Raw genomic sequence first — 72,089 nt, forward strand, 5'->3', positions numbered from 1 at the left:
CCACAAACTGCAGCCACATCACCAGCACTGGCCTATCAGGCACTCAGCCACAAGTGACATCACAAACACAAACTGCAGCCATGTGACCAGCACTGGCCTATCAGGCACTGAGCCACACGTGACCTCACAAACAAAAACTGCACCCACAGGAACAGCACTGGCCTATCAGGCACTCAGCCACAGGTGACATCACAACCACAAACTGCAGCCACAGGACCACCACTGGCCTATCAGGAATTGAGCCACAACTGACCTCACAACCACAAACTGCAGCCACAGCACCAGCACTGGCCTATCAGGCACTGAGCCACAACTGACATCACAACCACAAACTGCACCCACATCACCAGCACTGGCCTATCAGGCACTGAGCCACAAGTGACATCACAACCACAAACTCCACCCACAACACCAGCACTGGCCTATCAGGTACTGAGCCACAAGTGACATCACAACCACAAACTGCAGCCATGTGACCAGCACTGGCCTATCAGGCACTCAGCCACAACTGACCTCACAAACACAAACTGCAGCCACCTCACCAGCACTGGCCTATCAGGCACTCAGCCACTAGTGACATCACAACCACAAACTGCACCCACAGGACCAGCACTGGCCTATCAGGCACTCAGCCACAAGTGAGATCACAAACACAGACTGCAGCCACAGGACCAGCACTGGCCTATCAGGTACTGAGCCACAAGTGACCTCACAACCACAAACTGCAGCCACATCACCAGCACTGGCCTATCAGGCACTGAGCCACAAGTGACATCACAACCACAAACTGCACCCACAACACCAGCACTGGCCTATCAGGCACTCAGCCACAAGTGACATCACAACCACAAACTGCACCCACAGGAACAGCACTGGCCTATCAGGCACTGAGCCACACGTGACCTCACAAACAAAAACTGCACCCACAGGAACAGCACTGGCCTATCAGGCACTGAGGCATAAGTGACATCAAAACCACAAACTGCAGCCACATCAACAGCACTGGCCTATCAGGTACTGAGCCACAAGTGACATCACAACCACAAACTCCACCCACAGGACCAGCACTGGCCTATCAGGCACTCAGCCACAAGTGACATCACAACCACAAACTCCACCCACAGGACCAGCACTGGCCTATCAGGCACTCAGCCACAAGTGACATCACAACCACAAACTGCACCCACACGACCAGCACTGGCCTATCAGGCACTGAGCCACAAGTGACATCACAACCAAGAACTGCAGCCACAGGACCAGCACTGGCCTATCAGGCACTGAGCCACAAGTGACATCACAACCACAAACTGCAGCCACAGCACCAGCACTGGCCTATCAGGTACTGAGCCACAACTGACATCACAACCACAAACTGCAGCCACATCACCAGCACTGGCCTATCAGGCACTGAGCCACAAGTGACATCACAACCACAAACTGCAGCCACATCACCAGCACTGGCCTATCAGGCACTCAGCCACAAGTGACATCACAAACACAAACTGCAGCCATGTGACCAGCACTGGCCTATCAGGCACTGAGCCACACGTGACCTCACAAACAAAAACTGCACCCACAGGAACAGCACTGGCCTATCAGGCACTCAGCCACAGGTGACATCACAACCACAAACTGCAGCCACAGGACCACCACTGGCCTATCAGGAATTGAGCCACAACTGACCTCACAACCACAAACTGCAGCCACAGCACCAGCACTGGCCTATCAGGCACTGAGCCACAACTGACATCACAACCACAAACTGCACCCACATCACCAGCACTGGCCTATCAGGCACTCAGCCACAAGTGACATCACAACCACAAACTCCACCCACAACACCAGCACTGGCCTATCAGGTACTGAGCCACAAGTGACATCACAACCACAAACTGCAGCCATGTGACCAGCACTGGCCTATCAGGCACTCAGCCACAACTGACCTCACAAACACAAACTGCAGCCACCTCACCAGCACTGGCCTATCAGGCACTGAGCCACAAGTGACATCACAACCACAAACTGCACCCGATGGAACAGCACTGGCCTATCAGGCACTCAGCCACAAATGACATCACAACCACAAACTGCAGCCACATCACCAGCACTCGCCTATCAGGCACTCAGCCACAAGTGACATCACAACCACAAACTGCAGCCACATCACCAGCACTGGCCTATCAGGCACTCAGCCACAAGTGACATCACAACCACAAACTGCACCCACATCACCAGCACTGGCCTATCAGGCACTGAGCAACAAGTGACATCACAACCACAAACTCCAACCACATCACCAGCACTGGCCTATCAGGCACACAGCCACAAGTGACATCACAAGCACAAACTGCACCCACATCACCAGCACAGGCCTATCAGGCACTGAGCCACAAGTGACATCACAACCACAAACTCCACCCACAGGACAAGCACTGGCCTATCAGACACTCAGCCTCAAGTGACCTCACAACCACAAACTGCACCCACAGGACCACCACTGGCCTATCAGGCACTGAGCCACAAGTGACCTCAAAACCACAAACTGCAGCCACGTGACTAGCACCGGCCTATCAGGCACTGAGCCACAAGTGACATCACAACCACAAACTGCACCCACATCACCAGCACTGGCCTATCAGGCACTCAGCCACAAGTGACCTCACAATCACAAATTGCACCCACATCACCAGCACTGGCCTGTCAGCCACTCAGTCACAAGTGACATCACAACCACAAACTGCACCCACAGGACCAGCACTGGCCTATCAGGCACTCAGCCACAAGTGACATCACAACCACAAACTGCACCCACAGGACCAGCACTGGCCTATCAGGCACTGAGCCACAAGTGACATCACAACCACAAAATGCACCCACAGCACCAGCACCGGCCTATCAGGCACTCAGCCACAAGTGACATCACAACCACAAACTCCACCCATGTGACCAGCACTGGCCTATCAGACACTCAGCCTCAAGTGACCTCACAACCACAAACTGCAGCCACATCAGCAGCACTGGCCTATCAGGCACTGAGCCACAAGTGACATCACAACCACAAACTCCACCCACAGGACCAGCACTGGCCTATCAGGCACACAGCCACAAGTGACATCACAACCACAAACTGCACCCACAACACCAGCACTGGCCTATCAGGCACTCAGCCACAAGTGACATCACAACCACAAACTCCACCCACACGACCAGCACTGGCCTATCAGGCACTGAGCCACAAGTGACATCACAACCACAAACTCCACCCACAGGACCAGCACTGGCCTATCAGACACTCAGCCTCAAGTGACCTCACAACCACAATCTCCACCCACATCACCAGCACTGGCCTATCAGGCACTCAGCCACAAGTGACATCAAAAACACACAATTTCAGCCACATCACCAGTACTGCCTATCAAGCACTGAGCCACAAGTGACATCACAACCACAAACTGCACCCACATCACCAGCACTGGCCTATCAGGCACTGAGCCACAAGTGACATCACAAACACAAACTGCACACACAAAACCAGCACTGGCCTATCAGGCACTGAGCCACAAGTGACATCACAAACACAAACTGCACCCACAGGACCAGCACTGGCCTATCAGGCACTCAGCCACAAGTGACATCACAACCACAAACTGCAGCCACATCACCAGCACAGGCCTATCAGGCACTGAGCCACAAGTGACATCACAACCACAAACTCCACCCACAGGACCAGCACTGCCCTAGCAGGCACTGAGCCACAAGTGACATCACAACCACAAACTGCACCCACATCACCAGCAATGGCCTATCAGGCACTCAGCCACAAGTGACCTCACAATCACAAATTGCACCCACATCACCAGCACTGGCCTGTCAGCCACTCAGTCACAAGTGACATCACAACCACAAACTGCAGCCACAGGACCACCACTGGCCTATCAGGAATTGAGCCGCAAGTGACCTCACAACCACAAACTGCACCCACAGGAACAGCACTGGCCTATCAGGCACTGAGCCACAAGTGACCACACAACCACAAACTGCACCCGATGGACCAGCACTGGCCTATCAGGCACTCAGCCACAAGTGACATCACAACCACAAACTGCACCCACATCACCAGCACTGGCCTATCAGGCACTCAGCCACAAGTGACATCACAAACACAAACTGCAGCCATGTGACCAGCACTAGCCTATCAGGCACTGAGCCACACGTGACCTCACAAACAAAAACTGCACCCACAGGAACAGCACTGGCCTATCAGGCACTCAGCCACTAGTGACATCACAACCACAAACTGCAGCCCTGTGACCAGCACTGGCCTATCAGGCACTCAGCCACAAGTGACATCACAACCACAAACTGCACCAACAACACCAGCACTGGCCTATCAGGCACTGAGCCACAAGCGACATCACAAACACAAACTGCACCAACATCACCAGCACTGGCCTATCAGGCACTGAGCCACAAGCGACATCACAACCACAAACTGCACCAACATCACCAGCACTGGCCTATCAGGCACTCAGCCACAACTGACATCACAACCACAAACTCCACCCATGTGACCAGCACTGGCCTATCAGGCACTGAGCCACAAGTGACATCACAACCACAAACTGCACCCACATCACCACCACTGGCCTATCAGGCACTCAGCCACAAGTGACATCACAACCACAAACTCCACCCACAGGACCACCACTGGCCTATCAGGCACTCAGCCACAAGTGACATCACAACAACAAACTGCACCCTCATCGCCAGCACTGGCCGAGCAGGCACTCAGCCACAAGTGACATCACAACCACAAACTGCACCCACATCACCACCACTGGCCTATCAGGCACTCAGCCACAAGTGACATCACAACCACAAACTGCACCCACAGGACCAGCACTGGCCTATCAGGCACTCAGCCACAAGTGACATCACAACCACAAACTGCACCCACACGACCAGCACTGGCCTATCAGGCACTGAGCCACAAGTGACATCACAACCACAAACTCCACCCACAGGACCAGCACTGGCCTATCAGGCACTGAGACACAAGTGACATCACAAACACAATCTCCACCCACATCACCAGCACTGGCCTATCAGGCACTCAGCCACAAGTGACATCAAAAACACAAAATTTCAGCCACATCACCAGTACTGCCTATCAAGCACTGAGCCACAAGTGACATCACAACCACAAACTGCACCCACATCACCAGCACTGGCCTATCAGGCACTCAGCCACAAGTGACCTCACAAACACAAACTGCACACACAAAACCAGCACTGGCCTATCAGGCACTGAGCCACAAGTGACATCACAAACACAAACTGCACCCACAGGAACAGCACTGGACTATCAGGCACTCAGCCACAAGTGACATCACAACCACAAACTGCACCCACAGGACCAGCACTGGCCTATCAGGCACTCAGCCACAAGTGACATCACAACCACAAACTCCACCCACACGACCAGCACTGGCCTATCAGGCACTGAGCCACAAGTGACATCACAACCACAAACTCCACCCACAGGACCAGCACTGGCCTATCAGGCACTGAGACACAAGTGACATCACAAACACAATCTCCACCCACATCACCAGCACTGGCCTATCAGGCACTGAGACACAAGTGACATCACAACCACAAACTGCACCCACAGGACCAGCACTGGCCTATCAGGCACTGAGCCACAAGTGACATCACAACCACAAACTGCACCCACATCACCAGCACTGGCCTACCAGGCACTGAGCCACAAGTGACATCACAAACAAAAACTGCACCCACATCACCACCACTGGCCTATCAGGCACTGAGCCACAAGTGACATCACAAACACAAACTGCACCCACAGGAACAGCAATGGCCTAGCAGGCACTCAGCCACAAGTGACATCACAACCACAAACTGCACCAACATCACCAGCACTGGCCTATCAGGCACTGAGCCACAAGTGACATCACAACCAAGAACTGCAGCCACAACACCAGCACTCGCCTATCAGGCACTCAGCCACAAGTGACATCACAAACACAAACTGCAGCCACATCACCAGCACTGGCCTATCAGGCACTGAGACACAAGTGACATCACAAACACAAACAGCACCCACAGGACCAGCACTGGCCTATAAGGCACTCAGCCACTAGTGACATCACAACCACAAACTGCACCAACAACACCAGCACTGGCCTATCAGGCACTCAGCCACAAGTGAGATCACAAACACAGACTGCACCCACATCACCACCACTGGCCTATCAGGTACTGAGCCACAAGTGACCTCACAACCACAAACTGCAGCCACATCACCAGCACTGGCCTATCAGGCACTGAGCCACAAGTGACATCACAAACACAAACTGCACCCACATCACCAGCACTGGCCTATCAGGCACTCAGCCACAAGTGACATCACAACCACAAACTCCACCCACAGGACCAGCACTGGCCTATCAGGCACTCAGCCAGAAGTGACATCACAACCACAAACTGCACCCACAAGAACAGCACTGGCCTATCAGGCACTCAGCCACAAGTGACATCACAACCACAAACTGCACCCACATCACCACCACTGGCCTATCAGGCACTGAGCCACACGTGACCGCACAAACAAAAACTGCACCCACAGGAACAGCACTGGCCTATCAGGCACTCAGCCACTAGTGACATCACAACCACAAACTGCACCCACATCACCAGCACTGGCCTATCAGGCACTCAGCCACAAGTGACATCACAACCACAAACTGCACCCACACGACCAGCACTGGCCTATCAGGCACTGAGCCACAAGTGACATCACAACCACAAACTGCACCCACATCACCAGCAATGGCCTATCAGGCACTGAGCCACAAGTGACATCACAACCACAAATTGCACCCACATCACCAGCACTGGCCTGTCAGGCACTCAGCCACTAGTGACATCACAAACACAAACTGCACCCACAACACCAGCACTGGCCTATCAGGCACTCAGCCACAAGTGACATCACAACCACAAACTGCAGCCACATCACCAGCAATGGCCTATCAGGCACTCAGCCACAAGTGACATCACAACCACAATCTCCACCCACATCACCAGCACTGGCCTATCAGGCACTGAGCCACAAGTGACATCACAACCACAAATTGCACCCACATCACCAGCACTGGCCTGTCAGGCACTCAGCCACTAGTAACATCACAACCACAAAATGCACCCACAGGAACAGCACTGGCCTATCAGGCACTCAGCCACAAGTGACATCATAACCACAAACTGCACCAACATCACCAGCACTGGCCTATCAGGCACTGAGCCACAAGTGACATCACAAACACAAACTCCACCCACAGGACCAGCACTGGCCTATCAGACACTCAGCCTCAAGTGACCTCACAACCACAAACTGCAGCCACATCAGCAGCACTGGCCTATCAGGCACTGAGCCACAAGTGACATCACAACCACAAACTCCACCCACAGGACCAGCACTGGCCTATCAGGCACACAGCCACAAGTGACATCACAACCACAAACTGCACCCACAACACCAGCACTGGCCTATCAGGCACTCAGCCACAAGTGACATCACAACCACAAACTCCACCCACACGACCAGCACTGGCCTATCAGGCACTGAGCCACAAGTGACATCACAACCACAAACTCCACCCACAGGACCAGCACTGGCCTATCAGACACTCAGCCTCAAGTGACCTCACAACCACAATCTCCACCCACATCACCAGCACTGGCCTATCAGGCACTCAGCCACAAGTGACATCAAAAACACAAAATTTCAGCCACATCACCAGTACTGCCTATCAAGCACTGAGCCACAAGTGACATCACAACCACAAACTGCACCCACATCACCAGCACTGGCCTATCAGGCACTCAGCCACAAGTGACATCACAAACACAAACTGCACACACAAAACCAGCACTGGCCTATCAGGCACTGAGCCACAAGTGACATCACAAACACAAACTGCACCCACAGGACCAGCACTGGCCTATCAGGCACTCAGCCACAAGTGACATCACAACCACAAACTGCAGCCACATCACCAGCACAGGCCTATCAGGCACTGAGCCACAAGTGACATCACAACCACAAACTCCACCCACAGGACCAGCACTGCCCTATCAGGCACTGAGCCACAAGTGACATCACAACCACAAACTGCACCCACATCACCAGCAATGGCCTATCAGGCACTGAGCCACAAGTGACCTCACAATCACAAATTGCACCCACATCACCAGCACTGGCCTGTCAGCCACTCAGTCACAAGTGACATCACAACCACAAACTGCAGCCACAGGACCACCACTGGCCTATCAGGAATTGAGCCGCAAGTGACCTCACAACCACAAACTGCACCCACAGGAACAGCACTGGCCTATCAGGCACTGAGCCACAAGTGACCACACAACCACAAACTGCACCCGATGGACCAGCACTGGCCTATCAGGCACTCAGCCACAAGTGACATCACAACCACAAACTGCAACCACATCACCAGCACTGGCCTATCAGGCACTGAGCCACAAGTGACCTCACAAACACAAACTGCAGCCATGTGACCAGCACTAGCCTATCAGGCACTGAGCCACACGTGACCTCACAAACAAAAACTGCACCCACAGGAACAGCACTGGCCTATCAGGCACTCAGCCACAAGTGACATCACAACCACAAACTCCACCCATGTGACCAGCACTGGCCTATCAGGCACTGAGCCACAAGTGACATCACAACCACAAACTGCACCCACATCACCACCACTGGCCTATCAGGCACTCAGCCACAAGTGACATCACAACCACAAACTCCACCCACAGGACCACCACTGGCCTATCAGGCACTCAGCCACAAGTGACATCACAACAACAAACTGCACCCTCATCGCCAGCACTGGCCGAGCAGGCACTCAGCCACAAGTGACATCACAAACACAAACTGCACACACAAAACCAGCACTGGCCTATCAGGCACTGAGCCACAAGTGACATCACAAACACAAACTGCACCCACATCACCAGCACTGGCCTATCAGGAACTGAGCCACAAGTGACATCACAACCACAAACTCCACCCACAGGAACAGCACTGGACTATCAGGCACTCAGCCACAAGTGACATCACAAACACAAATTGCAGCCATAGGACCAGCACTGGCCTATCAGGCACTGAGCCACAAGCGACCTCAAAACCACAAACTGCAGCCACGTGACTAGCACCGGCCTATCAGGCACTCAGCCACAAGTGACATCACAACCACAAACTGCACCCACATCACCAGCACTGGCCTATCAGGCACTCAGACACAAGTGACATCACAAACACAAACTGCAGCCACATCACCAGCACTGGCCTATCAGGCACTGAGCCACAAGTGACATCACAAACAAGAACTGCAGCCACATCACCAGCACTCGCCTATCAGGCACTGAGCCACAAGTGACATCACAACCAAGAACTGCAGCCACATCACCAGCACTCGCCTATCAGGCACTCAGCCACAAGTGACATCACAAACACAATCTCCACCCACATCACCAGCACTGGCCTATCAGGCACTGAGACACAAGTGACATCACAACCACAAACTGCACCCACAGGACCAGCACTGGCCTATCAGGCACTCAGCCACTAGTGACATCACAACCACAAACTGCACCAACAACACCAGCACTGGCCTATCAGGCACTCAGCCACAAGTGAGATCACAAACACAGACTGCAGCCACAGGACCAGCACTGGCCTATCAGGTACTGAGCCACAAGTGACATCACAACCACAAACTGCACCAACATCACCAGCACTGGCCTATCAGGCACTGAGCCACAAGTGACATCACAAACACAAACTGCACCCACAGGAACAGCACTGGCCTATCAGGCACTGAGGCATAAGTGACCTCACAACCACAAACTGCAGCCACATCAACAGCACTGGCCTATCAGGTACTGAGCCACAAGTGACATCACAACCACAAACTGCACCCACAACACCAGCACTGGCCTATCAGGCACTGAGCCACAACTGACATCAGAACCACAAACTGCACCAATATCCCCAGCACTGGCCTGTCAGGCACTCAGCAACAAGTGACATCACAACCACAAACTGCACCAACAACACCAGCACTGGCCTATCAGGCACTGAGCCACAAGTGACATCACAACCACAAACTGCACCCACATCACCAGCACTGGCCTATCAGGCACTCAGACACAAGTGACATCACAAACACAAACTGCAGCCACATCACCAGCACTGGCCTACCAGGCACTCAGCCACAAGTGACATCACAACCACAAACTGCACCCACATCACCAGCACTGGCCTATCAGGCACTGAGCCACAAGTGACATCACAAACAAGAACTGCAGCCACATCACCAGCACTGGCCTATCAGGCACTGAGCCACAAGTGACATCACAACCAAGAACTGCAGCCACATCACCAGCACTCGCCTATCAGGCACTCAGCCACAAGTGACATCACAAACACAAACTGCAGCCACATCACCAGCACTGGCCTATCAGGCACTGAGACACAAGTGACATCACAAACACAAACTGCAGCCACATCACCAGCACTGGCCTATCAGGCACTCAGCCACTAGTGACATCACAACCACAAACTGCACCAACAACACCAGCACTGGCCTATCAGGCACTCAGCCACAAGTGACATCACAAACACAGACTGCAGCCACAGGACCAGCACTGGCCTATCAGGTACTGAGCCACAAGTGACCTCACAACCACAAACTGCAGCCACATCACCAGCACTGGCCTATCAGGCACACAGCCACAAGTGACATCACAACCACAAACTGCACCCACATCACCAGCACTGGCCTATCAGGCACTCAGCCACAAGTGACATCACAACCACAAACTGCACCCACACGACCAGCACTGGCCTATCAGGCACTGAGCCACAAGTGACATCACAACCAAGAACTGCAGCCACAGGACCAGCACTGGCCTATCAGGCACTGAGCCACAAGTGACATCACAACCACAAACTGCAGCCACAGCACCAGCACTGGCCTATCAGGTACTGAGCCACAACTGACATCACAACCACAAACTGCAGCCACATCACCAGCACTGGCCTATCAGGCACTGAGCCACAAGTGACATCACAAACACAAACTGCACCCACAGGACCAGCACTGGCCTATCAGGCACTCAGCCACAAGTGACATCACAACCACAAACTGCAGCCACATCACCAGCACTCGCCTATCAGGCACTGAGCCACAAGTGACATCACAACCACAAACTGCAGCCACAGGACCACCACTGGCCTATCAGGAATTGAGCCACAACTGACCTCACAACCACAAACTGCAGCCACCTCACCAGCACTGGCCTATCAGGCACTGAGCCACAAGTGACATCACAACCACAAACTCCACCCACAGGACCAGCACTGCCCTAGCAGGCACTGAGCCACAAGTGACATCACAACCACAAACTGCACCCACATCACCAGCAATGGCCTATCAGGCACTGAGCCACAAGTGACATCACAACCACAAACTGCACCCACATCACCAGCACTGGCCTGTCAGGCACTCAGCCACAAGTGACATCACAACCACAAACTGCAGTCATGTGACCAGCACTGGCCTATCAGGCACTCAGCCACAAGTGACATCACAAACACAAACTGCACCCACATGACCAGCACTGGCCTATCAGGCACTCAGCCACAAGTGACATCACAACCACAAACTGCACCCACATCACCAGCACTGGCCTATCAGGCACTGAGCCACAAGTGACATCACAACCACAAACTGCAGCCACATCACCAGCACTGGCCTATCAGGCACTCAGACACAAGTGACATCACAACCACAAACTGCAGCCACATCACCAGCACTGGCCTATCAGGCACTCAGCCACAAGTGACATCACAAACACAAACTCCACCCATGTGACCAGCACTGGCCTATCAGGCACTGAGCCACACGTGACCTCACAAACAAAAACTGCACCCACAGGAACAGCACTGGCCTATCAGGCACTCAGCCACAGGTGACATCACAACCACAAACTGCAGCCACAGGACCACCACTGGCCTATCAGGAATTGAGCCACAACTGACCTCACAACCACAAACTGCAGCCACAGCACCAGCACTGGCCTATCAGGCACTGAGCCACAACTGACATCACAACCACAAACTGCACCCACATCACCAGCACTGGCCTATCAGGCACTGAGCCACAAGTGACATCACAACCACAAACTCCACCCACAACACCAGCACTGGCCTATCAGGTACTGAGCCACAAGTGACATCACAACCACAAACTGCAGCCATGTGACCAGCACTGGCCTATCAGGCACTGAGCCACAACTGACCTCACAAACACAAACTGCAGCCACCTCACCAGCACTGGCCTATCAGGCACTGAGCCACAAGTGACCACACAACCACAAACTGCACCCGATGGAACAGCACTGGCCTATCAGGCACTCAGCCACAAGTGACATCACAACCACAAACTCCACCCACATCACCAGCACTGGCCTATCAGGCACTCAGCCACAAGTGACATCACAACCACAAACTGCACCCACAGGACCAGCACTAGCCTATCAGGCACTGAGCCACACGTGACCTCACAAACAAAAACTGCACCCACAGGAACAGCACTGGCCTATCAGGCACTCAGCCACAAGTGACATCACAACCACAAACTGCACCCGATGGACCAGCACTGGCCTATCAGGCACTCAGCCACAAGTGACATCACAACCACAAACTGCACCCACATCACCAGCACTGGCCTATCAGGCACTGAGCCACAAGTGACCTCACAAACACAAACTGCAGCCATGTGACCAGCACTAGCCTATCAGGCACTGAGCCACACGTGACCTCACAAAAAAAAACTGCACCCACAGGAACAGCACTGGCCTATCAGGCACTCAGCCACAAGTGACATCACAACCACAAACTGCAGCCCTGTGACCAGCACTGGCCTATCAGGCACTCAGCCACAAGTGACATCACAACCACAAACTGCACCAACAACACCAGCACTGGCCTATCAGGCACTGAGCCACAAGCGACATCACAAACACAAACTGCACCAACATCACCAGCACTGGCCTATCAGGCACTGAGCCACAAGCGACATCACAACCACAAACTGCAGCCACATCACCAGCACTGGCCTATCAGGCACTCAGCCACAACTGACATCACAACCACAAACTCCACCCATGTGACCAGCACTGGCCTATCAGGCACTGAGCCACAAGTGACATCACAACCACAAACTGCACCCACATCACCACCACTGGCCTATCAGGCACTCAGCCACAAGTGACATCACAACCACAAACTCCACCCACAGGACCACCACTGGCCTATCAGGCACTCAGCCACAAGTGACATCACAACAACAAACTGCACCCTCATCGCCAGCACTGGCCGAGCAGGCACTCAGCCACAAGTGACATCACAACCACAAACTGCACCCACATCACCAGCACTGGCCTATCAGGCACTCAGCCACAAGTGACATCACAACCACAAACTGCACCCACAGGACCAGCACTGGCCTATCAGGCACTCAGCCACAAGTGACATCACAACCACAAACTGCACCCACACGACCAGCACTGGCCTATCAGGCACTGAGCCACAAGTGACATCACAACCACAAACTGCACCCACAGGACCAGCACTGGCCTATCAGGCACTGAGACACAATTGACATCACAAACACAATCTCCACCCACATCACCAGCACTGGCCTATCAGGCACTCAGCCACAAGTGACATCAAAAACACAAAATTTCAGCCACATCACCAGTACTGCCTATCAAGCACTGAGCCACAAGTGACATCACAACCACAAACTGCACCCACATCACCAGCACTGGCCTATCAGGCACTCAGCCACAAGTGACCTCACAAACACAAACTGCACACACAAAACCAGCACTGGCCTATCAGGCACTGAGCCACAAGTGACATCACAAACACAAACTGCACCCACAGGAACAGCACTGGACTATCAGGCACTCAGCCACAAGTGACATCACAACCACAAACTGCACCCACAGGACCAGCACTGGCCTATCAGGCACTCAGCCACAAGTGACATCACAACCACAAACTGCACCCACACGACCAGCACTGGCCTATCAGGCACTGAGCCACAAGTGACATCACAACCACAAACTCCACCCACAGGACCAGCACTGGCCTATCAGGCACTGAGACACAAGTGACATCACAAACACAATCTCCACCCACATCACCAGCACTGGCCTATCAGGCACTCAGCCACAAGTGACATCAAAAACACAAAATTTCAGCCACATCACCAGTACTGCCTATCAAGCACTGAGCCACAAGTGACATCACAACCACAAACTGCACCCACATCACCAGCACTGGCCTACCAGGCACTGAGCCACAAGTGACATCACAAACAAAAACTGCACCCACATCACCACCACTGGCCTATCAGGCACTGAGCCACAAGTGACATCACAAACACAAACTGCACCCACAGGAACAGCAATGGCCTAGCAGGCACTCAGCCACAAGTGACATCACAACCACAAACTGCACCAACATCACCAGCACTGGCCTATCAGGCACTGAGCCACAAGTGACATCACAACCAAGAACTGCAGCCACAACACCAGCACTCGCCTATCAGGCACTGAGCCACAAGTGACATCACAACCAAGAACTGCAGCCACAACACCAGCACTCGCCTATCAGGCACTCAGCCACAAGTGACATCACAAACACAAACTGCAGCCACATCACCAGCACTGGCCTATCAGGCACTGAGACACAAGTGACATCACAAACACAAACAGCACCCACAGGACCAGCACTGGCCTATAAGGCACTCAGCCACTAGTGACATCACAACCACAAACTGCACCAACAACACCAGCACTGGCCTATCAGGCACTCAGCCACAAGTGAGATCACAAACACAGACTGCACCCACATCACCACCACTGGCCTATCAGGTACTGAGCCACAAGTGACCTCACAACCACAAACTGCAGCCACATCACCAGCACTGGCCTATCAGGCACTGAGCCACAAGTGACATCACAAACACAAACTGCACCCACATCACCAGCACTGGCCTATCAGGCACTCAGCCACAAGTGACATCACAACCACAAACTCCACCCACAGGACCACCACTGCCCTAGCAGGCACTCAGCCAGAAGTGACATCACAACCACAAACTGCACCCACAAGAACAGCACTGGCCTATCAGGCACTCAGCCACAAGTGACATCACAACCACAAACTGCACCCACATCACCAGCACTGGCCTATCAGGCACTGAGCCACACGTGACCGCACAAACAAAAACTGCACCCACAGGAACAGCACTGGCCTATCAGGCACTCAGCCACTAGTGACATCACAACCACAAACTGCACCAACATCACCAGCACTGGCCTATCAGGCACTGAGCCACAAGTGACATCACAACCACAAACTGCACCCACACGACCAGCACTGGCCTATCAGGTACTGAGCCACAAGTGACCTCACAACCACAAACTGCAGCCACATCACCAGCACTGGCCAATCAGGCACTGAGCCACAAGTGACATCACAAACACAAACTGCAACCACAGGACCAGCACTGGCCTAGCAGGCACTCAGCCACAAGTGACATCACAAACACCAACTCCACCCACATGACCAGCACTGGCCTATCAGGTACTGAGCCACAAGTGACCTCACAACCACAAAATGCAGCCACATCACCAGCACTGGCCTATCAGGCACTCAGCCACAAGTGACATCACAACCACAAACTGCACCCACATCACCACCACTGGCCTATCAGGTACTCAGCCACAAGTGACATCACAACCACAAACTGCACCCACACGACCAGCACTGGCCTATCAGGCACTGAGCCACAAGTGACATCACAACCACAAACTGCACCCACATCACCAGCACTGGCCTATCAGGCACTCAGCCACAAGTGACATCACAACCACAAACTGCAGCCACATCACCAGCACTGGCCTATCAGGCACTCAGCCACAAGTGACATCACAACCACAAACTGCACCCACATCACCAGCACTGGCCTATCAGGCACTCAGCCACAAGTGACATCACAACCACAAACTGCACCCACACGACCAGCACTGGCCTATCAGGCACTGAGCCACAAGTGACATCACAACCACAAACTGCACCCACATCACCAGCAATGGCCTATCAGGCACTGAGCCACAAGTGACATCACAACCACAAATTGCACCCACATCACCAGCACTGGCCTGTCAGGCACTCAGCCACTAGTGACATCACAACCACAAACTGCACCCACAGGACCAGCACTGGCCTATCAGGCACTGAGCCACAAGTGACATCACAACCACAAACTGCAGCCACATCACCAGCAATGGCCTATCAGGCACTCAGCCACAAGTGACATCACAACCACAATCTCCACCCACATCACCAGCACTGGCCTATCAGGCACTCAGCCACAAGTGACATCAAAAACACAAAATTTCAGCCACATCACCAGTACTGCCTATCAAGCACTGAGCCACAAGTGACCTCACAACCACAAACTGCAGCCACATCACCAGCACTGGCCTATCAGGCACTCAGCCTCAAGTGACCTCACAACCACAAACTGCAGCCACATCACCAGCACTGGCCTATCAGGCACTCAGACACAAGTGACATCACAAACACAAACTGCACCCACATCACCAGCACTGGCCTATCAGGCACTCAGCCACAAGTGACATCAAAAACACAAAATTTCAGCCACATCACCAGTACTGCCTATCAAGCACTGAGTCACAAGTGACATCACAACCACAAACTGCACCCACAACACCAGCACTGGCCTATCAGGCACTGAGCCACAAGTGACCTCACAAACACAAACTGCACCCACAACACCAGCACTGGCCTATCAGGCACTCAGCCACAAGTGACATCACAACCACAAACTGCAGCCACATCACCAGCACTGGCCTACCAGGCACTCAGCCACAAGTGACATCACAAACAAAAACTGCACCCACATCACCACCACTGGCCTATCAGGCACTGAGCCACAAGTGACATCACAAACACAAACTGCACCCACAGGAACAGCACTGGACTATCAGGCACTCAGCCACAAGTGACATCACTACCACAAAATGCAGCCACATCACCGGCACTGGACTATCAGGCACTCAGCCACAAGTGACATCACAAACACAAATTGCAGCCATAGGACCAGCACTGGCCTATCAGGCACTGAGCCACAAGTGACCTCAAAACCACAAACTGCAGCCACGTGACTAGCACCGGCCTATCAGGCACTGAGCCACAAGTGACATCACAACCACAAACTGCACCCACATCACCAGCACTGGCCTATCAGGCACTGAGCCACAAGTGACCTCACAAACACAAACTGCACCCACAACACCAGCACTGGCCTATCAGGCACTCAGACACAAGTGACATCACAACCACAAACTGCACCCACATCACCAGCACTGGCCTACCAGGCACTCAGCCACAAGTGACATCACAACCACAAACTGCAGCCACAACACCACCACTGGCCTATCAGGCACTGAGCCACAAGTGACATCACAAACACAAACTGCAGCCATAGGACCAGCACTGGCCTATCAGGCACTGAGCCACAAGTGACCTCAAAACCACAAACTGCAGCCACGTGACTAGCACCGGCCTATCAGGCACACAGCCACAAGTGACATCACAACCACAAACTGCACCCACATCACCAGCACTGGCCTATCAGGCACTCAGCCACAAGTGACATCACAACCACAAACTGCACCCACAGGACCAGCACTGGCCTATCAGGCACTCAGCCACAAGCGACATCACAACCACAAACTGCAGCCATGTGACTAGCACTGGCCTATCAGGCGCTGAGCCACAAGTGACATCACAACCACAAACTGCAGCCACATCATCAGCACTGGCCTATCAGGCACTGAGCCACATGTGACCTCACAAGCACAAAAGCAACAACATGCTTGATGCTGTCTAATCAGGTGGTGAAGCAAAAGTTTCCTCACAAATACAAAAAAGGAGCAATGTGGCTGCTGGTGGCCTAGCAGATACTCAGGCCAAATGACTCCACAAACACAAGCAGCAGCAATATCCATCGAGCTGGACTGTCAGGTCCTCAGGCTGAAGTGACCTCACAGGCAGCCATGAAGCCACCTATCTGCTCCTGGCCTCTTTGCCACTGAGGCACAATTGACCTAAACAAGCACAAACAGCAGCAATGTCCATGCTGATCGCCAGTCACATACTGATGCACAACTGACCACAAAAGCACCAACAGCAGCAATGGGCCTGTTCCCCCTTTATGAGGCATGCAGACACAAGAGACCTCACCATCATCACCAAAGCTACATGCATGCTCTTGGCCTGCCAGCCTCAGAGGCACAACCCACCTCACAAGCACAAATGGCATCGACCTGCCTGCTGCTGCCCTATCTTTGACTGAGTCACAAGGGAGCTGAAAAGTGCAAACCTTCACAGAGGAAAAGCTCACCTGGGCCACTTGCACGTCCCTTGATTACGCTGTGATCACTCCACACAGGACAGTCTCCTGCAAACAGCTTTCATGTCCTGGCAAGACTCTCCAGATCATGGCACAGCTCCACTCTGGCATCCTGCGCACAAATCACAAAAGGAACAATTGGTCTCGCTTTTCCTTTAGTACCATCAAGTCCGAGCTGGGAGCCTTTGCACTGCAGCACCTGCACAATGACAGCAGCATGCCACTTCCATTTCTAGTGCATTTCTAGGGACAGAGATCAGCTGAGGCAGCAGCTGCACTGAAAAGGGTTTCTGACACTCTCAGATCAACTCGGCACTGCACCAGCCATCAACCTGACGCCAGACCTCTGCTCTGACACCTACTCTACAAACACACTGCCTCTGCCCCACACAGCTGCCTCTTCTGCTAGATACAACCAAGAGCCAGCAAGAAGAGATGCATGCAGGACGCTCACCACTTGCACACTCCACAGCCACTGCTCTGCTCGCTGCCTTCCCTTGGCTCCGCAACCCAGACACACAACCAAGCTCTTGTGGAAACACCACAAGGTGGCCAAGGCACTCTAGGCTCACAAGGCATGTGCAAATGAGCAGCACAAGATCAGGCACAGAGCTGCCTCCTTGGGTGATGCTGCTCTTTTCAGAGGGAAGGATCCTGCTTTCTTTGGGCACAGCAGGCTGCTGCTTTCCACCCCCATCCCCTCACAAACCTCCTGCTATCGATGGGGGCATGGGGATTTTCTGTAGTAATACAAAAGATACAGATACAACACAGAAACACTTGAGAGTCCGGAAGGCCTCCTGAGACCAAAGGAACCTCCCTTCCTTTCCTTTAGTTACTTGGACAAGGAGCCCCGGGGAAGGGAAAAAGGGGGCAGAGGCTTTGACATGAGGCCCAAGCAATGAGACAGCCTCACACTGGACAGCTGCTGAAATGACAGCTCTCCTGGCTGCACAGCCTCTGCAGCAGTAGTCCCGGCTCCGCAGCTGGCTTCACAGAGCACGGAGGGCTGGGTGCCACGGGCAACCTGGCCCACAGCACATCTTCACCCCTCCCAGAGCCAGCAGACCAAGAGCTCTGAGACCTCCTCATGTCAAGCTACGGACGCTTTGGGGCACTCACACAAAGGCACTCGAGACATGCTGGCATCTATTGTAAGGGTTTTGGACTCATCCTGTATGGCACCACAACCTCCTAGGAAAAGGAGGGGGCACAAGATCATTTGTTGAGTGGGCTGGCAGTAACAGCACTTGTGGGACATGGAATTGGCAGCACAGCAGAGATACCAGGAGGTGAACCCACACCCCAAGTCACCAAGGGAAGACAGGTGCATTTATGGAAGCCTCCGCATCCACACTTAGCCTCTTCTCAGTCACTTGCAGCTGCCTTCACAGAGGGCTCACGACGCTGGCCAAGATGTTGACAGGTACTGGGACACAGCCTGGCATCCTGCCTCCATCCTCAGCGGCTCTAGCACTGCACTGGGAACCTCCATGAGTGGAGCAACCTAGAAAGAAAGAAAGAATCGGAGTGGTACTGGCAGTTCTGCTGGCCTTACAGAGTCGCAACAGGCAGGGGCAAATGTCTCCCCTCTGTGCTGAGCTCTATTGCTCAGAGCACAGCCAGCAGATCCACCGAGATCTTCCACCCCTCTTTTTGGCACAGCTGACACCATGTCTGTATCCCAGGTTGTGTTTGGGAGACAGCATTCAGACTTTGCAGGAAAATCTCACAAGCTCCCTGCTCTTTTGACAGGGGCAACTTCTAAAGCACACACACCCTGGCAAGAAGAGATTATTCACACCACTGCTCACACCAGCACTACATTCATTTACACCAGCACTAGATTCATTTAGCAGCCTCAAAAGTCTAGCTGGACTCCCTAGCTGACTGCGAGGACGCTGCAAGCTTCTACTTAGCAACAAGTGGAAAGGCAAACTCCATGGCCATGCCTACCACAGAACATCATCTGCATTTGAAATGTAGCAGTACTAACTCATGATGACGGAGTGAAATAAAATTTGTGTCAGATGATGTGGAACATCCACTTCTGCTTGATTAATGAGTTGCACTTCCGTATTGCTGTACAGCTCTGCAGGGGTCAATCCCTCCTCTGAGCACACGCAACAAACCCAGAAGTGACCTCACCACCACCATCCAAGCCATGTGTCTTCTCCTCACCTCTCAGCTGCTCACATAGAGGTGACCTCACAAGTCCATATCCCCACCACATGCCTGCTGATGGCCTATCAGGGACAGAAGTTTCCTCCAAATAACTTCCCCAGTCATCAACTACTGCCCGCCTAGCAGGTACTCTGACAAAAGAGACCTCACAAGCAACGCCCATGCCTAACTGCCTGCTGCTGGCCTAGCAGGGACTCAGAAAGACAGGACCTCACAGTCATCTTCACGGCCATGTCTCTGTCACTGGCCTAGAAGACTCCAAGACAGAAATTACCTCACTATAAGTTCCCCAGCCATGAGACAAATCCTGCCTTATCAGCTCCTCAGCCTGAAATCATCTCAAAAATAAGCATATCCCAAACATATCCCAGATGTGGACCTGCTGCTGCCCTATCAACTGCTCAGGTAGAAACGACCTCAGAAACACCTTTCTACTCACATAGCTCCTGAGATCCAATCAGTTCATCACTCACAAGTGACCTCACAAGCAACAGACAAGCCTTCTTCCTCCAGATGGCCTTTCAGGTACTCAAGTAGAAATGACCTCATCAGCAAGAGCCCAGTCATCTGCCTCCTGCTGGCCTATCAGCTACTTACAAAGAATTGATTTGACGCTGGTGATTTTCTGGCATAGCTCTCGTAGACAGTGCTGACCTCACTACCCACACCCTGACCATGGGGCTCTTGCCACCTGCAGCTCCCCCTGCCATCCTCCAGGGCTGAGCCACCTACTGAACGGCCTCCATGATTCACATCATCACATCACAGATTCACATCAAGGCCTCATAATACTCACAGTACTCTGAAACACCCATTGCCTACCAGTTACTACACCAAAAGATTAGCTTCTGCTATGCATTATCAACACCTAGCCTATGAAACTTAAGAATTGCAGAACAGCCTGCAAGTAATTCTTGGCAACATTTTCTAAGGGGAGGATTTGCGTGGGAGCAGCAATCATGAAACTGAAGACAGCAGGGCCTCATGTCCCAGGCACAGGGAGAAGCTTCCAGCAACTCAGAAGTCTGCTTCCTTCCCCAATGCTGAACAAAACCAGAAAATCCTCTACACATCCAGCACAACAAGCATTCTCCTATTTTAGGCCCTGACAACTGGAGACACGCGGAAGGACTCAGGCCAGGGCATCTCAGTTGGTGAAACCAGCAGAGACACAATTCAGCAACTCTTCACCCTGACCTAGGAGCACGGAAAGAACAACGGCAAGTGCAAGCACTGGCCGTTCATCAACTTTCAAGGCTCCTGACAAGCAAAACAGCTCACACTTACAGAGCTCTTCTGCAAACACCCTTCACCCTGCTGCCAGGCTCACAGGTCTCCATGCAAAGCAAGAGGCAGGGAGCAAAAACAACGGCTAAGGCATGGCATGACATGCGGGCACAGCCTGTCTCAGAGACACTCGGAAATGCCGTTTCCACAACAAAAGACACCACTGGGAAGGGCACCTCGTGAAGACACCAGCAGCTTGCTCACACTTTGCCCAGCACCTCCCAAACGCAGCTCCCAGCAGCACCTGGGGCTGCGCTGGCAGCAGCACCTCAGGGAAACGCTTTAACAGGGATCCCAGAGCCAACACAGGGGCAAAGCTTCCTGCCCCCAAACCCCACCGAGCCGCCCCGGCCCAGCTGCTCGGGGCAGGCCGCCACGTCTGGCTGCAGGGCAGCTCCCCCCTCTGGCCCACGTCGCTCTGGCCCCTGTTCATGGCCCCACCAGCCCCTGCTGCAGCTCCTGCAGCAAAGCAGCCCCGGCGCTGGCACCGCTGCCCTGCCACGGCGGGAAGGCACCCGCCGCCATTTGAACGCGCCCGCAGCCCCCACCAAACCCTCTCGCCCGCTCGCTTCTCGCCTGCTTTGCTCCCGCTCCTCTTCCACGTCTTTAACGTCTTTTTTTTTTTCCACATGTTGGACTCCAATTGGCTGACAGAGCCATCAGTGAAATCGATGCCCGCCCTCCTCCTCCTGACAGCCAATAGGAGGGCTGTACTGGGCGATGCCATGGCAATGCTGGGCCCTCCTGCCCTGGCGGCCAGCTCCGCCCCCTCCCCCCGCGGTCGGGCACCATGTTGTGGGCGGCAGCGTGGGGCGCGGCGGGGTCTGGGGGCAGCGCGGCACCGTGTGGGTGGGCAGTGTGGGGCGCGGGGGGGCAGCGGTGGGGCGTGTGCTGGTGGCATCCGTGGCACCGGCATGGGGGCCCTGGAGCTTGCCAGGGCTGCAGAGCCTGCGGGCAGTGTCCTGCTGCCCCCAGGGCAGGGCAGTGTCCTCTCCCCCTCCTGCCCCGGGCCCCTGCCCACAGCAGCCCCGGGGCTCGGCTAGGGAGCAGTGGTGTGGGGTCGTGAGGGGGCTGGGGGAGATGGCTGTGTTGGGCTCACCCCAGCACTGCCCACCCAAACTCAGAGAAAAGACCTTGGTGTCAGCCAGGACCTATTGAATGGGGATTGCACCTCCGCCTGTTTCCAATCTGCTCTCTCCAATGTATTTTCTTTTGGGTGCAGTGATTTGAGCCCAGTTTGCAGGAGGACAGGGGCTGTGGCCATCTGAAGATGGCATCTCTGAGCGCAAAACATGCTGCGCCAAGTTGGAAGGATCGAGGGGGAAGGAACAGAGATTTTCCCAAACACCCAGAGGACTTGGGGTTATTAAAAGGTGAAGGTTTCATTATCATATATGGACATTTCCAGCAGGGTCTTGAGAGCCCCATGGAGCTGCAGGCCACCTCAGCGTCTGGGATGCAGGACCCCTTTCCTCTCAGAGCCAGACCCCAAAGGGGGACCCACTCTCAGGAAAACCTGTCATGGATTCCCATGCCCCCCCCCCCCCCCACCCTAAGAGGCGATGGAGCTGGCCGCACAGAAGCCTTGGGGTCAGGACAGCCCCAGCCCCAGGACCCAGGAATCCTGGCTGTCACATTGTCCCCTGAGCCAGAGGGGACCCTCAGGCAGGGCTCTCGCAGCAGCCCCCAGCCCTGTCCCGCCACCCCCACAGCCCGGGATCCACAGCAGTTTTGGCAGTTAACAGTCTCTGTGCGACACCTCGGGAAGGAGCTCCCAAAGCCCTTACCCTCAGTGGAGAGCCACAGGAGCACTGGGAACAAGGAGCTGTGGTCCTGGCTGATGGTGTCCGTCCAGCAGTCCTCCATCTCGCTTGCCCTCTTGCTCTCGTTTCACCTCTCCAGCCAGAGAAACAGGACGCTCTTCCCATCTCATTACCCAAAACTCCTTTCCAACATGCCCCTGCTCGTCTGCCTGTTGGTGAGGCCCCAACGTGGTCCCACTGCCTCCTGTCCCCTCTCCTTGCCGTGGAGCCACTAGGAAGGGCAGCTGTGGGGAGGGTGTGAGCAGTGCCCAGGAGTGCCTGGGCCTCACAGGGAAGTGAGGGTCCCCACAACGACACCGGGGAGACCTCCCTGTGATGTGGCACGTCCCATTGGGACCTCAGCTCGTGTCATCTGGGGGCTCAGTAGGTCACTGCCATGGAGATGGCACAGGCAGGGAGAGAGCAGAGAGATTTCCCCTCATGTCCTGGAAAGCAGCCACCTGCCTTCGCTGCAGTTATTTTCCATAATTTTCTGATAAATCCTTCAGGAATGTCTCCAGACAGTGTCAAAGACTGTGAAATATCTCAAATGGGGCACTGGAGACGTCACTTCTGTGCCCCTGCACCGACAGGTCACTGCACTGGGCCAACCTGTGCAGGAATCTGGGGTTTGGGGGTTGGCGTTTTTACAGGATCCAAGGCATGTGGGATGAACCAGCACAAACCACGGCCACAGGCTGAGAAATGCTTTGGTGAGCCTCAGGACTGGTTTCTGCTGTGGGCCACTCTTTTTGTGGAAGCACGATGTAGGACAATGTGGGACAGGACGTAGCCTTCCTCCTTTAGGCACCAAGGCAGGCTCTCTGCTTTTAAAAGTGCTCGGCAAGGTTTCTCAGTCAGCAGTGCTTGAGATGGAGATGCTATGCCAGAGAAGAGCAAACATAGCCTTAACACACATCATCCAGAGGCCCTTATCCAGGACCCTGGAGCCTGCCAGGCTCCAAAGCCATGGGCGAGGCCAGGTAGCAAATGTGGGGAAGTTTTCCCATTTCCCATGAAATTTGCCCATCTTTCCTTCTGGCTGAGCCTGAGGAAAGCCATTTCTCATCCCTGGGCCTCATTTGGTCCTTGTGCTTTTCAGTGTCACCTTGGGGCTGTGCTTCTCCCCTGGGTACACTCCTCAGCCCCCTGCCCTCCTCCCCGCAGGCACCCTTGCTCTCCCGGGGTCTGTACAGCGCTGACATCCTGGATCTCCCACATCTTATGACTCTGGGCTTCTCAGGACATGCCCACACACTGCAGTGCTGCTGTCCAGGCTCCGGTGCAGAGCCTATGAGGCAGTGCGATGCCTCAGGACCTGCATTTTGACTCACTCCCAAGTTTGTGAGATGACCAGCTCCCAGCTCTGCAGCTGCTGAAGCTTGAGAGCATCCCTGCAACCGACCTTCCTGCTCTTGCTAGTCTCTGCACAGTCCTGGGGCAAATCTTGCAGAAGGGAGACTCCATTTGCCTTGAATACTGTGAGAGATGTGGCTTTTCAAGTCACTGCAAAAGGAAGGACTCCTTTACTTCTTTGGGTTGCTTCTTGAGCCTGTGGCACCCCCTCTGTGATGCTGGGAGCCCCAGCTCTGCAGCCTGGTGTCTCTGCCCTTTCTCTCCCCTGTCTCCTGTTTGTGTACCCAAAGTCTTCTCTCCACACCAGGGGCATGGGAAGTGCTGCTCTAGAGAGCTCATTTGAAGCTGTGACATGCTGTGAAGCTGAAGGCCTGAAGGAGGCTAGTCTGGGATGTGGCCTCTCCTGCGCTCCTGTGTGCCTGGAAGCCCATCCATGGGCTGGGAGCAGACGTTTGCCTGCTGCTCCTTGCCCATCTCCAGGATCCTCTTCCAGAGACCTGCCACTCTGGCACCAAGGAGAGCTGCTTCCTCCTGATCGAGCCGCTCTCCTCGGAGTGAGGACCTCAGGGCTTTGGCCCCAGCAAAGACATGGTCACCACAGGGACTGCCCCATCACAACGGCCTTGTGGGCACGATGCCACTCCCATCACAAAGCCCTGGTGGTTGCCGTGGGGACCTCCATCAACAAAGCCCTGGTGGTCGCCGTGGGGACTCCCATCACAATGCCTTGGTGGTGACCATGGGGACCCCCCATCAACAAAGCCCTGGTGGTTGCCGTGGGGACCTCCATCAACAAAGCCCTGGTGGTCACCGTGGGGACTCCCATCACAATGCCTTGGTGGTGACCATGGGGACCCCCTATCAACAAAGCCCTGGTGGTCGCTGTGGGGACTCCCATCACAATGCCTTGGTGGTGACCATGGGGACTCCCATCTCAATGCCTTGGTGGTGACCATGGGGACCCCCCATCACAATGCCTTGGTGGTGACCATGGGGAACCCCCATCACAATGCCTTGGTGGTCACTGTGGGGATCCCCATCTCAATGCCTTGGTAGCCACCGTGGGGACATCCATTCACCACGTCATTGCCTCCAAGCCTCTTGTTCCAGCCCTGAGCCCGGCTGCGAGCTGGGATCTGCAGAGCAGGACAAATTTTCCTCTCCCCAGCTCAGCGCTCCTTGGGCCTTGCAGAGGCTGCCCTTCTTCAGACAATCCATTGCAGAAATCCACTACAAGGCCACCCCTGTTGGTCTGCCCCCTAATCCTCACCCATACACTCTCGAATGCCTCACCGTCCGTCCCTAGGCAGAGCTCCCTGCATTCCCACTGCTCTCTCGGCGTTTCTCTTCCCCACATCACCCTGCACCTTTTCATTGCCATCCCATGCCGTTACATCCTCACTCTTTTTTGAGTCACCCTCTCCTCCCACTCACTCCCACTTGAAGGCTCTCCTCACCAGCTTGGCCACCTGGTTGACCATCAGGTTGGCAGATGGGAACAGTCTCCTTCCAAATGAAGCGTGACAACCTGCAGCTTCACTCCCTCACTGCGGGCTCGGCTTCAGCACCTCCTCCAGCTGCTGTAACCCCAGGCCAGCCCGCAAAGCAGGTGCTCCCCTCTCCTGCGATCCTCTTCCTGCTCATGGGGCTTGTTTTCAGCCAGAAATCCCTCTCATCACAAAACTGCACGGACTGGCACGGGCTGAGAGCAGGACTGTAGGCGATGGACCATGTGCTGCTGCAGCATGGTTTTACACCCCCCTCAGCTCGATGTGACATCAACCCCCAACCTGCTACCATAAAAAGAGAAAAAAAAGCTGAACTTGGGTGCTGAGCTTCAGAAGATGGGCTTGTTTCTCCCCACGCTCATTTACTACCCTCGAGCCCTCTGCCCTGCGGCTGCACTGAAGAGCCAGGCCGCAGCCTCTTGACTCTGCCCTTTTCCATCGTGCCCCTGGGACAGCCAGAATGAAATTAAGCCCTTGAGATTGAAGGGTGGGGGAATGGAGTTAATACCATTAATTAATTGCGTTTAATATACAACCTACTGACTTTTATTTAAGAAAAAAGTTTCTTTTCTCTTCTTCCTCTCAATTTCCTGATTTTCCCCATAACAGGAGAGCAGAAAATCCATATCTTTTAAAAGGGCTCCCTAGTTTCACATACCTGCCTTCTGCACCTTTTAAGCACCCTCTCTCCCTCCTGCCTCCCCCCCCCACATCCCCTAGTTCCTTTCCTTTGCTTCAGCAGCATGCTAAGAGCGAGAAAGCATAAGTGGGGAGGGAGAGAACAAAAAAGAGATACAAGAATGAACAGCAGAGGGAAGACAACAGAACATTATGTATGGAAATGCTTGCAAGCCCTCTCAGACACACAGAAGAAATCATTTCCTTCCAAAACCTGTACACTGAAAATGGCCTAAAAAGTGAAGCAATTCTGCATCCGTGTGGAATTTAGCACCTAGAGTTGCCAGGGATACACTGCTGTAATGATCACTTTTGAGATGACAAAGCCTTCCAAGAGGCAGCCTAGCCTGCAGCAGACCACTTCCAGGAGCAGGGCAGAGCAAGGCAGGTGTCTTCATTGTGCTCCACTTCTTATCTTAGCCAGCCCTCACTTTTAACAACAGGTTTCCGATCAGGCTTTACAGGGTGTGAACTACAGGGACAGTAAAACAGCAGAAATTATCACTTGTGCACTTTCACATAGAAGCAACACACATGAGGGAAGGGATGGTCATGAAAAAACTGCTATCAGGGTACATGACAGCAATATGAATTACGGTATCCGAAATGCAGAATTAAAACATGACTCTGCAGGACATATTTCTTCTTCTTGCATCAGTGCATGCTCAGATCTGCACGGCTGCTGCTGCTGGCAGCATGTTGGGTGCATCACTGTGCCAGGGCCAAGGCCACCCCACAGGCACTGGCTGAAGCCCCCGTTCCTCTTGCACTGACTCTCTTGTGCTCCACGGTGAAGCGGCAGCGTTGCATCACGGTGCTTGTGCCGGTGCTCTGCTGGCCAGCGGCCCAAGTGTCGAGGGTATCAGATGTACAAAGCGTCCGCAGAACAAAGCCGATATCCTTAACTGCACCTTTCCTGTCATACAGAGAACATCGGCTGTCAATATGCTACCGAATTTGACTTACAAAAAAATCAGGGCGTCGATTTTAAGTGCAAATCCATTCCTATCAAAATCCATTCTCGGTCAGCACATGCTGGTATTTCAGAAGGCAAAACCCAAGGTGACAAAAAATGCCTGTGTGCTCCAGTCCAGCTTTTAGCCAGAGGCACATTTCATGCTGATCCTTCAGTCACAACTCGCCAGCAACAGTCTCCCAGGAGACACAAAGCATAACCCAGCCTTCTCCCGGCAACATCCAGGGGTAACTACAAACAGGGTGAACATGGGCTGCGGAAGCTCTGGGGGAAGGAGCGGCCCCGGCAGGGCAGGCTCATTCCCCATGCAGAGGGGCTGCATGGGGCAGGGCTGCTCACAGCTCCCGCTTGCCCCCACAACACTTCCCCAGGGGCTTCTCAGCAGGAAGCTCCAGGCAGGGACGACACCAAAGGCAAGGAGCTTCCCTGAGCCTCTGCTTCCAGATCCCTGCTGCTGCGGTGGGGGGAAGGGAAAGGAGCCCGAGACTCTGAAGCCCACGGAGAGACCAGCAGGTCTGCAAGGAAGCTCAGAAAGCGCCTTCACACCACTCTGCCCACAGGCAGCACCAGCAGCACCTCTGCTGGCTCCACCACGCCTGCTGTCACCTCCAGCCTGGAGCCACCACAAGCCCAGCTCCACCCGCGCCCTCCCCTTGCGGCCGGGACGGCGCTGACAGACGGCCACCGCAGCTGGCACCGAGCTGTGGGGCCGCCAGCACAAGGGCGCAAGAGCCGGGGGCTCCCGCGGGGCCGCAGGCGGCCCAGGCTGGGCCAGGCCTTCCCCAGCAGCTGCTCGCACTCACCAGGCCGCGGCGGCTCCGGCTGCCCCCGCGCACAGCCGCTCGCTCTGCCCAGCCCGCGGCCCTCGGCCCTCGGCCCCGGCGCGGCAGCTCCCGGCGCTGCGGCTTGAGGCTCCGGGCGGCCCCGCGCCGGGAGACGCTGCCCCGTGCGGCACCAGCCGCCTCTCGCCCCCTGCCTCCCTCCCTCCCCGCAGGGGCCCGGCAGCCCCGCCCCCGCCCCTCGCCGCCCTCCTCTGCGCCAGTGCGCATGCTCCGCGGGAGGCAACACTTCCGGCCCCCTGGGGGGCGGGGCCTGTGTGTCCATGGCCACCGCCCTGGTGCCGCCGGCCCCGCCCCAGCCGGGCCCCGCCGCGGCGCCGCTCTCGAGGCCGCGCAGAAGCAGCTGCGGCAGCGGTGGGTGTTGGCGGCTGCTGCGCAGGGAGCCCGGAGCGACGCTGCGGCCCGGCGTGTGCTCGTGTGGCCGGAGCCTGCGGCGGCTGCTGCCGGCTGGGGCCGGGGGCGGGGAGCAAGGGGGAGCAGCGCCGGGCTGGCCCTGGGCTGCGGGAGTTGTGCTGCAGGGGAGCGTCGGCGGGGAAACGCTGCTGCTGGGGCGCTGCTGCCACAGGGCCCCGCTCTGCCCTGGGACCTGGGCGAGTATCTGCGAGGAGATGCACGTGCACGTGACGGGAGCCCCGAGAGGCTGCGGCCTTTTTTTCAGAAGTAGACGAACAACCCAGTGGCCATCGCAGCCTTTGGCATTATCTGCCATGAGCAGGTGGCCCTGAAATTTCATCTCCATCAGCAGCCCAAGAAAGGGGCTGGAGGGGGGATCCCAGAGTGTCCCTCTGCCGAGAGAGCATAGAGAAGCGCTGGAGGCCGGTCCAGAGGAGCCACCTGAGCATAGAGAGGGTAGGGAGGGTGTCCCCTCCAGGCGACCATAGAGGTGGGGCGTGGTGCCTTGCAGACTGTCCCTAGCCATGGAGACCTTCGAGCCGGCGCAGGCGGAGCCAACCCCAGAAAGTCCCCAAGACTCGTGACCCTCCTGAGCTCCCGTTCTCCCCGAGCTTTCCTTTCCACCCCTTCTTCATCCCACGCTACTTCCAGTGCTACCTCCAGGAGAGAAATGTGATTTGTCCCAGTTTCCTGCACGTGTTACACATCACAGCAAATACAGCCCTTCCCTATTTCTGGGGTTCGACCACAGGTGTGAAACACTGGTTGCTGGCTGACGTTCAAGATCTTTTCACGGTACAAAAAGCACTCCCAGCTTTTACATTTGTGGTGCTTTTCCATGTAGCCTGGGCACCTCTCTCACAAAATCCTGGACAAACCATTTAAAGACTAATAGCCAGGGCCTTGTGCTGCCCCCGATCTACACATCAGCTTGCAGCTAGGGCACCTTATTCTTGTGCCCGTGTTATCTGCAGTCTCAGAGCAGGCAGAAATGGCAATAATGCAGCTATGGAGATGTTTGTGCAATGCCTGACAAAGCTCAGAAAAGTTTCTCAACCCAGATACCGTCCTGCCATCCTTAACATGAGAGTAATGTTTGTTGTGCAAAAGGAGAAAAGAGGTCTTGAGATATTTGAGATAGTTATTTGGCTTAAATATCCCCCAGCTTTTTTTTTACCCTTGGACATGATGAAGATGTGTAGAGTAATGTGTAGCAGATCCTTAGACAATGGAGTTTTGCTCAGCACAACTGTCCTGTTTATGGACCACCAGCAAAACAGTGGCCATTGCCCCTGCTATTTAGACTGACTAAGTAGTGCTACTTTCTGTGGTTGGTTTAGAAATGGAGGGTAGATCATATGGCACTGCCTGTCCAACACCAGCCGCTTTTACGATAAAGGCTGGCAGATGGAAAGTCTGATCAGAAAAAAACAAAACAAAACTCCCTTTGACTCTAGGGGATCATTGACCCAAACACTTATAAGATCTCTGTATTTGTATTGCTTAAATCAATAGTGGGGAACTAGAAAGACGTGTGCCAAAGCTGGTCCTTCATGCTGCAACCCCAAAGCCTAAGCCTCTGTGCCCTTTGGGAACCACAAGGTGACAGAGAAGGGGGACCTCGACATCAAGACCAAGTGGCTGCAGCACCTCCAAGGCCTGCACTGTTAAAGGATGCTGGATCCAGTGGATTTTTGAATAAAGGGATTCCTCCTTCCTGGTCCACTGGAAGGGAGACTGCTGCGCTTCTCTGTTCCCTGGTCCTGCCAGCAACGAGACAGGGCACGTACTTCCAAGAGGCATACACACGCTCTGTACAGACACGGTTGACCACCAAAAAATCAACTCCGGCAGGGGCACAGTACCTTTACAGGAACCATGGAGACACGAGTAGCACTCACAAACATGAACGGTACAAACAGCCTGGTCCTGTTCTTGCTCACCAGCTAATCAGACTCAAAGATTGCAGGAGACCTCACACGCACCCTCTCACGGGTGTCTCTGGTAGCTGGCTGCCTTGACGTCTGCAAGCCTTCCACACATGCACTCATGCAGAACAGCGAGCACGCTCACCCAGAAAAGAGCTAGGAAAAGGATTTAATACAATGATAGGCTACACCGCAGAGACCAGGTACACAGCCTGGCCAGACAAGTGTCCCTGCCAGCAGCTTGCTTACACATGACTGGCCCCTTTTATTCCCTTTGCCTCCATTTTCCCATGTTGCTTCTTCCATGATGCAGCTTGATCCCTCCCTTTCTCCAGCTTTATCCCCTTTGAAATAAACAGCCCATCTCTAAGTATTTTTTTCTTCATTGGTCCCAGTTTTACTGCCTATGTACTCAAGTTTAATATTTCTGGTACGGTTAGCTAGGTAACCCCTGGCTCATGTGGTGCTTCTGATATCGTTACCTCAGTACTGCTGGTGCTGCAAGAGTCTACTCCCCAAAGGATCCCCAATATGCCAGTTATGTGTGAAGCTTGTCCTTTTCTCATATAACTCTCCCTTAACCACCGCTAAAATCCAGCCATTGCTCACCGTGCTGTCTGGAACTTGGCAGGGTCTCATTCTGTTCCCTGCAGTGTCCAATGATTTCTCATAGCCACTAGTTTCTCACGCCCTGTTCAGTTCTCTCAACTCTGAGGCAGAGCCTAGTCGTCTGCCTGCATACCCTAACCCTGTGTTGCCGGTGGAGGTGTGGGCCTGGATGGGAAGACCCAGGGCCACCACATCCTTCACTGTGGTGCACAAGGACCCACCCGGAGCAGGATGACCAAGGTGCCCAAGAGCGCCCAAGTGCTCTGCTGGGCTGAGCTTTGGTCACCCAACGTGCCATAGCTTCCCTGGGGTCCCACATGAGGAGATGGATTTTGCTATAAAGAGTTCACCCTTGTAGAATTCCCTTTGGAAATGAGATGCTAATACACAAAATTTAAAAGAGCTGTTAAGGGCAGTTCTGCTCCTCAGACACCCTAACAAAACGAAATGCTGATTAGAAACAACTGCAAAGGAATAAAGCAATGTCAATGTTTTCCCTTCCTCTGTGCTTTTTTTTCGTCCCTGTGGAATGCAACAAAGGAGAAAAGGAATCTCTAAAATACTCTTCCTTTTATCAATATTTGTTGTAAAAGGAGTGATGCACTTCACTCATAAGAGGGAACAGCACTACATTTATTGCAGTAAGACAGCGACTGAACAAAGTTCAGTCGTGAATAAGAACGATTTAACAAGGTTTGATTGGCAAGGTTCACTCAGTTATTTACTGCGTGAAGGACAGGTCAGATGCATGCACAACGGAGACTCTCCCGTTGAGTCACGAGGTTCAGAGTGGACCCCCTTGCTTTCTAAACTCCTTGAGAGAGGAACCTAGGTGTGGCTGGATCCAATCCTAGTCTCAGACTTGGTCAACGGTTTATGTCCTAGGAATTATGTGCACAATTAATCAGAGATATAACTCACCAAAGTTTCGCGAAGTTCGCAGAAGTTCAGCATGCTATTAATCACTTACCGAGGATCTGTCGTGGGTAAGGAATCTCTCAACCTCAAGGAGTAACCTTGAGAGGCATCCCTGCTCAAAAGGAGGTTCTGCAGTGCAGCCCGCTGCCATGCAGGAGAGCTCAATGGGCTCTGGGCTGCCCCCTATTTATGGGGAGAGATGATTGACTCATAGTCATATCTGCATGCTAGACGAGCCTTAGTTGGCGCATGCTCAACTAGCCCCTGCGTACATGCTGTTCACAGAGAGGTCAGGTTGAGGGGGAGAGAGCACATCAGTGTGGGAGGGAAAGGAGCCCACCATCACAGTCGGGGCTCTTGGGGCACCACCAGCACGTGCAGCCACCCCCACAGCCCCAGGGTGTGCGCAGCCAAGCTGGGAGTTCAGGCTCTCAACAGTGACCCTGGGGAAGGAGCTCCCAAAGGCCTTACCCTGCAGGGGGATGATGGGCACCTCCTGCCCATGCTGCGTGGCATGGCCAGCATCCTGGAGCTCCATCTTTTCCTTGGTGCTCTGGCTTCCCCTGCACAGTGGGAGGGTGCCTGGCAAACACCTCTGGCTTTTCAGGGAGCTCCCCTGGGAAAAGCTGTGCCCAGCCCCAGCCTCAGCCGCAGCCCCAGAGTGGCAGAGGAGAGCTGCCCTCTCCCGTCCCACCCTGGCAGTGCCAGCCCCACCTCAGCCCTCTCCTGAAAGGCTTCAGTGTAGCCCTCAAGGGAGCTGGAGCTGCCTCGCGCCCTGGGCCAGTCTGGCAGGAGGAGGGTTGACATAGGCACAGCAGCAGTAATGCCGGGAGCAGGGAGAGGAGCAGGGAAATTGGGGTGAAGACCCCTGCCCTTGGCTGCACGACCAGGGCATTAGACAGGTGATGCCTCTGTGACCGTCCAGGCTCCAGGTTCAGGGTGGAGCCCTGGGGTTTTCATGGGCTTCCAGTGCAACCAAGACTGTGGTGAAGGCAAGTGGGCAGACTCAGGCACAGGCAACTGCAAAGGCTGGGGGTGGAAACGTCAGTGTGGGGCTGGTGAACGTCCTCCCTCTCTTCCCTACGGGGAAGAGAGTTCCCAGGCAGTGCTGGACTATGCTTTGGCCGATGGGAGGGGAGTAGAGGGAATGGTGGAAGAGGCAGATGGACCATCCTGCGGTGTGTGAGGGAGTTTTCCAAAGCCCAGGGTTGAGCCAGGGACCTTTGGATCTTCCCCCTGATGCTCTCCCAGCCAGGCTCCTTCTGCCCAGCCCTAGGAGCTCTTATCCCCATGCCAGTCATGCCACAGCAGAGGCTGAGGAGCTGGAGGTGCCTCAGGCCAAGCTGTGCCGACCCTGGGGAGCTCTCCCTGAGCACGGGGCAGGCTGAGCCCTTCCTTGCATGTCCCATCCTGCTGGGAGGGCAGCATGGGGATGGGGGAACAGCCTGTGTCTGCCCAGGGGCAGTGTGGGACCTTTTGCAAGGGAGGTGACCATGACAGCTGCCACACTTCAGCTCCCCAGCCCTCCCCTCCTCTCCCCAAGCCGGGGATCCAACCCCAGCCAGGCAGTGGGACACCCACTTCCCCCCAGGCTGGGGTCTTTCTATTCATGGAGTCACCGAGGAGTTTTGGTGGGATTGGACTCCTGGAGGTCTCCAGTCCAATCTCCCACACAAAGCAGGGCTGGTCAGAGGCCTACAGTCTTGTTTGGCGATTGCTGGACTGTGCCTGAGCCCCATTACCATCCCCAAACCTGCTCTGCTCCTCTTGTCTGGGCACTGCGGGACAGCACCTCTTGTCGGTGGGTCACTGCCCTGCCTGCCTTGCCAGCACCCTTGCCTCCCAACTCCCCTTCCTGTACAGAGCAGCCCTGCTCTTGCTGCTCTCAACAACACACTCTTTGTAGCAGCACCCCAGCCACAAATGGAGCATAACCAATTGACCTGAATGCAGAGAGACCTGCTCTCCCAGCTACCCATCATGAAATCAGACCCAAGTGGCTGCCCTAGCTTTTTCTATCCAGCCAAGACTCTGTATGCAGTGTCACCTGGGTAGGGGGTCCAAATCCAAAGCACTCCTTACACGTTTGAATTGGCTGTCAGGCAAGAGTTGGTGCTGTGCATATATGGTCACTGTTTGTACCTACAACCTTCTCTAGGATCTGCTAAGACCCCAGCTTCCCTTGCCAAGGTTTTCTTGACTGTAGTGTGGAGGTAGGTCTGAGGTAGAGACAGGGAGTCAGGTCAGCAGGACGGGGACAGGATCAGGTCAGGACCCAAGAGGTGCAGGGCCGGGCACAGACATGTCCACAGCGTAACTCAGGCAAGGCCCAAGGACAAGGGGAGCAGCTCCCCGGCAAGGGGGAGGAGGCCCCACAATGACGCCAGTCACTCTCTGTCTCCCCTGCTCTTGTGTCCAGGAGATCCCCCTCCCTGTCTGCCTGAAGCCCCTCCATGCCCAACCAGCTGCCCAGCACAGCCCAAGAGCCCTGGCCCTGCAGCCCCTCTGGCAGCCTGCCCCGAGCTGGGGCACAGAGAAACCTGTTTCTCATTTTCTGTCTCTGAATGCTGCCCTGCTCTTCTCCTGGGACGTGCCTGGTCTCCAGAGAGCCTTTCCGCAGGTGAGTGTGTCCATGCTGGCCTGGCTGGCTGATCCTGCACCCCTCCCCGGTGCTCCCCACACGGCCCTGGACTGGTGCTGCTCTGCAGAGTGAGCAGGCTGTGGGACCACGGGGCCACGGGGTGACTCCTGCACTGGCCATGCTGATTGGGGCAGGAAGCAGATCCAGGCAGACATGGCTCAATACCACTGACACTGTTGGCACGTGTCTGTGCTCATGGATGGTGCTCAGAGTGACCCCAGGGAGTTTGCGATGGCAGGAGATGTGTTTGGGTGGGCACTGACTCTGGTCTGTGGTGTTTCACTGTGGGTGCAGGAATCACTCTCCAGTGCCCCTTCCCTGGGCCTCCTGGGTCCCCACTGCCTCTCCAGGGATTGCAGAGCCCTCCTTTCCCTATGCATATCTGGGTGTAGTGCTTTACCTTTGTGTGACTCCACCATGGACAGTCCCTCACTTCATGAGCCTCCACTCCCTGCCCACCCCCAGGCACATGCTGTTCCTGGAGATCCCCTGAGCTCTCCTGGGGGCTCAGATTCCCTTCCAGAAGGACAGGCATCTGTCATCAGCACTGTCACCTGTGGGACAGCCCTGGGGCAGACAATTCAGAGACCATTCACCATCTCTGCTGGCACCGGTCACCAAGAAATGAGCCCTGAATCCAGCCCTTGGTCCCTAACAGATCACCCTGGGACTCTGAGCTCATCCCCTGGAGCCCACGGAGTTCACAAGCAGAACAGCAGGTCCTTTTAGGGTGCAACCCTTGGGCATATTTTTGACTCCCCTTTCTGAAGAAAAGCAAGACTCCAGGCGCATCACTGAGGAGATCCCCTTTTATTGAAGAAATGTTATTCTGGAGGCCAGGTCTGGCATAAAGGTGCCCAAAGCCTGGTCCTGCCTGTGCTCACAGGAATGCGCAAGGAAGCACAACCCTACCGCCACTGCGTTAGGAGAGTGCTTAGGCCTTATACACACATCAGAGCACAGCAGGAGAGTGTGGAAATGAAGAGAACAGCTCTGAAAGGAGAAGGCCTTGCTGCCGTTGGTGGATATGTCTCCAGGAAAGCTGCAGCCCCCACAGGAAGGCTGCAGTGAGGAAATGCCTGCTGTGGTAGTGGGGGAATGGTCCTGAGGAGCACAGGGTCTGTCTCCACAGGCTGTGTCCAGACTCTCCTCTCCTCCACTCCTGCTCTGCTGTGAGCATTAGAGCACTGTAGAGGGAAGGGACCAGCCCACCATGACAGCTGACTGCCACCCTTGCAGAAGAGGGGTATGAGATCACACCCTGACTGGGGCCAGGGGAGCTGAGCTCTGCTAATGGACATGGGACCCATGGGCTCCCATGGACACCGCCTGTACTCATCCAAGCCTGACTCTGTTCCCCTGAGCTCCCTTGGTGTCAGTGCTGAAAGAGACACTGCAAAGGGAAACTCTCCTCGTTGCACTGGTGGCATCCGAGGGAGCTCAGACTAGCTGGCTTTGAGGTCCCCCCATTTCTGCTGATGAAGGGGGAAGCCTGGCTTCCTGCTTCAACACTGTCTCTGGGTCAGATTCAAATGAGAGATTCCTGAGGACAAGTAGCAACTGTTTTTTTTTCTTTTTACAAGAATGTATCAGAGAAAAGGAAGAAAGAAATAAATGAACAACACATAGCTTTGATGCCAAATACCCTGGGAATGGGGAATAGATGCACATGGGACAGTTATTGGTGCCGACATTGTACCCATTGGATCAGTTTCCTCAGAGCATCCTTGAGCTCCTTGTTCCTCATGCTGTAGATGAGAGGGTTCACTGCTGGAGGCACCACTGAGTACAGAACTGCCATCACCAGATCCAGAGCTGGGGAGGAGATGGAGGGGGGCTTCAGCTGGGCAAATATGATAGTGCTGACAAACAGGGAGACCACAACCATGTGAGGGAGGCACGTGGAAAAGGCTTTGTGCCTGCCCTGCTCAGAGGGGATCCTCAGCACAGCAGTGAAGATCTGCACGTAGGACAGCACAATAAAAATGAAACACCCAAGGACTAAACAGGCACTAACCACAATAACTCCAGTTTCTCTGAGGTAGGAGTCTGAGCAAGAAAGCTTGAGGATCTGGGCGATTTCACAGAAGAACTGCTCCACAGCATTGCCTTGGCAGAGTGGTAGTGAAAAGGTATTTGCAGTGTGCAGCACAGCATTGAGAATACCACTTCCCCAGGCAGCTGCTGCCATTTTGACACAAGCTCTGCTGCTCATGAGTGAGCTGTAGTGCAGGGGTCTGCAGATGGCAACAAAGCGGTCGTAGGCCATGACAGTGAGAAGAAAGTACTCAGCCAAAATGAAAAAGACAAGGAAAAAGACCTGGGCAGCACATCCTGAGTAGGAAATGGCCCTGGTGTCCCTCAGGGAATTGGCCATGGATTTGGGGACAGAGGTGGAGATGGAGCCAAGGTCGAGGATGGAGAGGTTGAGGAGGAAGAAGTACATGGGAGTGTGGAGGCGGTGGTCACAGGCTATGGCAGTGATGATGAGGCCATTGCCCAGGAGGGCAGCCAGGTAGATGCCCAGGAAGAGCGAGAAGTGCAAGAGCTGCAGCTCCTGCATGTCTGCAAATGACAGGAGGAGGAACTCTTTCGGGGAGCTGCCATTGGACATTTGCTTCCTTTGGGCATGGGGGACTGTCCAAGGAGGGAAAGACATTGACAAGTTAGGACAGACTTCTCTGAGCAAAACTTCCTATTTATTACAACTCTCCCAAACTCTCCCTCCCCCAAAAGCAGACATTACCTCTCTCCACGTTGGCTTGCAGCCCAGCCAGACTCCCCAGAGTAAAATGGTCAAATGTCCTATGGATGAGGTGTCCTGAAGAGAGATTTGGCTCATTCCCAGCCAGGCCCCCTCACCCTCCCACTGCATTGCCCAGAACCTCACAGGTCAGAGAGGGACTTGGGCACCTCATTCTCAAGAACACGTCTGCATGGCAGGACCCACAAGTTCATTGTCTGAACTGCATCTGAAACCCCCTTGCTCAGAGAGTCCAAGGGGAAGGACAAGAGCAGCACAGACAGGTGGGGACATATGGAGCAATGCCATGATATTTCTGCTGGGGGAGGCAGGGACACAGAGAGCCACGAGGGCACTCAGGAGTTTCTCCTCCTCTGAATATCTGGCTGCTAAAGAAATGACTCATGCCCTAGACCCCATAGCCTTGAGGACTGAGGGCTGTGCTGGGTGAGAGAGGAGAGGAGGCAATGAAGTTTGTAGTTTCCACTCACTCTTTGACCAGGACACTGCTGCCTGGAGCTGTCCCTGCAGGGAGCTGTTTCTTTGTACCCCCATCTCTCCCCAGTCAGTGGCCGCAGACCCCATCCCACCCACTGAGCACTCAGCTCTGCCTTGCAGAAACCTCCCGGGGGCAGGGCACTGCACAGGGGCACCTCTAAGTTTGCAGGAGCTAAGGAACAGGTGAAACAAACCTTGATGAGGCTGGAAAGGTGATGCTGGTTCTGTCTGTAGGCTGAGCAGTGGATGAAGGGATTTGCTGAGTTCCTCCCAGAACTATTCCTCTCTCACTGTCACTATTTTGGAGTCTCAATCCCCTGTTTAAACCTGACAGATCCAATAACATTTCATGCCACCCAAAGAGAATAAAACTGAAAGCAGAGACTTATGAAAGCTCCTTCCCTTTCAGGCATCCCTGCCTTGATCTTCCTTTTGGAACCCCTCCCTCCAGAAATGCTCTCAGGGTGAGATGGAGCTGTGAGCAGCCATGACCCACACAGCACCATCTCAACGGGAGAATGAACCTGCCCTGACTGGGGGGTCGATCCTCCCACCCAGAACTTCTCCCTGCAGTGCCATGGGGAGCTCCCCGGGCAGTTTGAGTGCTGACCCTCACAGGCGGCAGAGTCAGTGCCCCAGGCACACAGCGCCCTGGGGGGCAGAGACACTGCTCTGAATCACAGCTCTGGGCAGACCTGTGTGCATACACTAGATTCATCCCCCTGCAGTGTCCCTGGGAGAAGGCAGCAGGACACCCTGTCCCTCTGATGATGTGGCAGTGAATTCCTGCTCTGAAGCATCTCCTCCTCCTCTGCACTGGAGAAGCTGGGCGAATGATCCTTAAAAAAACAGTCATGGAATGGGATGAGTTTAGAAGACTTCTCCAGGAACCTCAGTAGCATTGCTCCACAGCCAGAGACTTACTGTGCAAAGGGCTGTGAAGATTTCTCCCATCATGAGCTCTCCTCTGTCCTCCCACTCCAGACTGCCTTTCACTTCTCTCTGTCTTCTGTCATCTAATTTCAGCAAGAGCAGGCAGTGGTGCAGGGACACTGCTCTGAATCACAGCCCTGGGCAGATCTTGGTGCTTCTCCCAGCTTCACAGCCCTGCACCATCCTTGAGAGAAAGTAGCAGCATGCCCTGTCCCTCTGATGGTGTGGCAGGGAATCCCTGCTCTGAAGCATCTGCTCCTCTCCCACACCAGAGAAGTCAGGAGAGCAATCCTTAAAAATCTTTCAGTCATGGGATGGAATGGGTTTAGAAGAGCCCTCCAGGAACCTCAGTAGCATTGCCCTGCAGCCAAAGACTTACCATGTCAAGGGCTGTGAAGATTTCTCTCACAACGAGCTCTCCTCTATCCACCCACTCTACACTGCCTTTCACATCGCTCTGTCTGCCTTGCCTCATCTCATGTCAGCAGCAGCAGGCAGTGCCTGGAACCTTGCTGCTCCTTGCAGAAGAGCTGCTCCTGGACACAGCTGTCTCTGGACAGTGCTGCCAGGTTGCCAGGAGCTCCCTCCATCCCAGGAGCCTGGCAGAGGCTGTGCTGAAGGCGTAAACTTCTCTCTCCCTTGTGCTCCCTTCTCCTGGGAAATGTTCACTGAGGTAGACCTATGGTCTCTCTCTAAACAGTGGAGAGAGACTGATTCCAATGTTGCAGTTTGTCACATCATGGGATGGTTATCTACAAGACGTGGAAATGTCCCACCCTGGACACCCCTATTCCCACCTCTTAGCTACACAGGACACGTAGACAGGGACATGAAGGGAGCTCATTTTCCCAGGGTTCAGGTATTGCTTCAGATGAGTCAATCTGGGCATGTCATGCCAGTTTAGAAGCTCCCTCCCATGACCTCCACAAAGAAACAGGAGGTGGGATTTCCCCTTGTCAAAGCTGAAGTGTGCTCAACAGAGATGTCTGCAGGCCAAGCTCCTTGTCTAAGCTCCCATTATAATCAGTGGAGATGGAGGTTGGGAGTCAGTTGCCCACACACAAACACCTGGTGACCTTTGAAGAGACAGGGTGTTCCCAGACATGTGCCAGTGTCTGCTTGCTGTGATGGAGCAAGTGTGAGACGTGCATCCTTCTAGAGCATGAGGTGGGGGCCAGGTGGGGAATTTCCTTGGCCATCTGAAATGATTCTAGAGATCTACTGCTACTACTACAGCTCCACTCAGTACAAAGCCAAGACACAGGCAAACCCCTACAGTGCAAATAGCTTATGTAATTCAGTGCAGACACTTGATTCAGTGACATAAAGATAGGTTGTCAGGGCCATGTCAGATGCCTGCGGTGTCCAGCACAACCACAGGTCTCTAGCAGATACAGCATGGGACCTACAGGAAAGCCATATCCTTTTGGGGTGGTTGCTGGGCAAGTTCCCAAGGGCATCCCAGGTTTCCAGCCTGTGCCCAAATAATTGAATTCCACCACTGCCTCTAGGCAAAGTCCATCCCATCTACATTCAAGCAACTGCATAATTGGGAGGCACATCACACCAAGGCCTCCGCTGTAGTTTCTGCACTCTCAAACCCTTCAAGCTCTCCCACCCCTGAACCTCTTCTCATCCCAGATGATATGAACAGGGACTGTGCTAATGATGTCCACAGGATGGCTGGATCACAGGCTGTTCAGGCCCAGGGACTTCTTCAGTGATACCTTGTCCTTCCTGGAGATCGGTTGACCTCTTTCACAGGCCCTGTGGTGCTACAAAGCCAGCTCAGGCAGCAAAGCCCTTTCCTGCCATTTCTGCACAGCCCAGCTCTGTTTTGCTCCAGCCTCAGGTGCTGCAGGGTTTGCTCCCTTAGTGGGAACCTCCTTTCACCATTAAATTGACACCTGCTGTCTATGCCAGCATGTCCCTGCACTGAAGTGGGCCATTGCACATACAGTGTCCTTGACTCTTGGTAACATGGTTCACCATGAGCAATCTATGCTCTGGGCCACAGCTGAGGCTCTGCAACCCAAATATATGCAAGCGAATGCAGCCTGGGGCACAGACAATAGCAGATGGAGATGCACAAGTTGTCCCAGGACTACAGCATTGCCAGAATAACTGAGATGTGGTGGGATCACTCACATGACTGGAGGCCTATGATAGCACAGTACAAGCTCTTCAGGAGAAACTGTTGGGGAAGATGAGGAGGGGGAATGCCCTTTCTGTGAAGGGGCAGCTCAGATGTATGGAGCTCTTCCCTGGGATGGACAAGGAGCTGCATGAGAGCTTGTGGGTAAGCATGAGAAGAAGGATGACATTGTGATGGGAGCTACCGACCATGTGATCTGGGTGAGGAGGTGGACGCAATCTCCTTTAAGCAACCTGAGGAAATCTGTGGCTCACGGGCTCTGGTTCTTATGGGGAGACCGTAATCTCCCTGACATTCACTGCAAGGACAAAGAGCAGAGTGCAAGGAGTCCAGGAGGTTTTTGGAAGACGTCAGGGAAAACTTCTTAGCACAGCTGCCAGATGGGCCAATAAAGGTGATGCTTTCCTGGATGTGGAAATTGCAAACAAGGAGGAACTGCTCAGGCATGGGATAGTCAGTGTCAGCCTCGCCTACAGTGACCATGAAAAAGTGGACTCCCAGATCCTGAAGGGAGTGAGGAAGGACAGCAGCAGAGTACAGACGCTGGGCTTCAGAGGAACAGACTTGGGCCTGTCCTTGGGACTGGTGGGGGAGCCCATGAGAGGCAGCTCTGAAGGGCACAGGAACTCAGGAAAGCTGACAAGTCTTTAAGGACAGCACCTACCAAGCACAAGAATGGTCCATCCTGATGCACAGTAAAACCAGTAACCATGTCAGGGGACCAGCTTGGCTAAAGAGGGAGCTTGCACCTGAGCTCCAGGACAATAAGGCAGCGTACAGGAAGGGGGAGGAGAGAGAGGCTGCAAGGAGGAATTTAGAAATATTGTCTAGCAAGGTAGGCATGGTGTTCGGGAAGACAAAGCTCCCCTAGGATTGACACTTGCAGAGGATGTCAAGAGCATGAGGATGAGCTGTTACTGCTCCAGTAAGAATAAAAAGGAAAAGATGGGCTCACTGCTGAATGGGGCAGGGAATCTAGTAACAGCAGATGAAGAGAGATCTGAAGAAACCAATGCTTTATTAGCTTCCATTTTCACAAAAAAAAGGTCTCTCAGGCTGTTGTGCCTTACTTCAGGACTCCTGAGGAGAAGAACAACCAACAGGGGATGAGGTTAGTGAGGGATTACTTGTGAGACCTCAAGCTATGCAAGTTATTGGGGTTGGATGGGCTGCATATGAGGATGCTGTGAGAGCTGGCTGCTGTCATAGCAAGGCCACTTGCTATCATATTTGAAAGACTGTGGAGACTGGGCAAGGTCCCAATGACTGGAAAAAGGCAAATGTTACATCCATCTTCAAAACAGGCCAACAGGACTACCTGGGGAGCTGCAGGCAGTTTAGCCTCACTTTGGTGAGGAGCGTCTCATGGAGTGAATCCTCTCAGATCACATTTCTGGGCACACGAAGGAGAAGAAGGTGATAGAGAGCAGTCAGCATGGATTTACCCGGGGTAAATTGTGCCTCACCAACATGATTGACTTCTATGATTAAATAACTGGATTTGCGGATGGAGTAAATGTCTTTTACCTAGAATTTAGCAAGGTGTTGGACACTGTCTTCAACAATATTCTTGTATGCAAGTTAGAACATTACTGCCTAGACAGATAGACAACCGGATGGGTAAAAAGCTGCTTGGATAGTCAGGCTCAGAGGGCACTGGTGAATGGGTAGCACTCTCCCTGGTAGCCAGAGATAAGTGGACCATCACTGATCTCTTCAGGAAACTGTCCTGTTTATCGTCTTTATTAGTGACACAGAGGAAGTAACACTCATCATGCTTGTAGATTGCCCCAAAATGGAAGGGGGGACCAGTCATATGCTTGAGGGCTGCCATTCAGAGGGACATAGGCAGGCAGGAGGAAGGAGCTTCAGAAACCTCACAAAATTCAGCAAGGACAAATGCCAGGTCTTGCACCTGGCATAGACCAATACCCCACAGTGTTACAGGCTGGGGCCTGAGGAGTGGCTCTGCGGAAAGGCCTTGAGGGTCCTGGTGGACAGGAACCAAAATACGAGCCAGCAGTGTTCCCTGGCAGCAAAGAAGGTGAAAAAGCACTGTGGGCTGTAGGACCAGGAGCACAGCCAGGAGGTGGAGGGAAAGGATGATCCCCCTCTAGTCAGTATTCATTCAACCACGTATAGAGTACTACGTCCAGTTTGGGTCCCCAGAAAAAGAAAGAGGTCGGTAACTGGGAGCAAGTTTGGCAGAGGGCCCTCACGATACTTGGGGAGCTGGAGCACTTTGTCTGTGAAGATACGGGGCTTGTTCAACCTTCAGAACAGATGGCTTTGGAGGGACCTCATAACAGCCTTCCAAAGGCTACAAGGAGGTCACCAGGAAGATGGAGCCAGGATCTTCACCATGGTGCGTGGTAGATGGACAAGTGACAATGGGCATAAGTTGAAAGAAGAGAGGTTCATGCAGGGGATAAGAAGCTTTTCCACTAAGAGGATGGTCAGGCATTGGAACTGGTTGCCCAGAGAGGCTGTGCCGTCTCCTCCCTCGGAGGTTTCCAAGACCAGACAGGATCAAGCCCCGAGCACCATGGCTGACCCCAGAGCTGACCCTGCTGCAAGCAAGGAGATTGGGCTAGAGAGCTCCTGAGGTCCCTTCCACCCTGATGCAGTCTGTGATTCTTCCCCCTCTGGGTCTTAGCTTATGGATGTCAGGGAAAGCACACGGGTTCCCCTTAACAGTGGAAGTAGGTCAGCTTTCTTCTCCTCCTCCATTCAGAATTGTTCAGATGCAGGGCTTCTTGGCAGGAATCCCCCAAAGGTCTTGATCAATCCTTTGCTTCACTTTTAATTTCCCCCTTTTTTCCCCCCTTTTCCCCCTTCTAAGTTTGTGCCTTTTAACATCCTTATCCCCTCTCATATAGTCAGCCCACACCTGCTTACCCTTTCCCATTTTGTGGGTTTGGGTTTTGTTTTGTTTTGTTTTTTTTTTGACACAGAGGAACTTCAGTCTAGAAGGACCTTGAGAAACTTGGGTGATTTGGCCAACAGACACCTCATGAAGATTTACAAGAGAAGTGTCAAGTCCTGTGAGTAGGGAGGAATAACCGCATCCATGAGGAGAGGTTGGGGTACCCGGGCTTCTTTAGCCTGATGAAGTGGAGGTGAAGGGCAGGAGAGTAGTAGCTTGTGACTGCTTGAAGGGTGATTTCAGAGATGATGGAGCTTTTCTTGGTAGTGGGAAAAAGCATGAGAAGGGAAAAAAGCCACAAACAGCAGCTTGCGGGGTTCAGATGTAACATCAGGAAAAGGGAATGTCACTTGAAGGGCAGTGCTGTGGTGCTACAGGTCACCTAGAGGGAGTCTGTGATCAGCCCTTGGCTTTGTGCTTCAAGGAAAACTAAGTGAGGACCGAGAGACATGAGTAGAGGTAAGGACATCCATGGGTGAGAACAAGGTGGCAAAGCAGGCTGGTGTGTACAGTCTGCAGGGAAACAGACACAGGCGTGGGACAGCATAGGACAGCCTGTAGTGGAGACAGCCATGGGCACTGTCAAGGCTGAAAGCTGCCTACAAAACTGAGCTCTTTGTCCTCTTGGCTATGGCTGTTGTCCCTGCCACTGAGGCCCTCAAGAAGATGTTTCCTTAAAGCTCTGTGACCTCGCTGCCTTCTCGTCCTTGGGGACTCAGGAGGTGCTGTATCACTGTCCTGCACTCGGTGTTGTACACCCCCACCCTCACACTGCCCCCAGGAAGAGCCCTGAGCAAAGCACGAGGGAAAAGATCACCCTGCCCAGGGGCTGGGTGTCAGTGCCTGGCCATTCTGCTTGATAAAACACATCAAGGCTTACTTGGCATCAGAGCCACCTGCACATTGCCTTTGCCTACTTGCAATCAGGGCCTCCAGCTTTCTGCTCTCATCAGCCCCTGGGGAGCCTTCCTCGGTAACAACCCTCAATGGGACCCATTAACGCTCCAAGAAACTTTGGAATTTACTTCTGCTTTTAATTTCTTGAGAGGCTTGTTCAATGTCCCCTCAGTATTTGAGGTTCATGGACTCAGCACCAAAGACACATGAGAGGCCATTAAAATGCAAAAAGCCCTAACAAGGCATGTCACCCCCCCCTAATTTTCTTCAGTTCTTCAGTTCTTGTGTGCCTAATTGGAGAGGATTCAGGAGTGTATTTACAAGAGCAAGATTTCCATGAGCACCTGAAAAACAAAGGATTTCTCCTTTTTAAGCTTCCTTTATTTTTCAGCTTACAGAACAAGTGATAGCCACATTCTCCAATTCATACTGACCCAGAGGGTCTCCTAATGAAGTCCAGACATGTAGGAAAAGCAGTATTTTCCATATGAGACCTTTATGGACAACTTTCCTCCTCACTTCCCCAACCCTGCCATTTCTCTCATCAGCCACTGGGGACTTATATGACTCTTGTTAAAATCTAACTTTTTTCCACTCGAGTCTGTAGCTGAATGTTACAGCTCCTACGCACCAATTCCCACCTGCTTTCCTTAGACAACTAGCTGCAGACACAGGAGGATTTTTCTCAACTGCAAACAAGCAAAAATAAAATAGGATATAGTTTAATAAAAGGTAAAAGACTCTCCTCAACTGTATGTTAAGTGCAAGCTGCCTCCAGTGTGGTCCACTTTCCACAAGGAATAACCCTCCTTGAAATGATTTTGACAGATAGATAGGAAAGGATAGATAGAAACAGAACTAAGGAGCTGGCTAAAGAGACAGTAAGACTCCTGAACGACGAGGCAGGCTTCAGACACCCTGAAGCTCAGAGCAGCAGCTGGAGAGTTGAGAGGTATCTGATGGATAAAGAGTAAGATATGTCTAGTTCGTCTGATGCAAAGATGCCTTTAGAAATGATCAATTTAATCAGGACATGTGAAAATATGTGAGGAATTACTGAGGTTAAATCCACAGCATAATAGACAGAGCAGTGGTAACAAATTGAGGGGCAGATCAAGATTTCTTCTCCTGAGATTCATACCCTGCCTGAACATTTCCACTGTTTTATCATGGGAAAAGTGGACATTAAAATTAGTCATTTTAGCTGATGAAAGTGTGCTCATATTTCTTAAATGTTGAAAACTCTTCTCCACCTTTTCAGGCAGAGCCCTGTTCTAACCACAAGCACCCAGTGGCATGTGGAGAGGTCCTGGTATGTCTGAGGTACCTCCCTAGGCCTGGCAGCTCTCACAGGGGACCTGCGGCAGACCGGAGCCCCTTGAAGCTGCAGATGGAGGGTGGGTAGAGTGGACCAGGGCACCTACAATGGCACCAGCCGTCAGTGACCCTGTGACTGCATCCCACCCCAATTCTGGAAATCACTTTCCTTTTCAAAAAAAAAAAAAAAAAAAAAAAGACCAGTCTATTAAAAAAAAAAAGACAATAAAGCAAAGACAGACAACAAGAACACAAAAAAATTTAAAAGCTGGGAAGTGTAACAAAACATTTCTTCATTTTAGATCATTTTCTTACTTTCTTTCTTGTTTCATTTTTTATTGACATTTTCTAAATATCTCTGGTATTATCAGGCCTGCACCATTAAAAAATATATTTCTGTGTCTCGCACAGAGCCCAGTGGCCCAAAACCACTCACAGCCCAGGGCTGTCCATGCCACTCCTCACTCTCTGCACAGACCAAGTCGCACCCACCAGAGACAGGAGCAACCACTAAACCCACATCCTAGCCCTGTGCCTGTTGGTGGCCTAGCAGGTACTCAGGCAGGCAGGACCTCACAACCTCTTACCCCAGACAGGAGTCAAGTGCTGGCCTATCAGCTTCACCCATAGAAGTCACCTCACAGCCACTTTCCCACCCATATGCCTGCTCCTGGTCCATCACCTGTAGAGGCAGAAGTGACCTCACTTTCATCTTTATGATTGTGGGCCTCCTACTGTCCTATGAGCTTCTGAGAAACAACTAATCTCATAAAAATGTCCCCAGCCATCAGCTTCCTGGTGGCCTACCAGCTGATCAGACACAACTGACCTCATATTCACCTGCCAAGCCAATGGGCCTGCTGCTTGTCTTTCATCTTCCCTTAGGGAAATGACCTCAGCATGTTTTTGGCTTCCATCCAGTCAGGTATTCATGCAGCAATGACCTCACAATCATCACCTGAGCCACATGCCTGCTGCTGACCTATCAGAGGCTGAGACAGACATGATCTCACAGTCACTATCCAGGCCACATAACTGTTTCTGACCCATCAGCTACTCAGTTCTGAATGACCTCACAATCAACATCCTAGCCCTGTGCTGCTTGGCGGCCTATCAGGTCCTCAGGCAGAAGTGACCTCACAAACAGTTGCCCCAAGCATTAGTCAAGTGCTGGCACATCAGCTGCTCAGATAGAGGTGACCTTACAATCATCTACCAAGCCCACATGGCTGCTGATGGCCTTTCAGCTTCTCTGATGGACAAGGTTTGTGTTCTTGTTTGGGAGGTCACTTCTGACTCAGCCTCTGATAGGCTCATGGCTGGGGCATGGGCATGTGAAGTCACTCCTGCCTTAGCAGCTGATAGACCAGCAGCAGGCACATGGCTTGGATGATGATGGTAAGGTTAGTTGTATGTGATCAGCTGAAAGCAGGGGTTTAATTAGCATCCTGGCAGGAGATCCTGGCAAGAATTGCAGAACCTGCAGGCCTCCAGCAACCTAGTGACACCTTGCAAAATGTGCTCAGCTGAGATAGACACCTGAACTGTCAGGTTAGAAATGACTCCCTTAGAGAAGAGAGGAGCATGTGGAAAGGTGAGGAACATAACACTTAGGGGGGGGTTGCAGAGTTATTTGCATAAAGCCACCTCAACTTTGCAAGCTGATTCTCAACTATGACCTTTCAAGTATTTCCTGCCGACTTGCAGGAATGTGCTTGAGCATCGGGCAACAATTTTCAGGGTCCAAAAGCAATGCTGTGATTTTCTTAGTTTTCAGCACAAAAAATAAGCTCTGAGCCCTTGAAACATCACTCACTGTTGTATGTGCATCTGGGAAAACTTGTTGTAAGAGGCCAATTCTTTTCTGAAGAAATACTTTGTCTTTGGAAGTTTTCCTTATGTGCCCATTTTGAAAGGTAATGACTGTGGCACTGCTGCTCAAAAGAGTACCTCTGAGTGCTCCGTCACGGCAAGACCATTTCCTTGTTCACTATGCCAGAGAAAAAAGTCCCACCATGTCAAAACTGCTCTCTGAGGCCTCTTCTTGGCTATCAGCCCCTGGATGTCTTGCTTCAGGGCCTGGGGCAGTGTGCAGTGTGCAGGTTGCAGCAGAGATCTGCAAGGCAGTGAGCCCTTTGGCAGGGAGAGCTCAGCACCCCGCCCTCCCTCCTTCCCCCTTATTTCAGTGGATTGGGGGGGGTTACTTGGATGGTTAATTAAGAGCAAAGAGTTTCTAGGATACTGCCATATTAGAAGAAAAGAGTGTCTGCACCAATTACATTTATTGGTAGTACCCCCCCAATAAGACTTTATTAACAGGAGAGAGAGGCAACTACTATGCCTTTACTCTAAGAAAACTTGAGATTTAAAGGTCTCAGAAGTGTTATCTTCAAGAAACTCCTCCAGTGAACCCTTTCTGAAAGATGACCTCTTATAATCCAAATATTCTAAGCTGCATATTTATATGTATTTCACAAGAGATCTGGGCTATCTTATGTCTTTGGTTAAACATGGGACAGGAAAGCCCAAATCAAATAAGGGAGGGAAATCATGGAGAATATATATATATATATATATATATAAAAGACAAAGCATTCTGTAAACATTTAACTTTATTTCACTTTTCTTTGTATTTCCCAGCACCTGTGAATTACCTTTGATATTAGCTTCCATGGGTTTTCTTTCTCAGATAGCCTATATTTCAACTGCAGAAGATGGTGCTTCTGAGTCCTTGGTTTTATGCTTTCCAATTTTAGTTGTATAAAGAAGTTACCATCAAACAAAAATGCATGTTTTTTTGCTTCATACACTGTCATTCTAAAAGTAGTACAGACCTACATTAACTTTGGATCAGTATACCTGTTATTGAAAATTAAGCTCACCGGCCACCATAACAGAGTCCGACCCTAGGTTCCCGCAGAAGTTTGAAGTCAGATCAGAACAAAATAAATTTTAATTACACGCGTGCAATAATTACAGCTCGAGCTGGTTGCCTCCAGAGAGGGACCCTAAACAAAGAAATTCCTGGCCTATTATACCCTTACAATCTAAGTTCCCCACCCCTTATGCAATAGTTTGGACCAATAGTAATATTTAGATCTGGGGTCTTCCCCTTCTTCATTGCGCTCCTTCATTGTCTCTAGCAGGCTGCTTCTTATCCTATTTTCAAGGTTGCAGCTTCTGCTCTTGGTTCCAACTTCTTTATCTTTCCAGCTTGAACCAGCGCTGGGGCCCTCTTTCACATAACTAGGTAATATCCAGGAGAGAGTTCACAGCTTGCAGCTTAAGGCTTCAGCAAATTTAGCTACTAATGCTAAGCAAGTTATGCTACGCAATCAACTCTAGACAGCTTCAGTCCAATATTCTTTAACAGTCTTCCCTTTGTTTTTATTAAGCATCCCTGCTAATATGTTAAGCAGAGTTCTCGAGGCCTTTCGAGGCGTACTATCACTCTCCATAATCTTATGTGCAATATGATTGTAAGCAATAGGCATAGCACGGTTAAACTTAACACAACTACTACTGGGTGCAACATGTGATTATAGAACCCTGTTGTGGTTGGTGACCATCCCAGAAGAGTCTCTCACCAATGGTATTCTCCATCCTTCTTCACTCTTTCCAAGATGTGGTGTATCTCTTCTGTATCATGATGAACAGTGATTAGAGTTTTTTGTCCATTGTTTTGGATGCGTTTTAACAGTTGACGCAGGTCATCATGTTGTAGTAGTTTCTTCACCAATGTAAGATTCATTCCGATGCGGGTAGGCAATAAATCTTGACTTAAGGTATAATTAGATTGTAATAATTGATAAGACTGTCACACTATGAAGGTTCGATAGTAACAACTGAGACAGTAACATAATAAAAAATTATGTTTATTTCCTCACGCAAATTCTTGGATTAGTAACATCCATTAAAATAATGCGATTACTCATTTAGAAAGGATAACCCAAAACTGTGATTACTGCGCTATTAATTGGAAGAACTGCTTATCCCTACTTGAAAGCTTTCTTGTTCACTCACTTAGTGAGAGGACTCTCAACCTCGAGGAGTTACCTTAACCCAGCGTCCCAGGAAAAGGGGGGGAGGGGAATACTCACAGTCCAGCCAGAGAAGATGATCAGTTCACGTTCCCGTTCCTGCTCAAACTCTCTTAGCTTCCAAGTCTCTTTTTATACGGTTGGGGCTCTGGGCAAACACTGCTTTTGCTGATTTTTGTGAGTTTCACAGTCACAGGACTGTTTGTTTGTCTGTTTGGAAGGACCCTGCTAGCAAGGTGAGACTACAATACCTCCGTATTGTTTCTTCCCACCCTGGGGGTCCATGCAGATTCCAGGTGGCAGACTTCTTCAGTCTTGTTAATTCTTCCACACCCCACCTTTGCGCATATCAATCCTTGCGCATATCAGTTGGTAGACTTATTTAGTCCTGTTAAGTCCTCTGTTCAACAGCTTTGCGCACATCAGTTCTTGTGCATATCAATTGCCAAACTTCAGTCCTGTTAACTCTTCACTCACCCATCAGGCTCAGTGCCTGATAGGCCAGTGCTGGTCCTGTGGCTGCAGTTTGTGTTTGTGATGTCACTTGTGGCTCAGTGCCTGATAGGCCAGTGCTGGTCCTGTGGCTGCAGTTTGTGGTTGTGATGTCACTTGTGGCTGAGTGCCTGATAGGCCAGTGCTGGTGTTGTGGGTGGAGTTTGTGTTTGTGATGTCACTTGTGGCTCAGTGCCTGATAGGCCAGTGCTGGTCATGTGGGTGCTGTTTTTACTTGTCAGGTTACTTCCACCTCAGCACCACATACTGCCACGTTAGGCACATGGCTCCTCTTTGTCGTTGTGAGGTCATTATGCCCCTGTACCTTATAGGGCAGCAGGAAGCACATGGTTTCGATGCAGATTCTCAGTATATGCCTGAGAGCATAAGAAGGAACTTCTTGCCAGCAATAATACTTAAAAACTTAGAAATATGACTCCTTTTTCTCATCTCCAGTACCCGAGAGCAAACAAAACGGAACAGATTATTTTATTTGTTTGGCACCCCAGATAGGACACAGCGAGGTTCCCATCTGGTGAGCACTGGCACTGGTCTTGCCTGCCTACGTTTATTGGCCATGGGCTCCCAGAGATCTACTTCAATGGGCACAGCAAACACCCCGGGTGTGGGACAACCCGGAAAAGGCAGCTCGACTGTTTTTTACAGGAGTGGAGGGACATCCCATTTGTTAGGGGGATGTTCAAGTATTGCTTCAACAGATATTTCAGCCAGGGGATAGAGAATGGATATTGAAAGAAGGACAGGGAATTGGCAGACTGAGATGATAACCGACAGCCTTGACCACGAGCAGATCTGAATTGGGATTATAATAATACAAATGATTGGGCAGCATGTGAAATGGCATGCCAAAATCTGGTTTTAGCTCTAAGAACTGCCGGGCAAATGGGGGTTATCTCAGAAAAGGTACTAGCGTTAGCAAAAGTCTGAGGAACGCTCGATTTTTGGACTAGTTTGCTTGCGGCAAAGTCTGCTCTTATGCTATGGAGGGATGTCTGTGGAAAATGTTAATGAAAGGCTGGCAGTGAGCGTATTGGTCCAGCAAGCGGCACCAGCTATCCATGAGTATTTCAGAAACCATGCTTCAGGGTGGCAGGGAGAGAATTTACAGAAGATTCACTGTATTACAGCAGCTGGACCTTTACTAGAAACATTTGAGAGCTGTGACAGTATGGGCAGACATGTTACATGGTGGAGGGCTCATCTGTCACACAAGAGGAAGATCTCCATTTGGGTTATCTGATGGTTGCCTCTCTGGTCATCTACCAATAATGTCTAGTCAGTGCCCCCATGTACCAACAGCATGTGCTAATGTGCTTTAGGCACCACGTACAGGCAATGCAATGGCTTGTGATGTTCCTGAGCAAGAAACCTGGTCTGAAGGAGCCTCTGGAAATGAGGCAGCAGGCTGTGAGCTGGGGAGCTCTTCAGACAGCTTGAAGGCTGGTCACCTCTTCCAAAATGACCTTTGAAATTATGATTCATGACCAGGCGAACAGGACAGTGCCTGCCCTCACCTTTCCTGCCTTGCGCTCCAGACTGACTTGGGCACAAGTCCATCCTGAGATGAAAACTCAGCAGTCCCGGGGGTGCAGCAGTGCACCCAGGCTCATCCACCTTGCTGAAGGGCTCGGGTTCTTTTCTCAAGCACGCCCCACACAAACCGAGCTGCAAAGCTCCTTAGGAGTGACTTACATCTCAGTAGCTCTGAAGTCAGGCAGAGGTTAAGGTCTATTTCTGTCTGTGTAGCTAGGTCTGTAATTTAAGCGGAGCAGAAATTATACCCTATTAGTAAGTCATCGGTTTGTCTTGGTAGGTGTGTTCTGACACTTTGTCTCCATGTACTATCTATCTGGTTGATACAGTTTTCATCAGTTTACATTTTACATCCTCTTTACATGTGTTTACATGTGTTAGTTTGCATAGATACAGAGTTATTAGTTACATAGCAGCCTATTCTACATGGCTCAATATTCTCATACAAACTTCCTTTTCACCAGCACACAGGCAGGCCAGAGGACAACACCAACTCTCATTTATGTTCCACATGTCCACGTAAGGTGGGAGGCTTTTGGAGTCTCCTGGGAAGCTCCATTTACAACATTACTACACAACAGTCCAGCATATGCACAAGTTTTGTTGCTTGCAAATTCAGATGGATGGATAGGGTTTGTTTTGAGTTTCCTTTTCCAGTTTCAAGGGCACTTAAGTGAAGATGAAGCATCTGGATGCTGTTATCACGAGGGCACCCTACCTGAACCTATTAACATTTGCTTAGCCGGAAAACAATACTGAAAACTTTTTTCTGAAGTGTTTTCGGAGTCAAGATACACTCGGACCCAGCCTTCCCCACGTTCTCACACACACAGGCTTACTTGACAGATCTGGAAGTTTGCCTAGGGGAATCACTGCGGTGACTTTGAGATGGCTGTTTATATCCTGCACCCAGTGTATGCAATGAGTGCAATGTAAAAGGCAATCAAGATGGGTTCACTAAAAGCATACCTTCCCACAGTCTGCCACTGCAAAGTAGAGTTGTTACATTGTTCAGCAGAGAAATCAGTTGAGCACTTCAACGCCTTAACTACAGTGTCAGCTCTTGCTTCATAAAGGCCAAAGCTTGAAAAATTACGAAGCTCAATCCCATCTTGTGTTTCAGCGACTTTAGGAAGACAACAACTACCTCGATTTCCATCAGCAGACTTCAGGAGGAGTACAGCCTTCACTTTCCAGGCTTCTGAGAGCAGGCCTTGAAGGAAGGTGTTTAAAAGATGAAACAGGTTACTCTCCAGCTGATGATGTCTTCCTGAACATGGAAACACAAACCCTAACTGGATGTGTTTACCACCAAAGGCTTTGAAAGTGCTTAACTTGGATACTGTTGGTAAATTCCTTCTAAAACTGAATACTGAAATTCCAGCATGTCAACAGTTTCTGGCAGCAAAGCGGGTCCCTTTTCTCACAGAAGGCTCCAGTAGTTCAGGGCTAAGCCCCCAGGTCAGGGGTCAGTGCTGGCCCTGGAAACAGTCCTCCATTTCCTCAGGCTGGGGGGAGCCATGTCGCTCTCTGATGTCCAGTAGCCAAGGTGCAAAGGTTCCACCTTATCTTTCCAAAGAGGATGAGAAAAAAATGGATTTAGGATATAACAATTAACGTAGGCCTCCTCAAAGAGTTCAAAGCCCTTCAGCCCAAGTAGCACTACCTCAGACACTGACATCTTTGAGGCTCTACCTGAAGCCTTTCTTGCACTTCCTTCAAATGACATCATCAAATATCACCACTCATGCTGTCCTGCTATCTAAAGCCTTGCAGCTTCTCCACAAACTTTTGCTGCTTCCCCACAGTCCCTCTGCCTCCTCCCATTTCCACTTCATATCTTTAACAGTTCACTAAACTCAGTCTACTAGTCCATGGATCTGATCTATCTCCAGATAGACAAGCAGGACTCGATAGCAAAGCCTTTCATTCCTTCTTAAAAAGTTGCAAGTTATTGGATTTTGTCTCCCAGAATTGGTCGGCAAGAGCTGAGGAGAAAGGGTAAAGGTGGGAGGAAGAAAAAGGTATTCTGCATTTCCAGATAATACTTAAATACCAACTAGCAAAGCTAACCTACTGTTGTTTAGAAGAGAATGTCAATGAAGAAAGCAGCAAAACATTTGAAGGTTTTGGCTTCCTTATTTGCAGTACTTTTAACCTTATTGAAAGAGAAGAATTTAAAGTTCTATTTCATCATGCTATGAACTGAGTTTTGCTGATGATAGAGAATATATACAGCTAACTCTTAAATCTTCAGATATTGTGCCCACAAAGGGAAACACCTGCTCTTTCAAGCAAAAGATTACAATTGACTTCTAACAGATAACCCTCTCCTGCTTATACACTCACTAATCAAGGTCACATGTACAGGAAACACTCAAAGACGACAAAACCACAAAGCACCTTTTTAAACCAGGACACTTTTGGAGTAGACTTTCCTTTGATCACACAAGTCACTAAGCCTTTAACTATGGCAAGGGATTCCCTCTACCTTGAATCTCCATATAGTCTGCATTTTAAAAATTCTTAAGAACTGGCTTTTTACTACTACTATAAAAGCTCAGTGTTGGCAGAAGTTTTTCAAGCACACAAATGTATTGATGCCTCAGTTTACCTAAAGATAAATTCAACAGAACTCATGTCCTAGGTTAAAGGAAGGCAAAGAAACACCATCCTTGCCTCTATTTATACAGTTTCTGTTAGGGGGGGTTTCTTTCTGAATAGCCTACTGTAAAGCGCAGGGGCAGCAGAATTTTACATTAAACTATTTAGAGTTTATGCCTAACCTCTCCAAAGAAATCCAATTGCTCTTAAAGAATCAATTCTAAAAGTCCAATGGTAGAGAGCCCAGTTAAGAGCCACCAGTGCCAACAACTTACATATTATGCCAGCGCATTAAGTATTGCCACCATTTAGACTCTCTACAAGAGCAGGGAGGAGAATGCTTCACAGTCAGGCACTTGCTCCTCCTATTCAGTAGATTCCTGGGCAGAATGTTGCTCATCAGCAGCAGCGGAGGATGCGGAATCGCTCCTATAGACTGCGTGTTTCCATCTGCAAGCATTTCAAAGGCAATAACAAAAACAAGATTAGGTCACACTAAGTCAAAAATCAAGTGCAGTCTACCCCAGAAGGTACTGTGAGATCTATGACATTTCCAGCCCATTATATGTATTTGTCGTGCATCTGATTTCAAACTGCATTACATGTTCTTCCTTGGGAGAGCAAAATTCCATCTTTGTTGGGAAGTTAAAAAAAAAAAAAAAGAAAGCACATGGTACTTATATGCAGCTTGACTTTGGCATATGATAGGCCAGAGCCTTGCAAAGTAGCTGTAAAGCCTTGCAAAGTAACTGTATTTGTGAATCTATTGCCCCTGATTTCCCCTGAACCTCATATTCACAGCTGTTACCAAAAACAGCAGGACAAGTCAAGAAGGGAGCTCCTGAGAGAGCTTCAATTAATTACGATGCATACAGGATGATAATTATGATGCATACAAGTTTGGGCTTGAACCTTTTTATAGGTTTTTATTCCCCTTGTTCAAGTCTTGCACAGGCTGCGGAACACGGCCGAGGTACTGCCTTCACGAGGTATTGCATAATTACCCCTCTTCCTCAAGGCATGATCAGCTCAGCTACTGCAACATCCTCTTCTGTCCTGAAGTACAGCCTTGCCCCACTCACATCCATTCACAAAGCTGCTCTAAAGATCATCTTCTGAACTTATTCCCTTCATCACAAAGCGCATTCTCCTGAAACCCTTCAAGTGTCTTCTCTGAATTACCCTCCTTCCTACATTATTTCCCACTGAGCGCCCAGAAAACAGCTCTGAATTCTGAGCTGGCCCTGACAGCACCTCTCACTGACTAAGCCCTCAATACAAAAGTGCAGAAGCATGTTCTCTTCTCACCTGCCACCTTCACGCTTGGGAGAAGGTTTTCATATGCACCTGGCAGTCTTCCTTACCTCCTGAAAGTTCTTGCTGGGCTGCTCAAAACCCATGAAAACTGTCAGGCTACTGCTGCAGGGAGAGCAGTGCTCATCATTCAGAGTAGGACTGTGCATTTCCTTGTATTCCCACCTCTTGACAGCCATCTCTTGCCTTTTCTCTTGTGCTCGGTTATAAGCATTTGGGAAAAGGACTGGTTTGGTTTGCTGACTCTCTGTCCGGAGCTTACTGGCAGGGCCCTGGAGTCCCTGACTATGGCTTGTAAGCACTAAGGCTATACAGAAATGTGAATAGATTAAAAAAATATCCAGTAGCTGAACTCACTTCAGCTGTTTCAGAGGAGGCTTTTGGCCAGAATACAGTAAAGAAAATTGAAAGCCAGAACTAACCTGCACTGCTATCTTGAGTGACAGCGATTTCCTCATCAGTTCTCCTCGGGAGTACGTATCCAAGTTTTCCTAATGACAAGAAACAAGAAGGGTCAGTCACAAACATGCAGAAAATCTGACGTATGCACACTTGGTGCCTACACAGTAACTTTGTCAAGGCTCTGCATGGACACAAAAGATGAGCATGCAGTTCTACGATGCAGAAAGCAAGGAAGCATTGCTGGAATCCAACCATCTAGTTTTACCTGTTTTCACAAGAGGCACATTCTGGTTTAGGCCTATATCTGTCAGTCTAAGAGAGAGGAGAAAATGGATGCATATTTTAAGACAAGAAGAAAACCTGTACTTTTAAATTTAGTTCATGGCCTACTTTGTCTCTCTGTTAACATGTTGATTCATGGCCCAGGACAAGTTTTTTTTTTTTTTTTTTTTTTTAAAAAGACATTCCTGAAGTATATGAATTTATCTTTGCTTTTTATCCTAGAGTTCACAGAATCACAGAATGGTTGAGGTTGGAAGGGACCTCTGGAGATCATCTAGTCCGACCCTCCTGCTCAGGAAGGGGCACTTAGCACATGTTGCCCAGGACTGTGTCCAGATGGCTTGAATATCTCCGAGGAAGGAGCCAACCACAGCAGGCATTGCCCACACCAAGGCACCTAGGACAGGAGCCTGGAAGGTCTTGAAGGTGGTGAGCTTCAAAGGGAGCTGAGCTGACAACACAAGGGCAAACAGATGACAACACGAATCAGGCAATCGGAACACCATGGTGTGCGTTCGACTGGCTGCAATATGGCTGTTGGCATCCAAGTGTGCTTAAGGAAGGCAAAGTGTTGTTAAGAGAAAAAGCACGAGTCAACTTTCAAGGACAATTAGATGTACGGGGCTGCCAGGTTATGGGGGACAGTGCAGACAGCTTCCTAACACTCACTGCTGAGCAGGAAGCCCCAACTCTGACAAACAGGCCTTTTGAATATCATCTGAAAGTTCATGAGCACGGAAGCAAGGCAGCTGCTAGGTAGGGGTTTAATGTGGAGACTCCACACTGGACCAAATTAGGCCCCTAATTCCAGCACCTACTCAAAAATAATTAGAAAACCCATATATCTGCATAATAACCTGAGACACGTAAAAAGAAGTACTTGTGAACTATTCTTTAAATAATAAACAGGATTAAAAAAAAACACTCTTTGGGGCAATAGTGAATGTGTACACATGACATTCTTACAAAGTGCAGGCTACAGAAGAAAATTGTTTGTCAGGAAACCAATTTAACCTGACCTCTCTGCAGGGCACAGTTCAGGACACCCTCACAAGTTACATACCTCCAGTTTTCTACAGAAGGTCCAGAAAAGAAACTACCTTGATAAAAACAGTGGAACGGGCCTTGTCCAGAAAAGATGCGATTTTCTTACTTGGTTTGGAAGCTCTGCCATCATAAAACAAACAAGAAAACAAAAAAACCATTCACACACACCAAAGAGTTACAAAGGGATTATTTAAGAGTATTCTCTAAACTCTACCTTAATTAAATAAAGGGCTCCTAAGGGTGCACAAGGAATTTATCTTCCACCGTTACTGCAAACAGCAGGACACTACAAAGGTCACCCCTAGGAGAAGGGAGTTCAGACTACACCGAAAACAGCCACTGGCACACTGAAGGCTCTCATTCACTTTCAACATGCTTTTTCCCTTTCACAAAAACCTTACAAAGCCACTTCAGCCAGTAACTAGCCAGGAAGGTTGTTTCCCCCAACCCCCTTTTTTTTCTTTCTTTCCAGAGACAGCTTGTTGTATTCTACAGCTTCCAACAGAAGCTATATTAGCATAAATGCTCCAGCTGATTTAGACTTCCTTGACCAAAAGATCTTAGACTTTTGGCTGAAATGCTCGCGCTGCTGCCCATGGGGAGAGGCACAGAGCCAGAAAACAATGCCTGGAGTCCAGGGCACTCTGCTGACGTGGGCATCTCTCCTGCTGGCACTAGAAATAGAGCATCCCGTCACATTAACTCCACACAGATTATATGTGACCTCACAACCACAAACTCCACTCACAGGACCAGCACTGGCCTATCAGGCACTGAGCCACAAGTGACATCACAACCACAAACTGCACCAACAACACCAGCACTGGCCTATCAGGCACTCAGCCACAAGTGACATCACAACCACAAACTGCAGCCACATCAACAGCACTGGCCTATCAGGCACTCAGCCACAAGTGACATCACAAACAAAAACTGCACCCACATCACCACCACTGGCCTATCAGGCACTGAGCCACAAGTGACATCACAACCACAAACTGCACCCACATCAACAGCACTGGCCTATCAGGCACTCAGCCACAAGTGATATCACAAACACAAACTGCAGCCCTGTGACCAGCACTGGCCTATCAGGCACTGAGCCACAAGTGACATCACAAACACAAAATCCACCCACATCACCAGCACTGGCCTATCAGACACTCAGCCACAAGTGACATCACAAACACAAACTCCAGCCACATCAACAGCACTGGCCTATCAGGCAATGAGCCACAAGTGACCTCACAAACACAAACTGCACCCACATCACCAGCACTGGCCTATCAGGCACTGAGCCACAAGTGACATCACAAACACAAACTCCACCCACATCAGCAGCACTGGCCTATCAGGCACTCAGCCACAAGTGACATCACAAACACCAACTGCAGCCACATCACCAGCACTGGCCTATCAGGCACTCAGCCACAAGTGACATCACAACCACAAACTACACCCACAGGACCAGCACTGGCCTATCAGGCACTCAGCCACAAGTGACATCACAACCACAAACTGCACCCACAGGACCAGCACTGGCCTATCAGGCACTCAGCCACAAGTGACATCACAACCACAAACTGCACCCACAGGAGCAGCACTGGCCTATCAAGCAATGAGCCACAAGTGACATCACAAACACAAACTGCAGCCACAGGACCAGCACTGGCCTATCAGGCACGGAGCCACAAGTGACATCACAACCACAAACTGCACCCACAGGACCAGCACTGGCCTATCAGGCACTCAGCCACAAGTGACATCACAAACACAAACTGCACCCACACGACCAGCACTGGCCTATCAGGCAATGAGCCACAAGTGACATCACAACCACAAACTGCAGCCCTGTGACCAGCACTGGCCTATCAGGCACTCAGCCACAACTGACATCACAACCACAAACTGCACCCACATCACCAGCACTGGCCTATCAGGCACTCAGCCACAAGTGACATCACAACCACAAACTGCACCCACATCACCAGCACTGGCCTATCAGGCACTCAGCCACAAGTGACATCACAAACACAAACTCCACCCACAGCACCAGCACTGGCCTATCAGGCACTCAGCCACAAGTGACATCACAACCACAAACTGCACCAACATCACCAGCACTGGCCTATCAGGCACTCAGCCACAACTGACATCACAACCACAAACTGCACCCACAGGACCACCACTGGCCTATCAGGCACTGAGCCACAACTGACATCACAACCACAAACTCCACCCACAGCACCAGCACTGGCCTATGAGGCACTGAGCCACAAGTGACATCACAAACAAAATCTCCACCCACAGGACAAGCACTGGCCTATCAGGCACTCAGCCACAAGTGACATCACAACCACAAACTCCACCCACATCACCAGCACTGGCCTATCAAGCACTGAGCTACAAGTGACATCACAACCACAAACTGCACCCATGCAGGAGGAGTGGGTTAGAGATCATTTAAGCAAACTTGACACCCACAAATCCATGGGCCCTGATGGGATGCACCCACGAGTGCTGAGGGAGCTGGCGGACATTATTGCTAAGCCACTCTCCATCATCTTTGAAAGGTCATGGAGAACAGGAGAGGTGCCCGAGGACTGGAAGAAAGCCAATGTCACCCCAGTCTTTAAAAAGGGCAAGAAGGAGGACCCAGGGAACTACAGGCCAGTCAGCCTCACCTCCATCCCTGGAAAGGTGATGGAGCAGCTCATCCTGGAAGCCATCTCCACGCATGTGGAGGAAAAGAAGGTGATCAGGAGTAGTCAGCATGGCTTCACCAAGGGGAAATCATGCCTAACCAATCTGATAGCCTTCTATGATGGAATGACTGGCTGGGTAGATGAGGGGAGAGCAGTGGATGTTGTCTACCTAGACTTCAGCAAGGCTTTTGACACTGTCTCCCATAGCATCCTCATAGACAAGCTCAGGAAGTGTGGGTTAGATGAGTGGACAGTGAGGTGGATTGAGAACTGGCTGAATGGCAGAGCTCAGAGAGTTGTGCTCAGTGGCACAGAGTCTAGTTGGAGGCCTGTAGCTAGCGGTGTCCCCCAGGGGTCAGTCCTGGGTCCAGTCTTGTTCAACTTCTTCATCAATGACCTGGATGAAGGCACAGAGTGCACCCTCAGCAAGTTTGCTGACGATACAAAACTGGGAGGAGTGGCCGATACGCCAGAGGGCTGTGCTGCCATTCAAAGAGACTTGGACAGGCTGGAGAGGTGGGCGGAGAGGAACCTCATGAAATTCAACAAAGGGAAGTGCAGGGTCCTGCACCTGGGGAGGAATAACCCCATGCAGCAGTACAGGTTGGGGGTTGACCTGCTGGAAAGCAGCTCTGCTGAGAAGGACCTGGGAGTGCTGGTGGACACCAAGTTAAGTATGAGGCAGCAATGTGCCCTTGTGGCCAAGAAGGCCAATGGTATCCTGGGCTGCATCAGAAAGAGTGTTGCCAGCAGGTGGAGGGAGGTGATTCTCCCCCTCTACTCAGCCCTGGTGAGGCCACATCTGGAGTACTGCGTCCAGTTCTGGGCTCCCCAGTACAAGAGGGATGTGGCACTACTGGAGCAAGTCCAGCGAAGGGCCACAAAGATGATTAGGGGACTGGAGCATCTCTCTTATGAGGAAAGGCTGAGAGAGCTTGGCCTGTTTAGCTTGGAGAAGAGAAGGCTGAGAGGAGATCTTATCAATGTGTACAAGTATCTGAAGGGAGGGTGTCGAGAGGATGGGGCCAGACTCTTTTCAGTGGTGCCGAGCGACAGGACGCGAGGCAATGGGCACAAACTGAAACACAGACACTTCCATCTTAACATGAGGAAAAACTTTTTCACTGTGAGGGTGACAGAGCACTGGAACAGGTTGCCCCGAGAGGTGGTGGAGTCTCCTTCTCTGGAGATATTCAAAATGCGCCTGGATGCAATCCTGTGCAATATGCTCTAGGTGACCCTGCTTGAGCAGGGGGGTTGGACTAGATGATCTCCAGAGGTCCCTTCCAACCTCAGTGATTCTGTGATTCTGTGATCATGGCACAGCTCCACTCTGGCACCCTGCGAACAAATCACAAAAGGAACAATTGGTCTCGCTTTTACTTTAGTACCATCAAGTCCGAGCTGGGAGCCTTTGCACTGCAGCACCTACACAATGACAGCAGCATGCCACTTCCATTTCTAGTGCATTTCTAGGGACAGAGATCAGCTGGGGGAGCAGCTGCACTGAAAAAGGGTTTCTGACACTCTCAGATCAACTCGGCACTGCACCAGCCATCAACCTGATGCCAGACCTCTGCTCTGCCACCTACTCTACAAACACACTGCCTCTGCCCCACACAGCTGCCTCTTCTGCTAGATACAACCAAGCGCCAGCAAGAAGAGATGCATGCAGGACACTCACCACTTGCACACCCCACAGCCACTGCTCTGCTCGCTGCCTTCCCTTGGCTCCGCAACCCAGACACACAACCAAGCTCTTGTGGAAACACCACAAGGTGGCCAAGGCACTCTAGGCTCACAAGGCCTGTGCAAATGAGCAGCACAAGATCAGGCACAGAGCTGCCTCCTTGGGTGATGCTGCTCTTTTCAGAGGGAAGGATCCTGCTTTCTTTGGGCACAGCAGGCTGCTGCTTTCCACCCCCATCCCCTCACAAACCTCCTGCTATGGATGGGGGCATGGGGATTTTCTGTAGTAATACAAAAGATACAGATACAACACAGAAACACTTGAGAGTCCGGAAGGCCTCCTGAGCCCAAAGGAACCTCCCTTCCTTTCCTTTAGTTACTTGGACAAGGAGCCCCGGGGAAGGGAAAAAGGGGGCAGAGGCTTTGAAATGAGGCCCAAGCAATGAGACAGCCCCACACTGGACAGCTGCTGAAATGACAGCTCTCCTGGCTGCGCAGCCTCTGCAGCAGCAGTCCCGGCTCCGCAGCTGGCTTCACAGAGCACGGAGGGCTGGGTGCCACGGGCAACCTGGCCCTGGGCACATCTTCACCCCTCCCAGAGCCAGCAGCCCAAGAGCTCTGAGACTTCCTCAGGTCTAGCTACGGACACTTTGGGGCACTCACACAAAGGCACTCGAGACATGCTGGCATCTATTATAAGGCTCTTGGACTCATCCTGTATGGCACCACAACCTCCTAGGAAAAGGAGGGGGCACAAGAGCATTTGTTGAGCGGGCTGGCAGTAACAGCACTTGTGGGACATGGAATTGGCAGCACAGCAGAGATACCAGGAGGTGAACCCACACCCCAAGTCACCAAGGGAAGACAGGCGCATTTATGGAAGCCTCCGCATCCACACTTAGCCTCTTCTCAGTCGCTTGCAGCTGCTTTCACAGGGGGCTCACAACGCTGGCCAAGATGTTGACAGGTACAGGGACACTGCCTGGCATCCTGCCTCCATCCTCAGCGGCTCTAGCACTGCACTGGGAACCTCATGAGTGGAGCAACCTAGAAAGAAAGAAAGAAAGAATTGGAGTGTTACTGGCAGTTCTGCTGGCCTTACAGAGTCGCAACAGGCAGGGGCAAATGTCTCCCCTCTGTGCTGAGCTCTATTGCTCAGAGCACAGCCAGCAGATCCACCGAGATCTTCCACCCCTCTTTTTGGCACAGCTGACACCATGTCTGTATCCCAGGATGTTTTTTTGGAGACAGCATTCAGACCTTGCAGGAAAATCTCACAAGCTCCCTGCTCTTTTGACAGGGGCAACTTCTAAAGCACACACACCCTGGCAAGAAGAGATTACTCACACCACTGCTCACACCAGCACTACATTCATTTAGCAGCCTCAAAAGTCTAGCTGGACTCCCTAGCTGACTGCGAGGACGCTGCAAGCTTCTACTTAGCAACAAGTGGAAAGGCAAACTCCATGGCCATGCTCACCACAGAACATCATCTGCATTTGAAATGTAGCAGTACAAACTCATGATGATGGAGTGAAATAAAATTTGTGTCAGATGATGTGGAACATCCACTTCTGCTTGATTAATGAGTTGCACTTCCTTATTGCTGTACAGCTCTGCAGGGGTCAATCCCTCCTCTGAGCACACGCAACCACCCCAGAAGTGACCTCACCACCAGCATCCAAGCCATGCATCTTCTCCTCACCTCTCAGCTGCTCACATAGAGGTGACCTCACAAGTGCATATCCCCACCACATGCCTGCTGATGGCCTATCAGGGACAGAAGTTTCCTCCAAATAACTTCCCCAGCCATCAACTACTGCCCGCCTAGCAGGTACTCTGACAAAAGAGACCTCACAAGCAACGCCCATGCCTAACTGCCTGCTGCTGGCCTAGCAGGGACTCAGAAAGACATGACCTCACAGTCATCTTCACGGCCATGTCTCTGTCACTGGCCTAGAAGCCTCCAAGATAGAAACTACCTCACTATAAGTTCCCCAGCCATGAGACAAATCCTGCCTTATCAGCTCCTCAGCCTGAAATCATCTCAAAAATACAGATCCCAGACGTGGACCTGCTGCTGCCCTACCAACCGCTCAGGTAGAAACGACCTCAGAAACACCTTTCCACTCACAGAGCTCCTGAGATCCAATCAGTTCATCACTCACAAGTGACCTCACAAGCAACAGACAAGCCTTCTTCCTCCAGATGGCCTATCAGCTACTCAGGCAGAAATGACCTCATCATCAAGAGCCCAGTCATCTGCCTCCTGCTGGCCTATCAGCTACTTACAAAGAATTGATTTCACACTGGTGATTTTCTGGCATAGCTCTCATAGACAGTGCTGACCTCGCTACCCACACCCTGACCATGGGGATCTTGCCACCTGCAGCTCCCCCTGCCATCCTCCAGGGCTTAGCCACCTACTGAACGGCCTCCATGATTCACATCATCACATCACAGATTCACATCAAGGCCTCATAATACTCACAATGCTCTGAAACACCCATTGCCTACCAGTTACTACACCAAAAGATTAGCTTCTGCTATGCATTATCAACACCTAGCCTATGAAACTTAAGAATTGCAGAACAGCCTGCAAGTAATTCTTGGCAACATTTTCTAATGGGAGGATTGCATGGGAGCAGCGATCATGAAACTGAAGACAGCAGGGCCTCATGTCCCAGGCACAGGGAGAAGCCTTCCTGCAACTCAGAACTCTGCTTCCTTCCCCAATGCTGAACAAAACCAGAAAATCCTCTACACATCCAGGACAACAAGCATTCTCCTATTTTAGGCCCTGACAACTGGAGACACGCGGAAGGAGTCAGGCCAGGGCATCTCAGTTGGTGAAACCAGCAGAGACACAATTCAGCAACTCTTCACCCTGACCTAGGAGCATGGAAAGAACAATGGCAAGTGCAAGCACTGGCCGTTCATCAACTTTCAAGGCCCTGACAAGCAAAACAGCTCACACTCACACAGCTCTTATGCAAACACCCTTCACGCTGCTGCCAGGCTCACAGGTCTCGGCGCAAAGCAAGAGGCAGGGAGCAAAAACAACGGCTAAGGCACGGCATGACACGCGGGCACAGCCTCTCTCAGAGACACTCGGAAATGCAGTTTTCACAACAAAAGACACCACTGGGAAGGGCACCTCGTGAAGACACCAGCAGCTTGCTCACACTTTGCCCAGCACCTCCCAAACGCAGCTCCCAGCAGCACCTGGGGCTGCGCTGGCAGCAGCACCTCAGGGAAATGCTTTAACAGGGATCCCAGAGCCACCACAGGGGCAAAGGTTCCTGCACCCAAACCCCACCGAGCCGCCCCGGCCCAGCTGCTCGCGGCAGGCCGCCACGTCTGGCTGCAGGGCAGCTCCCCCCTCTGGCCCACGTCGCTCTGGCCCCTGCTCACGGCCCCACCAGCCCCTGCTGCAGCTCCTGCAGCAAAGCAGCCCCGGCGCTGGCACCGCTGCCCTGCCACGGCGGGAAGGCACCCGCCGCCATTTGAACGCGCCCGCAGCCCCCACCAAACCCTCTGCCCGCTCGCTTCTCGCCTGCTTTGCTCCCGTTCCTCTTCCACCTCTTTAACGTCTTTTTTTTTTTCCACATGTTGGACTCCAATTGGCTGACAGAGCCATCAGTGAAATCGATGCCCGCCCTCCTCCTCCTGACAGCCAATAGGAGGGCTGCACTGGGGCGATGCCATGACAACAATGGGCCCTCCTGCCCTGGCGGCCAGCTCCGCCCCCTCCCCCCGCAGTCGGGCGCCATGTTGTGGGCGGCAGCGTGGGGCGCGGCGGGGCCTGGGGGCAGCGCGGCACCGTGTGGGCGGGCAGTGTGGGGCGCGGGGGGGGCAGCGGTGGGGCGTGTGCTGGTGGCATCCGTGGCACCGGCATGGGGGCCCTGGAGCTTGCCAGGGCTGCGGAGCCTGCGGGCAGTGTCCTGCTGCCCCCAGGGCAGGGCAGTGTCCTCTCCCCCTCCTGCCCCGGGCCCCTGCCCACAGCAGCCCCGGGGCTCGGCTAGAGAGCAGTGGTGTGGGGTCATGAGGGGGCTGGGGGAGATGGCTGTGTTGGGCTCACCCCAGCACTGCCCACCCAAACTCAGAGAAAAGACCTTGGTGTCCACCAGGACCTATTGAATGGGGATTGCACCTCTGCCTGTTTCCAATCTGCTCTCTCCAATGTATTTTCTTTTGGGTGCAGTGATTTGAGCCCAGTTTGCAGGAGGACAGGGGCTGTGGCCATCTGAAGATGGCATCTCTGAGCACAAAATATGCTGCGCCAAGTTGGAAGGATCGAGGGGGAAGGAACAGAGATTTTTCCCAAACACCCAGAGGACTTGGGGTTATTAAAAGGTGAAGGTTTCATTATGGTATATGGCCATTTCCAGCAGGGTCTTGAGAGCCCCATGGAGCTGCAGGCCACCTCATCCTCTGGGATGCAGGACCCCTTTCCTGCCAGAGCCACACCCCAAAGGGGGACCCAAACCCAGGGAAACCTGTCATGGATTCCCATGCCCCCCCCACCCTAAGAGGCGATGGAGCTGGCCGCACAGAAGCCTTGGGGCTCAGGACAGCCCCAGTCCCAGGACCCAGCAGTCCTGGCTGTCACATTGTCCCCTGAGCCAGAGGGGACCCTCAGGCAGGGCTCTCGCAGCAGCCCCCAGCCCTGTCCAGCCACCCCCACAGCCCGGGATCCACAGCAGTTTTGGCAGTTAACAGTCTCTGTGCGACACCTCGGGAAGGATCTCCCAAAGCCCTTACCCTTGGTGGAGAGCTGCAGGAGTGTTGGGAACAAGGAGCTGTGGTCCTTGCTGATGGTGTCCATCCAGCAGTTCTCCATCTCGCTTGCCCTCTTGCTCTCGTTTCACCTCTCCAGCCAGAGAAACAGGACGCTCTTCCCATCTCATTACCCAAAACTCCTTTCCAACATGCCCCTGCTCGTCTGCCTGTTGGTGAGGCCCCAACGTGGTCCCACTGCCTCCTGTCCCCTCTCCTTGCCGTGGAGCCACTATGAAGGGCAGCTGTGGGGAGGGTGTGAGCAGTGCCCAGGAGTGCCTGGGCCTCACAGGGAAGTGAGGGTCCCCACAACGACACCGGGGAGACCTTCCTGTGATGTGGCACATCCCATTGGGACCTCAGCTCGTGTCATCTGGGGGCTCAGTAGGTCACTGCCATGGAGATGGCACAGGCAGGGAGAGAGCAGAGAGATTTCCCCTCATGTGCTGGAAAGCAGCCACCTGCCTTCACTGCAGTTATTTTCCATAATTTTCTGATAAATCCTTCAGGAATGTCTCCAGACAGTGTCAAAGACTGTGAAATATCTCAAATGGGGCACTGGAGACGTCACTTCTGCGCCCCTGCACTGACAGGTCACTGCACTGGGCAGACCTGTGCAGGAATCTGGGGGTTGGGGGTTGGCGTTTTTACAGGATCCAAGGCATGTGGGATGAACCAGCACAAAGCATGGCCACAGGCTGAGAAATGCTTTGGTGAGCCTCAAAACTGGTTTCTGCTGTGGGCCACTCTTTTTGTGGAAGCACAATGTAGGACAATGTGGGACAGGACGTAGCCTTCCTCCTTTAGGCACCAAGGCAGGCTCTCTGCTTTTAAAAGTGCTCGGCAAGGTTTCTCAGTCGGCAGTGCTTGAGATGGAGATGCTATGCCAGAGAAGAGCAAACATAGCCTTAACACACATCATCCTGAGGCCCTTATCCAGGACCCTGGAGCCTACCAGGCTCCAAAGCCATGGGCGAGGCCAGGTAGCAAATGTGGGGAAGTTTTCCCATTTCCCATGAAGTTTGCCCATCTTTCCTTCTGGCTGAGCCTGAGGAAAGCCATTTCTCATCCCTGGGCCTCATTTGGTCCTTGTGCTTTTCAGTGTCACCTTGGGGCTGTGCTTCTCCCCTGGTTACGCTCCTCAGCCCCCTGCCCTCCTCCTCCCCGCAGGCACCTTTGCTCTCCTGGGGTCTGTACAGTGCTGACATCCTGGATCTCCCACATTTTATGACTCTGGGCTTCTCAGGACATGCCCACACACTGCAGTGCTGCTGTCCAGGCTCCGGTGCAGAGTCTATGAGGCAGTGCGATGCCTCAGGACCTGCATTTTGACTCACTCCCAAGTTTGTGAGATGACCAGCTCCCAGCTCTGCAGCTGCTGAACTTTGAGAGCATCCCTGCAACCGACCTTCCTGCTCTTGCTAGTCTCTGCACAGTCCTGGGGCAAATCTTGCAGAAGGGAGACTCCATTCACCTTGAATACTGTGAGAGATGCGGCTTTTCAAGTCACTGCAAAAGGAAGGACTCCTTTACTTCTTTGGGTTGCTTCTTGAGCCTGTGGCACCCCCTCTGTGATGCTGGGAGCCCCAGCTCTGCAGCCTGGTGTCTCTGCCCTTTCTCTCCCCTGTCTGCTGTTTGTGTACCCAAAGTCTTCTCTCCACACCAGGGGCATGGGAAGTGCTGCTCTAGAGAGCTCATTTGAAGCTGTGACACGTTGTGAAGCTGAAGAACCTCGAAGAACCGACAAGGAAAAATTGTTGGGGAAAGGGGAAAAGGGAAGCGACTTAGTCGAACTGGGCTGTTAGGAAATAAATTCATGCAATGTAAACGGTTTAATGCATGCTGCATTATTCCCCCCCCCCCCTTGTTAAATGACTGAATCTGCATGTTGTTCGACGTGTCCTGTCGGCAATGGATACGACTCATTGTACACGAGCGCAGTCTCATTAACTTTATTATGGAAGTAAACGCAGGCCCCAGTAAAGATTACGGGACCCTTTCAGGGTGACACAAGCCGTTGCATGGTGTTCAGAGCCCCGGTGGACGCTGAGCCAACGCTTGGTGGCAGTGGGAGAATCCAGCCCGAATCCCTGTGCCGGGCGCTGCACGCGTTAGGGTATACACGGAGGCATCGTGTTGAGCACGCAGCCGGAGTGCTGGTGTTTTTCGGTCTCCGGGCGCTTTTTCACAAAACTTTGCCAGCTTTAACGCCGTTGACTAGGTCGGTTCTTATTTTACGAGTATGTGTGAAAGTAAAATAGTCTCGTGACTTAAGAAGATGTCTCAGAGGCAGTAAAAGTGGGACAGGTTTTGCCTGTATCTCTGCCCAGAGAAAGCAAAGAGAAGGATTTTTTTTGGGGGGGGGGGGGGATTGCGGCTGTACAGGGTCAGCGTCTAAATATTAAATTAAAAAAAAAAAAAAAAATTCCAGGATGAGGAGGAGATGGGCATGGCTGCCAGGGAAGTAACCGGGACAACAGACCCTGTGCCCTACTGGAACACCCGGAAAAAGCAGCGGGTGATTGTTGTGGGGGACTCCCTGCTACAGGGGACGGAGGCATCTATCTGCCGACCTGACCTCTTGTCTAGAGAGGTTTGTGGCCTGCCGGGGGCTCGTGTGAGAGATGTCATGCAAAGACTGCCAAGGCTCGTCCATTCTTCGGACTATTACCCACTGCTGCTCTTCCATGTGGGCGCCAATGACACCAAGGGCAAACTGCAGACCATCAAGCAGGATTTCAGAGCTCTGGGGATGGTGGTCAAGGGTCTGGGAGCCCAGGTCATCTTCTCCTCAATCCTGCCAGTGAGGGGGATGGATGAGAGGAGGAGGAGACGGACTTTCCAGGTTAACGACTGGCTGCGCCGCTGGTGTTGGCAACAGGGTTTTGGTTTCTACGACCATGGGACCCTGTTTGAAGATCGACAACTGATGGCGAGAGATGGGATCCACCTCACGAGGCGGGGCACGGGGGTCTTTGCCAACAGGTTGGCCAACCTGGTAAGGAGGGCTTTAAACTAGGAAAGATGGGGGAAGGGGAGAGTTATAGTGACAGGGTAGTTGGCAAAAGACTGCTCAAGTCAGGATGCTTCCAACAGGTGAATGCAGCCAGGGAAGTGCGCATGGGATGTGGCTATGGAGGACCCTCTTTTACCCCTCCTGGGAAACCTGCATGCTCGATCACCTCCCTGAAATGCCTGTACACCAATGCACGCAGCTTGGGGAACAAACAGGAAGAACTAGAGATGTGTGTGCGGTCGCAGGGCCATGATCTCATTGCCATTACAGAGACATGGTGGGATAGCTCGCATGACTGGAGTGCTGTCATGGATGGCTACGTGCTTTTTAGGAAAGACAGGCCAGGAAAGCGAGGTGGTGGAGTTGCTCTTTATGTGAGAGAGCAACTGGAATGTATTGAGCTGTGCCTAGGGGTGGATGAAGAGCGAGTCGAGAGCTTATGGGTAAGGATCAAAGGGCAGGCTAATAGAGGTGACACTGTTGTGGGTGTTTACTACAGGCCACCTGATCAGGATGAGGAAGTCGATGAGGCCTTCTACAGACAGCTGGAAGTAGCCTCACAATCCCAGGCCCTGGTTCTCATGGGGGACTTCAACCACCCCGATATCTGCTGGAAAGACAACATAGCTAGGCACAAACAGTCCTGGAGATTCCTGCAGAGCATTGGTGACAACTTCTTGACACAGGTGGTGGAGGAGCCAACAAGGAGAGGTGTGCTGCTGGACCTCGTACTAACAAACAAAGAAGGACTGGTGGAAGATGTGAAGGTCGGGGGCTGCCTTGGCTGCAGTGACCATGAGATGGTGGAGTTCAGGATCCTGCGAGGAGGCAGCAGGGCACCAAGTAGGATCGCAACCCTGGACTTCAGGAGAGCAAACTTTGTCCTCTTCAGGGACCTACTTGGAGGAATCCCATGGGTGAGGGCCCTGGAAGGAAGGAGTGTTCAAGAGA

The 72,089-nt window shown here is 52.1% G+C and overlaps 1 protein-coding gene across 1 annotated transcript; it reads right to left on the reverse strand.

Moving 5' to 3' along the window:
• Positions 1–37,456: 37,456 nt before the first annotated feature.
• LOC136996289 (olfactory receptor 14C36-like) lies at positions 37,457–38,272 on the reverse strand (the record flags this gene model as incomplete). Its single annotated transcript, XM_067317218.1, has 1 exon — positions 37,457–38,272. A coding segment is annotated over one exon (816 nt), but the record flags the coding sequence as incomplete, so codon positions are not given.
• Positions 38,273–72,089: the final 33,817 nt, after the last annotated feature.

This window comes from Apteryx mantelli, unplaced genomic scaffold, assembly GCF_036417845.1.
Source record: "Apteryx mantelli isolate bAptMan1 unplaced genomic scaffold, bAptMan1.hap1 HAP1_SCAFFOLD_33, whole genome shotgun sequence".
Taxonomy (NCBI): Eukaryota; Metazoa; Chordata; class Aves; order Apterygiformes; family Apterygidae; genus Apteryx; species Apteryx mantelli.